Source organism: Lactuca virosa, chromosome 5, assembly GCF_052849685.1.
Source record: "Lactuca virosa cultivar CGN04683 chromosome 5, Lactuca_virosa_CGN04683_v6, whole genome shotgun sequence".
NCBI classification, from domain to species: Eukaryota; Viridiplantae; Streptophyta; class Magnoliopsida; order Asterales; family Asteraceae; genus Lactuca; species Lactuca virosa.
The window spans coordinates 416,543,404-416,613,236 of NC_136430.1; the positions used below are offsets into that span (position 1 = coordinate 416,543,404).

Genomic DNA, 69,833 nt, shown 5'->3' on the forward strand with positions numbered 1-69,833 from the left:
TATGAACATAGATACTCAAGAAAAACACACATATGATTTTCTAAACACACACACTGATGAACATACATACTCAATAACAACATACATCAGTAATTTTAAAACCATCAACCTAAATTTCAGTTTTTTAACCTAATTTTCAAGTCCATCAAATTCAACTTAAAACCTATATCCATCTTCTAGATCAAATTCGAAAAAAGAGTATTTGAAATACAAATCCATCACCTTCAACCATCGACCCTCCCAAATCTATTTATTAGACCATTTTCGAAAAAAATAAAGCAACAAAAAAAAAAAACACTTGAAGAAGAAAGGATATGAAACTAATCAGTATGGAGGAGAAGAAATCATATCTAGCTTCCTTTTCTTCCAACGTTTCAATGGGGGAAGGAGAAACATCCAAGCAGAGATGATGAAATCCTCCGAAAGCCTCCAATTCGTTTGTGGCTTCAATTGATTCCGGCGAACCAATAGATTAGGAGAAACAACGAAGACGAAAATGATGGTGGTGGTGTCGTTTGCTTTCATTCTCTTGCACCAAAGGAACGAAAGGAGTCTGACAGGTCATCGATAGTACGAGCGACAGTGGAAGCGAGAAGGTGAAATCGTGAGTCGGTGGGGATGAAGCTTTCATTATGTTTGTAGCACCACCGGAAATCGAGATTTGGGTGTAGTACCATTGGCGATTTGGGTGTGTTCCCTACTGGAAATCGGAGAAAATGAACAGGTGAGCGAAAAAGGGGAGATGAGTGGTGGGGATGAAGGTTTGTTTGGACATTGGTATGAGGACGAACATGATTTTGAAGATGCAACAATATATATATATATATATATATATATATATATATATATATATATATATATATATATATATATGAGAAATTAAATATCCTCCTACGTTTTCTTTCTACTTATGTTCCTACCCATGTAAAATGGTGACATGTGTCATATTTGGATAAGATTATAATTAATTTAGTACACTTGTCATCATTTCAAATAGGTAGGAGGATATGTAGGAAAAAAAATAGGAGGATATTTAATTTCTCTCTCTCTCTCTCTCTCTCTCTATATATATATATATATATATATATATATATATATATATATATATATATAGAGAGAGAGAGAGAGAGAGATGTGGGCCCAAATTATTTATTTATTTTTTTCATTTAAACTAAATAGACAAAACATAAAAAAGTATATCAGAAGTGCATTATAGTCATTTCAATTTTACGAGGGACCAAATTTACGTACAAACATAGCCAAAAGGACCACGACCACGAATCCAAAAAAATCAGAGTTTGAACTAAAACCTCAAAAAAAATTGCATACCACATATATTTTTTGCAATTTTGTCTAATTTATGTATCAAAACACGATATCTACCCATATTTTAATTTAAAAAAAATAAAATAAAAGGAAATAAATCTCATACAAATTTACGAAATAGCCCTTTAGCTTCCTCCTACCAAGCATCTCCGGTCAACCTCTTCTTTCTCTTCGCATTTCTTTTACCGGCGACCACCACTTCACCACCTGCCATCTCCGATCGACACCCTTATCATCCCATTTTCATATTCTTTTTCTCAGTTCCAGAAACGGTCGGTAAGTATGAGTATCTCCGATGAGTGCAACATATTTTGATTTTGCTTTTCCCAAATATGCACCAACCCTAGGGGAACGGCTTCAACGAAAGGAGAATGGATTTGTGGGTTTTCTGGTTCGAGTTGTACGAAACAAAACCCCCGTTGGTGTATGTGTGTTTGTGGCCTTGTGGTTCTGAATAGCAGTGGTGGTGGTCGGCGGTAGAAAGAGTTGCAAATGGGAAAAGGAACGGAGTAGGAGATGGCTAAGGGCATTTTGGTAAATTAAATATGGGCTTTAATTGTTTTCTCTTTCTTTAATACGTAATGTGGGTCCCACCCGGTGGTGGTGGACAATACTCTCAAGTGTAAGCACACACATCAAGACGTAAAAACCTAAAGCTTAAATACCAGCATATGCTCTTGCAATGGAGTAGGCCGGCATTTCCGAACGGCCCTTTCGCTATTAAGATTTAGATAGAGAAAGAGGACGACTCACGCCTAAAAGCTTCATTCAGGTGATTATCTTTATCTTCTTCATTCATCTTTCCAATCGATACAGAGATTTGAAATACATTCGTTTATATGCGTCTGTATTTGTGAAAACTGAATCTGCATGCCATGATTTGTGACTGTATTTGTTGGATTAAGGCCTGAGTTTAGTCGAAAGGGGTTTCATATTTGACAGATCTAAAATTTCCGGTGCTTAAAACCTTCGAACATTGATTGATGTGGAATGTGGCTGAAAAGTGGATCTGAGAAATCATTTTTGTTGATTCTGTCCCTCCTTTCTGATGCAAGCGTTGGGGTTGCTGATTTAAGCAATATGAACAGGGAATGGAAACAATCTCATTCCGATTTTGTTAACTTTACTCTTTTTGTTTCGTTTTTTCTTGCTAAAAGTGTTTCTTCTTTATTGGAGCTGGATTTTTGTGAAATTTGATTCGTTCAGCAACCTACGATTTTCTATTTTGATAAAGTAATTGAAAACTGCCATGTTTACTTATCGCTCATTTTTGCTTTTAATTTTCCAATAACACGCTTCCTCGATTTCCTCTCCACCATTGCCAGATTTCTGATTTCATACTCTGGAGTTGTATAAAGATTTGTGATATTTTGTGGTTCATTAACAATGTTTCAGTTGAGATTTTTGATTTCTAGTTTATGATATTTTGGTAATTTGTTTTCTGTACTTCATGGTAATTTGACCAGATTAAGTATGAAAGGTTGCAAAAACAGCTTAAACATTTCACATCAAAACATAAGAAACGCAAACTTGATTTCTGATTTTTGATTCATGGTTTATGTTTGCTGTGGTTAGATATATTTGCTGTGATCTTTGACTTGTGATTTTTAATAATCAGTTTAGACTTCTGATTTTTTATTCTGGTTTCTTTATCATATTTTTTGTATTGTGAATTGGTATCAGATTTTTGAGTTCTGTTTTCTGAAAAGTTTGGATTATTGCTCTTATTTTAACAACTGAAAAAGAAAATCACTGGATTTATTTGAGAGAGTTAACAGATCTTCTCAACTTTGAAAGCTAAAGTCATAAATGTTTCCGGTTTCCCCATCTCCCCCATCTTCTTTAACCATTTGACATGTTTGGGCTAAAAAGAATAAAACTGTTAATACAGAGTGAAATTTTTTTTGCAATTTTCTAAATCATTAAAGGTTTGTTTTCCCTGTTAATTTCTAATATTTTTCCACAATATCTCTTCATTTTATTGTTCAATGTTCACCACATATTATTATATTTTAGATACACTCTTTACTTGAGAGACTTGGATACTATCGCCAAAATATGACAAATTTTTTTGTCTTTGTCTTTTTGTATTCAATAACATGCACTGTGTATCACATGGGCCTCACCAAACTTTTACAACTTACTGAACTGATTTTTGTTTATATTTTCCAACAGCAACTTATTATATATAATATGCTTTTCCCAACAACCCCCTTATTTATGTCACATCCCTACATCAAATCAGATCTAATTATGTGGTTGTCCTTTGAATTTCATAGTTCCCTCCTAGGTTTGGGCATGTACTTAACTTCATTTATGACTCAAAAGTTATTGAATTCAAGTTCACCTTCTCGTGTTTTTAAATCACATGACTCATGATTCCATCAACATTTTCAAGTTAATAGCAAACTGTGTTTGTTTTTTTCACAAATAGCTCTACTTTTTTCGATATTTACTATGTTGGTCAACTTATGGTTTAATAGTTTTATAAATTTGGTATACTTTGAATGTTATCAGTCAAAATTGGCATACCATGTGATGCATTCCATTTTGCATTATCAGTGTTTTTTTATTTCAAGAAAGCGTGTTTCTCCTTATGGAAAGTTTGGTATTAAATTATTGAGATATTTGATTTATGCTCAACTATCATGGACCCCACCCTACTTATATTATAAGCTAACTTCTGATATTTCAATCTTTTTTTTTTATGTATAGGTGATTGAACAATGGGTGCCGGAGGGCGAATGTCGAAAGTGTCAAATGACAAAAATACCCCCGAACGGGTCCCGTACCAAAAACCACCATTCACAGTCGGCGAACTCAAGAAAGCAATCCCGCCCCATTGTTTCAACCGATCCGTTATCCGTTCGTTCTCATACGTTGTCTACGACCTCACAATCGCGTCCATATTCTACTACCTCGCGTCAAATTACATCCCTACCCTTCCCCACCCTCTATCCTACGTGGCATGGCCCGTGTACTGGGCCCTACAAGGGTGTGTCCTAACCGGTGTCTGGGTCATCGCCCACGAATGCGGTCACCACGCGTTCAGTGACCACCAATGGCTCGACGACACTGTTGGGCTCATCCTCCACTCCGCCCTCCTTGTCCCGTACTTCTCATGGAAATACAGTCACCGCCGCCACCACTCCAACACCGGGTCAATCGAGCACGACGAAGTCTTCGTCCCGAAGCTAAAGTCAAACGTCCGGTCAACCGCGAAATACCTAAACAACCCTCTGGGCCGAATCCTAACCCTTTTGGTAACCCTAACCCTAGGTTGGCCCTTATACCTAATGTTCAACGTATCCGGTCGATACTACGACCGCTTCGCGTGCCATTTTGACCCGAACAGTCCGATTTACTCGAACCGCGAACGCGCGCAAATCTTCATATCTGACGCGGGAATTTTCGCGGTTCTTTATGGGCTTTTTCGTCTTTCGACAATGAAAGGGCTCGCGTGGGTCCTAGCCATGTACGGGGGTCCGTTGGTTGTGGTGAATGGGTTCCTTGTTTTGATCACGTTTTTGCAACACACGCACGCGTCGTTGCCCCACTATGACTCGACTGAATGGGATTGGTTGCGTGGGGCCCTTGCGACGGTTGATAGGGATTACGGGGTTTTGAACAAGGTGTTTCATAATATTACGGATACTCATGTGGCTCATCATTTGTTTTCTACTATGCCTCATTATCATGCGATGGAAGCGACTGAAGCGATTAAGCCGATTTTGGGGGATTATTATCAGTTTGATGGGACTTCGGTTTTTAAGGCCATGTATAGGGAGACCAAGGAGTGTATTTATGTTGATAAAGATGAGGAGGTGAAGGATGGGGTTTATTGGTATGGGAATAAGATCGAATGAATGAATTAGAGATATGGAATTGTAAGGAAAGAGTGGCGAAAGTTTATCTCTTTTTTCTAGTTGTGTTGTTTAGTGTTTGGTTTGGTTTTGATGTCCATTTGAAAATGGACGTGGTAATTGTAGTGAGAGTTGAATAATAAGTTATGTACTCGAACTTGATGTTTGTAACCACTCTGTTTTAGTTTTTTCGAATGGAGCTTTATCTAAGCATCAATTTGTCTCTAAAATTTTAAATAGTTTTAAGCAAACCTAAAAAGTCCAAATAAACGGTTGTTAACCTCTGATAGAACTAGTCAGAGGGGACATTAAGAAGTTGGAATCATGAACATTAAAGTAGTTTTTAGCATTCTAGCTAATAACTAGGTTAACAATAAGTTATTTTAATGGTATTAAAAAGCACTAAATTATAATAAATTCAAAATATAAACTCGTTTATTACGCCTTACATACAGCATAAATGATTCAGTTTTATTAAATAATCCCTTTATTATTTATTTGTTTTTCGGTTTTTCCTAATGTAATTGATTTTTCATTATTGCAACAGTGAAACACGGGTATAGAATAATGAAAGTTGTTTGTGGTCCATGTGGACCATGTGAGTGGTTTGTATTTTATAAAGTAATAAAAGTTGAAGGTGACCCTTTTTGGGAAGATCGTGGATCATGGCTTGCCAATCTTTGATTGAGCGTAAGGCCACCTTTAAATTAATACCAAAAAGCACCACAAAATATTAAATTTAAACGTCAATTTTTTAGAGTAAGTTTTGTATTTGGTCCCTGTTTTGTATTTAAAATAAGTTTGGTCCAATTTTTAAAATGTATTTTTATTGTGAATTTAGTATCTGGAACAATGTAATATGAGTTTTATATGGGACCAAACTTGCAATTGTGAGTAAAGCATATAGACATAATACACAACAACATATGAACTTAATGATAACTTCTATAAAAATTTCAAGAATTCGACAAAAACATGTGATTTAAAGTAAAATACTAGGACTAAATTTATAATTTACTCATTTTTATTCCAACCACGCAAAAAGGATGTTAAATAACATATTAGTAAACTTACTAAAATAAAAGTGATGTTTTAAATGTTATATTTAATATTAGATTTGTTTTAAAGCTTTTGATGAGATTTTTATTATGATACATTTGGTTTAATTTGATTTATAACATTTATGCGGAATATTTAATATTTAATAATTTTACATAATACCGAGTTTGGTGTTTGATGCAAAGTAAACAGCGTAAACATTCATCGACACCAAAAAAGTTGTGTTGGGCCACCTGATTTTGGGGGTTATTATCATTTATCAGTTTAATGTGATGTCGATTTTAAAGCGATGTGGTCTAAAGAAATAAAGAGTGTATTTATGTTGATAAAGATGTGGAAACTTTTTTGTAGCAGGAATTATCATCTTAAAGTTGAAATATGTGATATTCGAATTTAGTTAAACAAATTTTGTAGTCAAATTGTGTTTCTAGCTTTTTAGCTTTTAAATTGACCTATATCTAGCATCAATTATCTCTCTCTTTTTATTATATCAAATAAAAAAAATATTCTTATAATTTAAATTATATTTGACAAACTAATTAAAAAGAGTTAGATTTTAGATGAAAAGGATAAAATAATATATCTTTTAAAATCCAACCTGAAAAACAAAATGACATATATTAGAAATGAGTCTATAAACTGTATATTTGGAAAACTTGTGGTAAAAATCACATTGATTTATATCTCAAATATTTAAAAGAAAACTAGTTCATAAATTACTTTAGTATGTAGTTTCACCAAAATATAAAATAAGTTTAGAAAATAAATTAGTTTATATACGCCAAACACAAAAAAATACCTATGTCAAATTATTAAGATAGTAAATGGCATGTGTTTGGTTTATCATTTTGCAATTCAGACGGACGTAGACAGAAGTTGTTTGTTAGTTTTATTGCGACTATATGGGATTTCTATGGTTCATAAGAGTGATTTTTAATTATGATTTGGACTTGTGATAAATACAAAAGGTAATGAATGGTTGAAGGTGACATATATTGAGCAAATTAATGTAATGACAAGTTGAGTTTTGAAGAAACAATTAAATCATAAACAATAGTTGTTAATAAATATTGCTTTTTGCAAACAGTTTTATGCATTGTTTTAAAAAACTGATTTGAACTGGCCGGTCGAACCGGTTGGACTGGGAACCGGAGAAGTGAGCGGTTCAGTTAGTACCGATTTTATGTCTATTTTTAAATCGGAATGAACCGGCCGGTTTTTACAAAAACCCGGTTGAACCGGTTAAATAAACCGGTTGAACGAATTAAATTAAATAAAAAAACATGGAAATAGTCAAATAGATCATTTTGCATAACAAACTTTGTCCTTTTTTCACATCTATTTAGATTTCTTTGAATAAAAACACATGGTTAATGTTAGAGGTTTTTAAATGCGTTTGCATTCAGCTAAAACTATATTTTGTTTCTCTCTGTATATATATATATATATATATATATATATATATATATATATATATATATATATATATATATATATATATATATATATATATATATATATATATATATATATATATATATATATATTTGATGTGCGTGGATTGATGTAAAATTTATGGTTATGTGTTTTTTAATATATTTTGATTGATCTACAACTTGTATTTTAATATTTAAACGTGTGGATGTCTATGTGTGTAGGAAAATAGGAAAAAAATTAAATTTATAGAAATCGGTTGAACCGGCGATTGAACCGGTTGAAACGGGAAATACCGGTCACCATACCGTTTCAACTAAAAAACCGGTTTTTAAAAGATTGGTTTTATGCCGTAACTTGTTTGCATTAGTGGTACGGGTTTTAGAATTTTTTTTTTGAACAACAAGATATCAATAAACAAGAAAAACCAGTGAGTTGCTAGAAAGAGTTACATGGTACAATTTGTAATAGGAGAATTATATTGTTCATTCAAATTTAAAGAATTACGCTTGGCTCTATACTTAATCCAGTTAAAGGAAATAAGTTGAATATCAGTCGATGTCTTTGTTTTTGTTTCGTAGGATAACGCCTTATCATATGCATTCGCCTTATCCATCAAAAAACAAAATGACTACACCGTAAACAACCCCAAATCCTCTCTTTTCCACTTTAAGGGAACCAAGACAGAAGTTGCACATCAGTCAACAAGCTCGACAATACTGCTAATTATGAGGATTATCTAGTTCTTCTCGGTTGTCTCCTTCATGTCCACTGAAAAAAATCTATATAATCCCTTTGAATCATTTTTTAAAACCACACAATTTTTTCTAGATGCAATACTATACGGTCCCAAACAGATGTTGAATATGAAATTCATATTTCAATTGTTTTAATTTGTAATATGAGGAATAGATGGATTTAAATATTTAACGATTATTAGAAATTTAAAAGGATGTCGAGTATTAAAATTAGATCTCATATATTTTTAAAAACATATTGTGACATCCCCATTTTCACGGCCAGAAAAGACCGATTTGTTTATGCTTTGTTTGAAAATCAGAGTAACCTTTTAAAGAAAAGTGTTGCGGAATTTGTTCACAGAAAAACATGATAAATACGTTATCAAATCATTTCCGAAGAAATGTATTTTTATTCATTTTAAAACATTTGGGATGTCATCGTCAATAAAGAAACATAAGCATAAACAGAACTTACATTCATTTACACTAGTGATCTACATCTCTTTTAAATCTCTCAGTGTAAAGGAGCTTCATATCGACACCTGTGATACAAATAAGCTTGAGTGGGTCAGGTTGGGAAACCTGGTGAGTACATAGGGTTTTCAACCCACAATAATATAATTATTATGTTTAAACATCAAACAATCAACCCAATTACCCATCCCCATTATCTTATTTACTCTTAAGGATCTACCCTAAGAATCGACTATTCCTCGTTAATTCATTCCTAAGGAGTAGGCACGAAGTCCATCGTTGCCTATGACACAACTGTCAAACACATCTGCTAGTTCTATCACTTAGGCGCAGCTGCCAGAATTGTGACATTCTCTATGAGGCGCATCTGTCGGTGTAGTGCTTTAGGCGCATCTGCCGGGGTTATGAGGTTCTCTATTAGGCGCTTCTGCCGGTAGAGTCCTTTAGGCGCATCTGCCAAGGTTATCTCGTTTATTGACAGTATCGTTTTCGAGAGTCCACTCGCAATACATGTCAATGGGTTTTTAGAGTACACCGGTGAACACATCGTTCACAACACCTACAGGTTGCGAGCCTGCTAGTGTTCCACTGGACTGTCTAGAATAGTCCGTGGTTGTCATCCATACTCTGCTAGATGACGGGGCCAACATTTGGGTAAAAGGCTTCTCACATCGTCCACCTCTCACCCTCACATCATGGTCTATTTCACCTCTCACCTCATCATCCGACTCATATTTCATCTACCCATGTTTACCCAACATATTTTGTAGATAAAAAATATATATACAGTTTAAATCATTTAAAACATGTATAAAATTGTTCATCCAACATAGATAGCAAGTATACAGATAAGATTCACACATATCACGTAATTTATATTAAATAATTCATATCTATGTGTAAGATGAAAGTAACTATGCACTCACCTGATAAGGTGGTGACTCGGCACTCGGACAACATTTTGTTACTCTTAAAACAATTTCCTTCGACAAAACCTAGTATCATTACCACTAGGGTTTAGTATAATATTCACCGAGACTAATTATTAGTCTTAGAATTATTATTATTATATAAGCATTTAAACGATATTTTCCAACCACTATGTACAGACAGGGGCCAGACATAAAACACCGGAGGGCAGGACCATTTTGGCATATAACACTTCTGAAATCCAACAACCCTATGCGGCCCTTTAAACCAGATTCCCCGTACCGCGAGTGGTTAAAAGATATTATAACGACACTTATATAACTCATAATAATAGCCCAAATACTCATTATAAGTTCCTAATAACATTATTATATTAAAACATAAACTATACTAAAGATAGGTTAGGCGTAGCTCACTTACAGCGGGTTTTCTCGAAAACCGGGCTTCGCCGGAGCAGCGTTCCCGAGCCGAAATGCTCTTTTCTCGGGGCTTCGGGAGCCTCGGGGCTTCCTTCGGGTGCTATGGGGTTTACCTAGGCTTAGGGGGGGGGGGTTGGGGGCTTAGAGAGAGAAAGTGAAGTTGGGAAGGCGTGAAGAATGAGGGAACCCGACACCACTATTTATAGGCTGGAATCCTGCTCTACTCGTCGAGTAGGAGGTCCTACTCGTCGAGTCCATGTCCAGGTGTCACCATCTGGTGGCTTGCCTTGGGGAGAAAGTCTTGGCCCATATTCAGCCACGTCACCCGACTTCGCACAGTACCCTGCCAACTTCTAAATCCCGTAACTTTCGTATACGAGCTCCGTTTTCGATGTTATTTATATCCACGCGTAGGTAAAAACAAGATCTACAACTTTCATTTAGACTCCGTCGGCTAATTCTCGACCGATCTTAAATTTAACAGTAGGAGGAGATTAGACTGTTAAATGACCGCGAAGAATTCGTAACTCCTTCATACGGGCTCCGTTTTCGTCTGTCTTTTTATCGTTGAGTTCCTATTAATGAGATATTCAACTCTCATTTAGGTTGCGTAGGCCAAAAACCGCTCGAACTAAAATTCGAGTTTCGGGTCGTCCACTGCTATGCAAAATCTTAGAAAATTCATAACTTCCTCATACGAAGTCATATTTGGGCGTTCTTTTTTTGTATGTTCTCGGTTTAAAGTATACTACAACTTTTGTTTAGATCACTAAGGCTAAAAAGTCCTCTATCGTAAATTCATTGTTTACGTCTCCCGGTGTCGTGCCGGTTTTGCCGTAAAACTTCGACGGACCATAACTTCTTCGTTATAACTTGGTTTTCGGCGTTCTTTATATGTACGGAACCCTTGAGATATATTCTACAACTTGGTTAAGATTATTTATTCTAAATAATCTTTGGTCGAAAAGTCGTTTTCGACCCCGATTATCTCTAAATTGACTAGGCCAAATCTACGGGCGTTACAATTATCTCCCCCTTAGGATGATTACGTCCCGAAATCATCAACGAAACAGGGCTCACATGATGACTCCATACGTTATCTCTTCATCCTAAGTAATAACCGTAACTTTGATGTTTCTTCGAACGAGTATCTAACTCTAAGACTTCCTGACTGCAGGCGGTGCCCGATCTTGGACCCGCTCTCTATCTCATGTTAGACTTCCAATCATGATCTTCATGTCACGATCTCGATCTTTATTGAAGACTCTTTCTCTAACAAACTTGAGATAAGTTTCTTCTTTCGATTATTATAATAGACCGATGGGTCATGTTCTAATGACCTCTCATCGTATGATGCATTGTTTGGACTCAGGTCTTTTAGAGTCAAATTCCAGAACAAAATATATATTCCTTCATGTTCTAATCATATCTTAAATGGTAGCATTTCTAGCTACAAGCAACTATCGCGATACCTCTACCGATCGCTTTGATTATCTTTTATTTCAATCTTCCGGCTTAAGTCAGATGTTACATCAAACTTGGTTCTCCGAACCATGTAACATACTCCTCGTAGTCGGACTCAATTCGATATGACCACTAGGGTCGGAATAACAAAAATCTTCTTAGTCATTACTGAAACAATGGTAACAACATACTTGAATAAAATGGTATCAATTACTAGCTTCTTGGTAACCTTGTGACTTTCCTTGATCCAAGTGTGAGTCCTGTGCTTCCGGTAGTATAGGCCTCTACTACCATTCACACCTACTCATACTCGTCCCAAGTATTGTCTTGCAGTTCTCCAAGTTATTACCACAAAAACAATTTTAACACATACAAATGTGTCCAAACAATCACATAATTTTCCCTAGACTCTACTAGGACTTCTTCCATGCGTATCTTCAATCATCAATTCTGCTTCAACTCGGTTGGTGATGGAAATGTCAGACGATTGGATAACTTCATGGATTATACCAAAAATCTTTCTTTCTGCTAATCGAAAGTGTATTTCTCCCGTACTAGACGTATTATTTCTTAGACGTGTTCTAAAGGCAAGATATCCCTCTTAAAATATCTTCTGATATGTATCATTCAATATCGTAAGCCTTCTCATTTCCTCCATTTGCTCAGTCTGCTATGAGTCCTTATCATGACATTCTATACACCAAAGCAGGCGTTCGGTGTATCGAGACGAGAATATAGATAGAGGAAGATTTAGGCGCATATTCCTCCTTATTACTCCGAAAAGTTACATGTCAGTTCTAACACCGTAATTAAATGTTTAGAAATCTGAACACATAAAATTTCCAGATCCGGTCGGCAACAGACCATAGATCCGATCAAACGATAACATCATAAAGCATATAAGGCAGCATAAATCATTTAGCACATAAAAGCAATTTAATCATCTTCCCTAAATAAGCCAGTGCTTGTGTCTATTCAGGTGTACTTCCTAAAATATATTAGACACACTCCTCACGATCATCGCTTAGCATTCTAAGTTTAAGTCTAGAAAAAAATCCTTATTCCTAGTTCGCTTAAACTAATGCTCTGATACCAACTGTGACATCCCCATTTTCACGGCCAGAAAAGACCGATTTGTTTATGCTTTGTTTGAAAATCAGAGTAACCTTTTAAAGAAAAGTGTTGTGGAATTTGTTTCCAGAAAAACATGATAAATACGTTATCAAATCATTTCCGAAGAAATATATTTTTATTCATTTTTATTCACTTACATCGGGTTTTCTCGAAAACCGGGCTTCGCCGGAGCAGTGTTCCCGAGCCGAAAGGCTCTTTTCTCGGGGCTTCGGGAGCCTCGGGGCTTCCTTCGGGTGCTAAGGGGGTTTACCTAGGCTTAGGGGGGGGGGGGGGTTGGGAGCTTAGAGAGAGAAAGTAGAGAGAGAAGGTGAAGTTGGGAAGGTGTGAAGAATGAGGGAACCCGACACCACTATTTATAGGCCGGAATCCTGCTCTACTCGTCGAGTCCATGTCCTTGTGTCACCATCTGGTGGCTTGCCTTGGGGAGAAAGCCTTGGCCCATATTCAACCACGTCACCCGATTTCGCACAGCACCCTGCCGACTTCTAAATCCCGTAACTTTCGCATACGAGCTCCATTTTTGACGTTCTTTATATCCATACGTAGGTAAAAACAAGATCTACAACTTTCATTTAGACTCCGTTGGCTAAATATCGACTGATCTTAAATTTAATAGTAGGAGGAGATTAGACTGTTAAATGACCGCGAAGAATTCGTAACTCCTTCATACAGACTCTGTTTTCGTCTGTATTTTTATCGTTGAGTTCCTATTAATGAGATATTCAACTCTCTTTTAGGTTGCGTAGGCCAAAAACCGCTCGAACTAAAATTCGAGTTTCGGGCCGTCCACTGCTATGCAAAATCTTAGAAAATTCATAACTTCCTCATACGAAGTCAGATTTGGGCGTTCTTTTTTTTGTATGTTCTCGGTTTAAAGTGTACTACAAATTTTGTTTAGATCACTAAGGCTGAAAAGTCCTCTATCGTAAATTCACTGTTTACGTCTCCCGGTGCCGTGTCGGTTTTGCCGTAAAACTTCGATGAGCCATAACTTCTTCGTTATAACTCGGTTTTCGGCGTTCTTTATATGTACGGAACCCTTGAGACATATTATACAACTTGGTTATGATTATTTATTCTAAATAATCTTTTTTCAAAAAGTCGTTTTCGACCCCTATTATCTCTAAATTGACTAGGCCAGATTTACGGGCGTTACACATATACATAAGTAATTAGTTAAATTATAATATGGGGTAATCCCAGAAAAACCTATATTATTGGTTAATGCTTAAAAAAACAATTATATTATTTCTTTGTTCGATTAAACCACTATTATATTCCCAAAACGTGTGATATATCTATTTTATTCAGTAAACCTAGGTTTCCCGTTCTCTTTAGTGTACGTGTCATATGACTCCAGTATATCGACACGCTTTTCACCTTCAATCGATCATTCTGTAAAAAAAGGGTTTGTCGAGGGAAAGCTTTGAGGAATCAGCGGTAAAATCAGCGGTTAATCACAAGGAAAAAAGGTAATCGACTTGAAATTATCGTTCACTGTCTTCTATAATAGATAGAATGTGTTATTTGCTTTTTGTTGTATGCATTGATTCTTTAAGGAATCTTAACCAACAGGTATGACTTTAACTTCAAATGTCGAAGTTGAAGTTTATATGGAGGATTTGAATGAAACAGATGATGATGACTCTGATGGAGAAGAATATGTTGCTTCTACAATGGACAAAACAATATGGGATCCTTTTTTGAATGATTTGGTACAGGGAGAAGTGGAATTGCCTGACATATCATCTGATGATGCTGAATGGAGCTTTTCAAATGAAGAATCTGACAAAGGAGATGATATAGGTCAGAAATTTGGGGACCAATATCTTGTACACAACCCCAGGATACCCTGGAATAAAATGGAACCACACTTGGGGGAAAAATACGAAAGCCCAGAACAGTTCAAGCTTTGTCTAACAAATTATGCGGTGGCTAATGGTTACCAATTGAGGTTTGCCAAGTGTGATCGTTCTAGGATATTAGTACGACGTGACAAAAAAAGTGATGAGAATAAGTGTCCATTTAGATGTTGGGCATCTTGGATGGGGAATGAACTAACTTGGCAAGTGAAATCTTTGGAAAAGAAACATGTTTGTGCACGAAAATACAACCTCGGGTCATTGATAACTCCGGGTTGGATTGCTAACCATTATCTTAATGACCTAATTCGCAACCCCAAAACAAAAGTCAAAGAAATGAAAGCTGATTTTTTACAGAATTATTCTTTAAAGCTTAGCAGAGGTCAGTGTGAAAGGGCAAGGGCATTAGCATTCACACTAATTGATGGCAAGTTGACTGATCACTATGCTAGGATATGGGATTATGGTAATGAAGTTTTGAGATCACTATCCGTGAAAAGCTCAAACCAAGAAAGCCATCTGGATAAGGATGTAGGTGGAATACTAGATTTAGGAGCCGAAATGGGACAAAACTCTAGTCTTTTGTTAATTTGGAATACTAGATTTAGGAGCCGAAATGGGACAATTTAACCCTTATATTATTTTTTTTTGTACAATTTAACCATTATTTAGTTTGACCTTGATTGTTTTAATGTTTTGTGACCGACTACTCTTAACCAACCGGTCATTTAATAAATGACGTGGGTTTTAATAGATGACATGACAAAACTAGGTTAAATGGGCGCATCTGATTATTCTTCTCTTCAAAACTTGCGTTAATTTGAATTGTAACAAACTGTCATTTTGTGGTTTTAATTAGGGAAAAATCTTCACCGAAATCTATATATTTTAAGCTCATTAACTATTTTTTTAACAGAAGATGACAAAAAACCGGTAATTTTTATAAAATGACAAGAAACACACAATTGTTTACATATTTGAGATTTAAAACAATTCAAATTTGTGAAGAAGTGCTCGATTGCCTCGTGGACTGACATCTACATGCAGACGAATCATTACTTTGGTATGTACACACAATAAAGAGACCCTCATTTGGATTCTCATGATCATCCAAGATTGTGTGATATTTTTCTTAACTTCTTCGTGTTACTTGTATTGCAAGTTTTGATGTAAAATGGTCATAGGTACTACCGTTGATCTAAAAATGATATCAAAGACACGTATACATATTTTCAAGCATATCGAAATCGTTTTTTGTTTGTTGAAATCAATTTGAGGCATGGTTTGTGTACACAATAGGGAAATTGTGTGTATAAAACATACTCAACGGTTTGTAAGGTTTAAATTAAAAAAATGATTTTAAATACTTATTTCATTGAGTTTGAAAATTTTCATTTGTGTGTTTTATGTTTTCTTTTGGACATGTTAATTCACTTGTATTTTTGTTTGTATAGTTTTGGCATGATTCTGATAAAAATATACAAAATGTAGAGTGTATTTATATGTTTATGTCAACAAATTTGATTATAGTGCCATGTAAACAAAGATTGATTTAAAACTAGTGTCAAAATTATAAGTAAAAAAAAATCTTAATCAAACTTGTAAAAATGTTGACTTGGATTCCCTTGAAGCTCTTTTAAAATAAGTGCCACCATGATAGAAGTTTTACTTCTAGATTTTATTATAACACTTCAAAATAAGTGTTGCAGTGACGATATTAATGGAAGATTTTTTTCTGAACAATAATTGTTTATTTAAAAGCAGGGTCAGTCTCATGGGCGGTTCAACCGTTTTGGGGGCTCAAAGCGAGCCAAAAATTTGGGGCCCTTTGGCCTTTGCTATACTCGGAAGAAGAATATGTCGCAAAAATCAAAATCGGTAGAAGAATGCAATGTCATTTTAGTTTCATGAATGCAGCGATCGTTGATTTATTCTTCCGCTTCATTTATTTTGTGGTTACCGAATTGGATTTTTTAATGAACTAAACTTTTGGACTTTGGAGAATATGGGACCACTTAGAATTGGGGGCCCTAAGCGCTTGCTTAAAAAATCTCAACATAGAGTCGGCCATGGTATAGAGGTCCAAAATTTTAATTTTTTGATAATCCGTCACTAATATGACATATGACTCGCACTAAATATGCACATAGAAGTGATATAAACAGGTTTCGATAAATAAGTCATTACTAACCACCTTATTTAATTACATTGGTAAAGCCCCAATGAGGCAATGACTTTTGGTTAGACAACTTACAACTATGACGTGACCATATAATCCAAAATTAATACTATAAATCTTCACTCCAAATAATAGGCCCATTCATTAAAAATTTCTACCCCATTGATCAATCAAATAGTTCACAACGATTGGTCCATTAGTGGTCAATAATAGAACTAATACAGGTCCAGTTGGAGTAATGGACAAAATGAATCCATTGAACTCTTTATGTTAGGCCCACCAATTAAAATATAATACAAAGTACAAGTAACGCTAGTCGCTAGATACAAGTTACAAATAAAATTTGCTCAAAGACACTATTTATAACGTTATTTGAGAATTTAAAAAGTTAAGGAAAAAATATTAAAACTCATAGTTCATGAAAAATTAGATAATAAAAAATTTCCTCAAAGACACTATTTGTAACGTTATTTGAGAATTTAAAAAGTTAAGGAAATTATTTTTAAAAATCATATTTCATCAAAAATTAAATTATATTAACAAAATGTGGAGATGCGGGGTATCGAACCCCGTACCTCTCGCATGCAAAGCGAGCGCTCTACCATGTGAGCTACATCCCCATATTGATCTCCGCTTTGCTTTGGAGATACATATACCATAAAAGGTTCCAAATGGGTTCTTCTTCCAGAATTCTTCTTCCCCCCAAATCCCCAATGCTTTCGGTTCCCGCCTCCCTTCACTCAACAATCCTCCCTGTCGGGAATTCACCGCCGACCTCCTCTCTCTCTTACACGCCGGCGCTTTGTCACTGCAGTTCTTCTTCTGGTTGGTTTCTGCAGGTAATCTCGCGTTCTCCCATTTAAGGACTGATTGTTCGTGTTATTTTCGGAATTTATTCTGGTATCGAAAATCTAGATGATACATAAAGAAAAGGGGAAATTGTACTCTTCATTTGTTTTTAATCAGTTTTGTTATGTTTGTCAACGGGATTTTGAAACTGATCTGTTGTTACTTGCAAGTGCTTGAGTGACCTAGAAAGTCCTGTTTTGGAAGCTGAGTTGCTGCAAAATGAGTTTAATGTTGTGCTAACTAGCTTTGATTCCCACTGAATAGAGCACAACACGTACTTTATGCTTACAATCGTGTATTCTTCTAGATGCATCTATATAAACAATTGGAAGTTTGGACAAAAAATAGCAAATTAATGGCAATCATTAATGGATGATATAAAGTTGGAATTTCATTTTGTTGCAGATCATAAATCAACACTTGTTTGTTTGTTCTTACAGCGTTACCTACAATAGCTATGACACCCATGGATATTGAAACAGAAACACTTGACAGAAAACAATCTCTCTATCGATCCATGGTATCTTTTGCTTCTTTACAATTTTTATACAGTGAACTTGGTTAAAAGTTAAAACCTGCTTAGTGCATATTTATATGCTTACAAACATCTTCTTTCTTGTGGTGTAATTTCATGGTTAACAGGATGAGATTTTTGAAATTCAGAAAGAGATGTACAAGGGTCAACAATATAGTCAGATATACTACATAAGGTTACACTTGATCAGAACTCTCATTTACTCTCTTCTTCCAAATTGGAAACCTCACTTGCCAGGTACATTCTGCCATTTCAGATTATCTTTTATGTTTTCTTTTTATGATTCTTACTATCTACTTTTGTCATGATGCAGTGTGTACAGTTTTAGGGCTAGAAAAAGGCAAAGAGTGCATTGTTGTTGGAACACTTTATAAGCATATGAAACTCAAACCTACAATCCTCAGTGAGTACTCAAAAGAGGTATAAATTATGATTTGATAATTGATATTAACACTGCTTCCCTTTTGTTTTCATATCATGTCTATAAGCTTTTATAAATCTTTGTCATTCTATTTTACACAGAGGTCTGTAACTCCACTTGTGACCCCTGATAATTTTGTGCACGAAGATGATAATCTTGTTCTTGAAGATGAAAGTGGAAGAGTTAATCTTAAAGGCAGTGTACTATCACCTTCTGTATATGTAACAGGTATTTATCAATTATCATTTAATCTTATCCTTAAACTTCAAATCTTCAAAATTGTATTGAATCTTGATTTATTTTGTTTGTTATCCAATAGGAAATGTTGTTGCTTTGCATGGAAAAGAAACCAATAGTGGTGATTTTCTTGTTGAAGATATTCTTGAAGCTGGTTTACCACCACAGTTGGATCTCCCAAATAAATCAGGTATCATATTCATCATTCATGCCTTTTAATTTTTTTTCACTTTTTTCTGTTTTGACAATTATGTCCTTTGTAAACAGGAGAAGATAAATATGTTGTCTTGGTATCTGGATTAAATGTTGGAAGCAGTTCTTCTAATCCACTTCAACTGCAGCTTCTTGTTGACCACATTACTGGTCATCTAGGAGACAAAACGGTCCCACACTCACTATTTTCTTATTTTTTTTAAAAAAAGTAATTATTTATCTTATCTCTCTATGTTATAAACAGGAGCAACAATCAGCAGCTGAGATAGTTCAAGTGGTTGTTGCTGGAAATTCTGTCAAAATTGACCATGGTCTTCTTAATGGTCAGGTAATAAAGTTGATTTTTTTTTTTAAATTCCAAATTCATAAAAATTACTAGTGATGACATCATCATGTATGCCATATTCATTGGTTGCAGAATTTGGGTTCCAAGGACCAATCTAAGTTATATGAGCCACTCAAAGAACTTGATATCTTTTTGACTCAGGTACTTTAATTAATTTATTAAAAATTTAAAATCCATTTTTTAGATGTTAATTATTTTGTATGCAGATTGCTGCAAGTATGCCAATTGATATCATGCCAGGATACAATGACCCTGCAAACTTTGCTCTCCCACAGCAGGTTTTGTAATACTATAAAATTCAAGATTTGTTTATTAATTATTATAGCATATCCTACTTTATTTTCTTCATATTTACAATATTAAACTTTATAAAAAGAAATGAAAGTACATTGCTATTTCTTGCATTCCTGTACAGCCTTTGAACAGATGCCTTTTTCGTGGATCATCAGCCTATAACACATTTAGGTCATGCACTAATCCTCACCTCTTTGATGTGGATAATGTGAGGTAAGATATATATATATATATATATATATATATATATATATATATATATATATATATTAATTATTATTTTTAATGTGAATAAAAAGAATGAAAGTACAATGCTCTAATAGAATATGTTTGATTTGTTTTAGGTTTCTTGGAACATCTGGGCAAAATATTGATGATCTTGAAAAATATTCAGAAGCAAAAGATAAATTGGAATTCATGGAAAGGACATTGAGGTGGAGGCACCTAGCCCCAACTGCACCAAACACCCTTGGTACCATTTTTGTTATTATTATTATTATTATTATTTTTATAAATGCAAGAAATAGAAATGTATTTATATCTTATATTTATAGTATTCTATTTTTGTTTCTTTGTATTACAAGGGTGTTACCCCTTCACTGATAGGGACCCTTTCTTCATTGAGAGCTGCCCTCATGTTTACTTTGTTGGGAATCAGGATAAATATGCAACTCGCATTGTAAAAGGTTCTTGTAAAAAACCTATTTTTTAAATAAAATAAAATTATGTGTTGACCTTTGACCTTGTATGATATTGGTCAAACTTTGTTGCAGGATCAGAGGGGCAGGTGGTGAGAGTCATTTGCGTTCCGAAGTTTAGTGAGACGGGCATTGCTGTTATGGTAAGTATTATATTTATAAGTTTTAACTAACTCACTACTTATGGTTAATTACCAAATGACGATTTTACCCCTCTATATAAATGGTGGTTATTCCTACATATTTCTTTATGTTATAATCAGTTTAATACTCTTATTTTGTAGGTGAATTTGAAAAATCTGGAGTGTCATACTTTGAGTTTCGGGACTGATATATAAACTTCATCTCTCCAAACCTTCTTCATATTTGTTGGTTTTGTTTTTGTATTTTCATAGATTGATATGTATTGTTATTATGGATATTGTTTTGTATTGTTGGAATCAAAATTACAAGTTGGATAAATTTTTAGTTGTGGGGTGATGTGTTCAAATCAAATTAACGTAGTTATTAATTTCTTTAAAAGATGAATATTGGTCATATTAATCTAAATCTAAAAATTGTTTGTTTGACATTCCAAATCAAAATGACGGCGAATGGGAAATTTATAAAAAAGTATTTTGTAATTTTATGACCTAGAAAGGTAACGAACTTTGGTCTTTGTCCACATTTAGGTAATTATGTTTTTTTCGTTCACATTTGACCATTGAACTTGTTTGACCTGTTCAAAATAGGTTGGTAATTACGGTAATATTATCCTATTATGAACAGGTCAAACAAGTTTATTGGTCAAATGTGTACAAAAAAAACATGGTTACCTAAATATGGACAAAAACCAAAGTTTCTTACCCGTTTTGGTAATATTGGACAAGAACCGTCTCAGAGACTATGCCTTGGGATTAGGCTACAACAATCAATGAACAATTAGGTTAGGCTTGGTTTAACCAAGTTCAGTCACAACTAGTCATGGACTAGTTTGTGTTGCTAGGTCTTTAAAGCACATACAGCCTAGCCCCTAAGCATATACAACCTAACCCCTAACTAGTTGGGCCTAAACTGGTTAGCCCAAGACTTGACCGTTTCCTCATACATAAAGACCGGACAACCCAATTTCATGTCACGTCAATGGATCTTATGACTACGTGCACTTAACATAAATAACCCAATATTACCAAAATGGGTAATGAACTTTGGTTTTTGTCCATATTTAGGTAACCATGTTTTTTTCGTACACATTTGACCATTAAACTTGTTTGACCTGTTCATAATAGGGTAATGTTACCGCTAATTACCAGTCATATTACCTTATTTTGAAAATGTCAAACAAGTTCAATGGTCAAATGTGTACGAAAAAAACATGGTTACCTTAATGTGAACAAAAACCAAAGTTCGTTACATTTCTAGTTCATTAACCCTTTTATATATATATATATATATATATATATATATATATATATATATATATATATATATATATATATATATATATATATATAAGTCTTTATATTTTGGTTTTATTGATAAAAATTTTATCCCTGCTTTTTTTTCTTTTTCAATTGAACTATCGGAACCAGTTATTACTTGCATCAGTTTTTGATGATGGAACTAAATCAAAACTTAATACGAAACACATCTACATACCAAGTATTTGGTTGAAAAATCTCCAGATGAAAAACACGATTAAAATGAAAATGATCTGTAGATGAAATTTTTTTCCCAATTGCATAAACAGGTTTTGTGACAATTATGAAACTATTGTTGACATTGGTAACTATTATGAAAATCCAAAAGAGAAAGAAGACCGTATGACGTTTGTTGTTTGGATTTTTAAAAATCGATTATAATTTAGATGGTGTTTCAACACACATACACACAAAATAAAAAAAAATTCAATAAGTTAGGATTTTTATGTTTTCAAAACTCCTTATAATAGTTTTGGGTTGTAAAAGTCAAATACCCCTTAAAACATATAAGTTAAGACAAAAGTTTTTAAAAACCAAATTATTGACTTATTGACTTTTTCCACCACAAAAGCTAATCAAAACACTTTTTAAAAAAAAAAATCATTTTCTCACTACTATAAATCAGTAAGTCATTTTGCCTAAAAGTTATTTTGAGGTTCAAAATGAAATCCTAAACACCCTTTTAATCTTAAAATATATAAGACTTGAGGTTAAAAATTATTATGCATTGAAAAAAAAAGTACTTATATTTTGGCCTATTGACAAAAAAGCCACCCTTGACACTTTGCTTACAGTTTAACCATCGAAACCTACTATTGTTTGTAGTAACTTAAAAATTGAGCCAAATTGCAAGTAATAGTCGGTTCTAATTGTTATATTGCAAAAAAAAAGGTGATTTTTTGTCAATAGAACCAAAATATAGGAACTTTTATGCATATTTCCCTTATATATTGACAAGATGCTTTTGTATAAGCATGCGGATATTGTAAGCATTTCATTCGATTTTGTAACACCCATAAAATCATGCCAAATTTAAACTTTAAAAAAACATTTCGAAACCATGAGTCATTACAAAACTTGTTTTCAAAATGTATAATATCAGAGTATCCCAGAAACATAAACATAAATGTGAGGAGTTGTACGATCACGCCTTTGCCTTTCCGCGATCCCCTGATGTACCTGAAACAATAAACTTTAACTGTAAGCCCGAGGCTTAGTGAGTTCCCCCAAAATACCGATACACTGCACATAACACATATATAAATAACAGCATGTACTGGGTCCACAACTTTACAGTCTGGATTACCCCTGGGCCCACAGTGTGAGTCTGGATTGCCTTCCGGGCCCACAACTCACATCTGGATTGCCACCGAGCCCACAGTACGAGTCTGGTATGCCCCACCTGGCCCTCAACTCGTATCTGGAATGCTCACGAGCCCACAGTACGAGTCTGGCATGCCCCGCCTGGCCCTCAGCTCGTATCTGGAATGCTCCCGGGTTTGTTGGTTACCGCACGGAGCAGTATCACCTCAACCCATCCCACATAATATGTCGACATATAACACAACTAATGCACATAAAAGTAATCACATAATAATACAGGTAGTCCTACATATCTACCTAACTGGCATAACAACTAGCATGCAACACTCACTCATACTCAACATACCATCAACTGCTAGGATATCATATCCAATGGGCCGGCCTTGGTGCCATAGACCCCTTAGTATAGTGAGGTAACTCACCTCGCAAGTAGTGCTGAAGTACCGAAAACCTCTGATCGTTGTCTCACCGGAAATCCCAAACAATCACATAATAAATACCAAGTCAATACACCACATAACAGTCTTGACTAAGGGTCCACACAATCCATCATGTCCATTCTCTTTATTGGGTCAAGGCCCAATGCCAAGTCCATAACCTTGAAAGTCCTTATGCAAAGCCCATTATTGGCCCAATTTACCAAATTGGGCCCAACTCCCTAATTGAGCCTAATTCCAAGATCCATTATCAAAACTTGGCCCAAAACATCATATTCATAAAGTCCAGCAAAGGCCCAAATCCAACTAGTCCATAAACAACCCAAAACCCGAAGCCCAAATGTCAAAAGCCCAACAGAGGACGTACGCGGGGCGTACTCCTCTGGTACGCTGGGCATACTCGTTCTGACGTTGACCACCATCGGGGTGGTTGACCCAGTACGCTGGGCGTACTGGATTTACGTTGGGCGTACGTAGTGGTTTGCCAAAATCTTAATAAGTGCTTAATGGCTTAAGCACTTAAGCCCAAACTTCAGATCCAGTGACTAAATGTGCCTAGGACCCATAAAGTCATGCAATCCAGATGATACATAAAGAAAAGGGGAAATTGTACTCTTCATTTGTTTTTAATCAGTTTTGTTATGTTTGTCAACGGGATTTTGAAACTGATCTGTTGTTACTTGCAAGTGCTTGAGTGACCTAGAAAGTCTTGTTTTGGAAGCTGAGTTGCAGCAAAATGAGTTTAATGTTGTGCTAACTAGCTTTGATTCCCACTGAATAGAGCACAACACGTACTTTATGCTTACAATCGTGTATTCTTCTAGATGCATCTATATAAACAATTGGAAGTTTGGACAAAAAATAGCAAATTAATGGCAATCATTAATGGATGATATAAAGTTGGAATTTCATTTTGTTGCAGATCATAAATCAACACTTGTTTGTTTGTTCTTACAGCGTTACCTACAATAGCTATGACACCCATGGATATTGAAACAGAAACACTTGACAGAAAACAATCTCTCTATCGATCCATGGTATCTTTTGCTTCTTTACAATTTTTATACAGTGAACTTGGTTAAAAGTTAAAACCTGCTTAGTGCATATTTATATGCTTACAAACATCTTCTTTCTTGTGGTGTAATTTCATGGTTAACAGGATGAGATTTTTGAAATTCAGAAAGAGATGTACAAGGGTCAACAATATAGTCAGATATACTACATAAGGTTACACTTGATCAGAACTCTCATTTACTCTCTTCTTCCAAATTGGAAACCTCACTTGCCAGGTACATTATGCCATTTCAGATTATCTTTTATGTTTTCTTTTTATGATTCTTATTATCTACTTTTGTCATGATGCAGTGTGTACAGTTTTAGGGCTAGAAAAAGGCAAAGAGTGCATTGTTGTTGGAACACTTTATAAGCATATGAAACTCAAACCTACAATCCTCAGTGAGTACTCAAAAGAGGTATAAATTATGATTTGATAATTGATATTAACACTGCTTCCCTTTTGTTTTCATATCATGTCTATAAGCTTTTATAAATCTTTGTCATTCTATTTTACACAGAGGTCTGTAACTCCACTTGTGACCCCTGATAATTTTGTACACGAAGATGATAATCTTGTTCTTGAAGATGAAAGTGGAAGAGTTAATCTTAAAGGCAGTGTACTATCACCTTCTGTATATGTAACAGGTATTTATCAATTATCATTTAATCTTATCCTTAAACTTCAAATCTTCAAAATTGTATTGAATCTTGATTTATTTTGTTTGTTATCCAATAGGAAATGTTGTTGCTTTGCATGGAAAAGAAACCAATAGTGGTGATTTTCTTGTTGAAGATATTCTTGAAGCTGGTTTACCACCACAGTTGGATCTCCCAAATAAATCAGGTATCATATTCATCATTCATGCCTTTTAATTTTTTTTCACTTTTTTCTGTTTTGACAATTATGTCCTTTGTAAACAGGAGAAGATAAATATGTTGTCTTGGTATCTGGATTAAATGTTGGAAGCAGTTCTTCTAATCCACTTCAACTGCAGCTTCTTGTTGACCACATTACTGGTCATCTAGGAGACAAAACGGTCCCACACTCACTATTTTCTTATTTTTTTTAAAAAAGTAATTATTTATCTTATCTCTCTATGTTATAAACAGGAGCAACAATCAGCAGCTGAGATAGTTCAAGTGGTTGTTGCTGGAAATTCTGTCAAAATTGACCATGGTCTTCTTAATGGTCACGTAATAAAGTTGATTTTTTTTTTAAATTCCAAATTCATAAAAATTACTAGTGATGACATCATCATGTATGCCATATTCATTGGTTGCAGAATTTGGGTTCCAAGGACCAATCTAAGTTATATGAGCCACTCAAAGAACTTGATATCTTTTTGACTCAGGTACTTTAATTAATTTATTAAAAATTTAAAATCCATTTTTTAGATGTTAATTATTTTGTATGCAGATTGCTGCAAGTATGCCAATTGATATCATGCCAGGATACAATGACCCTGCAAACTTTGCTCTCCCACAGCAGGTTTTGTAATACTATAAAATTCAAGATTTGTTTATTAATTATTATAGCATATCCTACTTTATTTTCTTCATATTTACAATATTAAACTTTATAAAAAGAAATGAAAGTACATTGCTATTTCTTGCATTCCTGTACAGCCTTTGAACAGATGCCTTTTTCGTGGATCATCAGCCTATAACACATTTAGGTCATGCACTAATCCTCACCTCTTTGATGTGGATAATGTGAGGTAAGATATATATATATATATATATATATATATATTAATTATTATTTTTAATGTGAATAAAAAGAATGAAAGTACAATGCTCTAATAGAATATGTTTGATTTGTTTTAGGTTTCTTGGAACATCTGGGCAAAATATTGATGATCTTGAAAAATATTCAGAAGCAAAAGATAAATTGGAATTCATGGAAAGGACATTGAGGTGGAGGCACCTAGCCCCAACTGCACCAAACACCCTTGGTACCATTTTTGTTATTATTATTATTATTATTATTTTTATAAATGCAAGAAATAGAAATGTATTTATATCTTATATTTATAGTATTCTATTTTTGTTTCTTTGTATTACAAGGGTGTTACCCCTTCACTGATAGGGACCCTTTCTTCATTGAGAGCTGCCCTCATGTTTACTTTGTTGGGAATCAGGATAAATATGCAACTCGCATTGTAAAAGGTTCTTGTAAAAAACCTATTTTTTAAATAAAATAAAATTATGTGTTGACCTTTGACCTTGTATGATATTGGTCAAACTTTGTTGCAGGATCAGAGGGGCAGGTGGTGAGAGTCATTTGCGTTCCGAAGTTTAGTGAGACGGGCATTGCTGTTATGGTAAGTATTATATTTATAAGTTTTAACTAACTCACTACTTATGGTTAATTACCAAATGACGATTTTACCCCTCTATATAAATGGTGGTTATTCCTACATATTTCTTTATGTTATAATCAGTTTAATACTCTTATTTTGTAGGTGAATTTGAAAAATCTGGAGTGTCATACTTTGAGTTTCGGGACTGATATATAAACTTCATCTCTCCAAACCTTCTTCATATTTGTTGGTTTTGTTTTTGTATTTTCATAGATTGATATGTATTGTTATTATGGATATTGTTTTGTATTGTTGGAATCAAAATTACAAGTTGGATAAATTTTTAGTTGTGGGGTGATGTGTTCAAATCAAATTAACGTAGTTATTAATTTCTTTAAAAGATGAATATTGGTCATATTAATCTAAATCTAAAAATTGTTTGTTTGACATTCCAAATCAAAATGACGGCGAATGGGAAATTTATAAAAAAGTATTTTGTAATTTTATGACCTAGAAAGGTAACGAACTTTGGTCTTTGTCCACATTTAGGTAATTATGTTTTTTTCGTTCACATTTGACCATTGAACTTGTTTGACCTGTTCAAAATAGGTTGGTAATTACGGTAATATTATCCTATTATGAACAGGTCAAACAAGTTTATTGGTCAAATGTGTACAAAAAAAACATGGTTACCTAAATATGGACAAAAACCAAAGTTTCTTACCCGTTTTGGTAATATTGGACAAGAACCGTCTCAGAGACTATGCCTTGGGATTAGGCTACAACAATCAATGAACAATTAGGTTAGGCTTGGTTTAACCAAGTTCAGTCACAACTAGTCATGGACTAGTTTGTGTTGCTAGGTCTTTAAAGCACATACAGCCTAGCCCCTAAGCATATACAACCTAACCCCTAACTAGTTGGGCCTAAACTGGTTAGCCCAAGACTTGACCGTTTCCTCATACATAAAGACCGGACAACCCAATTTCATGTCACGTCAATGGATCTTATGACTACGTGCACTTAACATAAATAACCCAATATTACCAAAATGGGTAATGAACTTTGGTTTTTGTCCATATTTAGGTAACCATGTTTTTTTCGTACACATTTGACCATTAAACTTGTTTGACCTGTTCATAATAGGGTAATGTTACCGCTAATTACCAGTCATATTACCTTATTTTGAAAATGTCAAACAAGTTCAATGGTCAAATGTGTACGAAAAAAACATGGTTACCTTAATGTGAACAAAAACCAAAGTTCGTTACATTTCTAGTTCATTAACCCTTTTATATATATATATATATATATATATATATATATATATATATATATATATATATATATATAAGTCTTTATATTTTGGTTTTATTGATAAAAATTTTATCCCTGCTTTTTTTTCTTTTTCAATTGAACTATCGGAACCAGTTATTACTTGCATCAGTTTTTGATGATGGAACTAAATCAAAACTTAATACGAAACACATCTACATACCAAGTATTTGGTTGAAAAATCTCCAGATGAAAAACACGATTAAAATGAAAATGATCTGTAGATGAAATTTTTTTCCCAATTGCATAAACAGGTTTTGTGACAATTATGAAACTATTGTTGACATTGGTAACTATTATGAAAATCCAAAAGAGAAAGAAGACCGTATGACGTTTGTTGTTTGGATTTTTAAAAATCGATTATAATTTAGATGGTGTTTCAACACACATACACACAAAATAAAAAAAAATTCAATAAGTTAGGATTTTTATGTTTTCAAAACTCCTTATAATAGTTTTGGGTTGTAAAAGTCAAATACCCCTTAAAACATATAAGTTAAGACAAAAGTTTTTAAAAACCAAATTATTGACTTATTGACTTTTTCCACCACAAAAGCTAATCAAAACACTTTTTAAAAAAAAAATCATTTTCTCACTACTATAAATCAGTAAGTCATTTTGCCTAAAAGTTATTTTGAGGTTCAAAATGAAATCCTAAACACCCTTTTAATCTTAAAATATATAAGACTTGAGGTTAAAAATTATTATGCATTGAAAAAAAAAGTACTTATATTTTGGCCTATTGACAAAAAAGCCACCCTTGACACTTTGCTTACAGTTTAACCATCGAAACCTACTATTGTTTGTAGTAACTTAAAAATTGAGCCAAATTGCAAGTAATAGTCGGTTCTAATTGTTATATTGCAAAAAAAAAGGTGATTTTTTGTCAATAGAACCAAAATATAGGAACTTTTATGCATATTTCCCTTATATATTGACAAGATGCTTTTGTATAAGCATGCGGATATTGTAAGCATTTCATTCGATTTTGTAACACCCATAAAATCATGCCAAATTTAAACTTTAAAAAAACATTTCGAAACCATGAGTCATTACAAAACTTGTTTTCAAAATATATAATATCAGAGTATCCCAGAAACATAAACATAAATGTGAGGAGTTGTACGATCACGCCTTTGCCTTTCCGCGATCCCCTGATGTACCTGAAACAATAAACTTTAACTGTAAGCCCGAGGCTTAGTGAGTTCCCCCAAAATACCGATACACTGCACATAACACATATATAAATAACAGCATGTACTGGGTCCACAACTTTACAGTCTGGATTACCCCTGGGCCCACAGTGTGAGTCTGGATTGCCTTCCGGGCCCACAACTCACATCTGGATTGCCACCGAGCCCACAGTACGAGTCTGGTATGCCCCACCTGGCCCTCAACTCGTATCTGGAATGCTCACGAGCCCACAGTACGAGTCTGGCATGCCCCGCCTGGCCCTCAGCTCGTATCTGGAATGCTCCCGGGTTTGTTGGTTACCGCACGGAGCAGTATCACCTCAACCCATCCCACATAATATGTCGACATATAACACAACTAATGCACATAAAAGTAATCACATAATAATACAGGTAGTCCTACATATCTACCTAACTGGCATAACAACTAGCATGCAACACTCACTCATACTCAACATACCATCAACTGCTAGGATATCATATCCAATGGGCCGGCCTTGGTGCCATAGACCCCTTAGTATAGTGAGGTAACTCACCTCGCAAGTAGTGCTGAAGTACCGAAAACCTCTGATCGTTGTCTCACCGGAAATCCCAAACAATCACATAATAAATACCAAGTCAATACACCACATAACAGTCTTGACTAAGGGTCCACACAATCCATCATGTCCATTCTCTTTATTGGGTCAAGGCCCAATGCCAAGTCCATAACCTTGAAAGTCCTTATGCAAAGCCCATTATTGGCCCAATTTACCAAATTGGGCCCAACTCCCTAATTGAGCCTAATTCCAAGATCCATTATCAAAACTTGGCCCAAAACATCATATTCATAAAGTCCAGCAAAGGCCCAAATCCAACTAGTCCATAAACAACCCAAAACCCGAAGCCCAAATGTCAAAAGCCCAACAGAGGACGTACGCGGGGCGTACTCCTCTGGTACGCTGGGCATACTCGTTCTGACGTTGACCACCATCGGGGTGGTTGACCCAGTACGCTGGGCGTACTGGATTTACGTTGGGCGTACGTAGTGGTTTGCCAAAATCTTAATAAGTGCTTAATGGCTTAAGCACTTAAGCCCAAACTTCAGATCCAGTGACTAAATGTGCCTAGGACCCATAAAGTCATGCAATCCAGATGATACATAAAGAAAAGGGGAAATTGTACTCTTCATTTGTTTTTAATCAGTTTTGTTATGTTTGTCAACGGGATTTTGAAACTGATCTGTTGTTACTTGCAAGTGCTTGAGTGACCTAGAAAGTCCTGTTTTGGAAGCTGAGTTGCAGCAAAATGAGTTTAATGTTGTGCTAACTAGCTTTGATTCCCACTGAATAGAGCACAACACGTACTTTATGCTTACAATCGTGTATTCTTCTAGATGCATCTATATAAACAATTGGAAGTTTGGACAAAAAATAGCAAATTAATGGCAATCATTAATGGATGATATAAAGTTGGAATTTCATTTTGTTGCAGATCATAAATCAACACTTGTTTGTTTGTTCTTACAGCGTTACCTACAATAGCTATGACACCCATGGATATTGAAACAGAAACACTTGACAGAAAACAATCTCTCTATCGATCCATGGTATCTTTTGCTTCTTTACAATTTTTATACAGTGAACTTGGTTAAAAGTTAAAACCTGCTTAGTGCATATTTATATGCTTACAAACATCTTCTTTCTTGTGGTGTAATTTCATGGTTAACAGGATGAGATTTTTGAAATTCAGAAAGAGATGTACAAGGGTCAACAATATAGTCAGATATACTACATAAGGTTACACTTGATCAGAACTCTCATTTACTCTCTTCTTCCAAATTGGAAACCTCACTTGCCAGGTACATTCTGCCATTTCAGATTATCTTTTATGTTTTCTTTTTATGATTCTTATTATCTACTTTTGTCATGATGCAGTGTGTACAGTTTTAGGGCTAGAAAAAGGCAAAGAGTGCATTGTTGTTGGAACACTTTATAAGCATATGAAACTCAAACCTACAATCCTCAGTGAGTACTCAAAAGAGGTATAAATTATGATTTGATAATTGATATTAACACTGCTTCCCTTTTGTTTTCATATCATGTCTATAAGCTTTTATAAATCTTTGTCATTCTATTTTACACAGAGGTCTGTAACTCCACTTGTGACCCCTGATAATTTTGTACACGAAGATGATAATCTTGTTCTTGAAGATGAAAGTGGAAGAGTTAATCTTAAAGGCAGTGTACTATCACCTTCTGTATATGTAACAGGTATTTATCAATTATCATTTAATCTTATCCTTAAACTTCAAATCTTCAAAATTGTATTGAATCTTGATTTATTTTGTTTGTTATCCAATAGGAAATGTTGTTGCTTTGCATGGAAAAGAAACCAATAGTGGTGATTTTCTTGTTGAAGATATTCTTGAAGCTGGTTTACCACCACAGTTGGATCTCCCAAATAAATCAGGTATCATATTCATCATTCATGCCTTTTAATTTTTTTTCACTTTTTTCTGTTTTGACAATTATGTCCTTTGTAAACAGGAGAAGATAAATATGTTGTCTTGGTATCTGGATTAAATGTTGGAAGCAGTTCTTCTAATCCACTTCAACTGCAGCTTCTTGTTGACCACATTACTGGTCATCTAGGAGACAAAACGGTCCCACACTCACTATTTTCTTATTTTTTTAAAAAAAGTAATTATTTATCTTATCTCTCTATGTTATAAACAGGAGCAACAATCAGCAGCTGAGATAGTTCAAGTGGTTGTTGCTGGAAATTCTGTCAAAATTGACCATGGTCTTCTTAATGGTCACGTAATAAAGTTGATTTTTTTTTTAAATTCCAAATTCATAAAAATTACTAGTGATGACATCATCATGTATGCCATATTCATTGGTTGCAGAATTTGGGTTCCAAGGACCAATCTAAGTTATATGAGCCACTCAAAGAACTTGATATCTTTTTGACTCAGGTACTTTAATTAATTTATTAAAAATTTAAAATCCATTTTTTAGATGTTAATTATTTTGTATGCAGATTGCTGCAAGTATGCCAATTGATATCATGCCAGGATACAATGACCCTGCAAACTTTGCTCTCCCACAGCAGGTTTTGTAATACTATAAAATTCAAGATTTGTTTATTAATTATTATAGCATATCCTACTTTATTTTCTTCATATTTACAATATTAAACTTTATAAAAAGAAATGAAAGTACATTGCTATTTCTTGCATTCCTGTACAGCCTTTGAACAGATGCCTTTTTCGTGGATCATCAGCCTATAACACATTTAGGTCATGCACTAATCCTCACCTCTTTGATGTGGATAATGTGAGGTAAGATATATATATATATATATATATATATATATATATATATATATATATATATATATTAATTATTATTTTTAATGTGAATAAAAAGAATGAAAGTACAATGCTCTAATAGAATATGTTTGATTTGTTTTAGGTTTCTTGGAACATCTGGGCAAAATATTGATGATCTTGAAAAATATTCAGAAGCAAAAGATAAATTGGAATTCATGGAAAGGACATTGAGGTGGAGGCACCTAGCCCCAACTGCACCAAACACCCTTGGTACCATTTTTGTTATTATTATTATTATTATTATTTTTATAAATGCAAGAAATAGAAATGTATTTATATCTTATATTTATAGTATTCTATTTTTGTTTCTTTGTATTACAAGGGTGTTACCCCTTCACTGATAGGGACCCTTTCTTCATTGAGAGCTGCCCTCATGTTTACTTTGTTGGGAATCAGGATAAATATGCAACTCGCATTGTAAAAGGTTCTTGTAAAAAACCTATTTTTTAAATAAAATAAAATTATGTGTTGACCTTTGACCTTGTATGATATTGGTCAAACTTTGTTGCAGGATCAGAGGGGCAGGTGGTGAGAGTCATTTGCGTTCCGAAGTTTAGTGAGACGGGCATTGCTGTTATGGTAAGTATTATATTTATAAGTTTTAACTAACTCACTACTTATGGTTAATTACCAAATGACGATTTTACCCCTCTATATAAATGGTGGTTATTCCTACATATTTCTTTATGTTATAATCAGTTTAATACTCTTATTTTGTAGGTGAATTTGAAAAATCTGGAGTGTCATACTTTGAGTTTCGGGACTGATATATAAACTTCATCTCTCCAAACCTTCTTCATATTTGTTGGTTTTGTTTTTGTATTTTCATAGATTGATATGTATTGTTATTATGGATATTGTTTTGTATTGTTGGAATCAAAATTACAAGTTGGATAAATTTTTAGTTGTGGGGTGATGTGTTCAAATCAAATTAACGTAGTTATTAATTTCTTTAAAAGATGAATATTGGTCATATTAATCTAAATCTAAAAATTGTTTGTTTGACATTCCAAATCAAAATGACGGCGAATGGGAAATTTATAAAAAAGTATTTTGTAATTTTATGACCTAGAAAGGTAACGAACTTTGGTCTTTGTCCACATTTAGGTAATTATGTTTTTTTCGTTCACATTTGACCATTGAACTTGTTTGACCTGTTCAAAATAGGTTGGTAATTACGGTAATATTATCCTATTATGAACAGGTCAAACAAGTTTATTGGTCAAATGTGTACAAAAAAAACATGGTTACCTAAATATGGACAAAAACCAAAGTTTCTTACCCGTTTTGGTAATATTGGACAAGAACCGTCTCAGAGACTATGCCTTGGGATTAGGCTACAACAATCAATGAACAATTAGGTTAGGCTTGGTTTAACCAAGTTCAGTCACAACTAGTCATGGACTAGTTTGTGTTGCTAGGTCTTTAAAGCACATACAACCTAGCCCCTAAGCATATACAACCTAACCCCTAACTAGTTGGGCCTAAACTGGTTAGCCCAAGACTTGACCGTTTCCTCATACATAAAGACCGGACAACCCAATTTCATGTCACGTCAATGGATCTTATGACTACGTGCACTTAACATAAATAACCCAATATTACCAAAATGGGTAATGAACTTTGGTTTTTGTCCATATTTAGGTAACCATGTTTTTTTCGTACACATTTGACCATTAAACTTGTTTGACCTGTTCATAATAGGGTAATGTTACCGCTAATTACCAGTCATATTACCTTATTTTGAAAATGTCAAACAAGTTCAATGGTCAAATGTGTACGAAAAAAACATGGTTACCTTAATGTGAACAAAAACCAAAGTTCGTTACATTTCTAGTTCATTAACCCTTTTATATATATATATATATATATATATATATATATATATATATATATATATAAGTCTTTATATTTTGGTTTTATTGATAAAAATTTTATCCCTGCTTTTTTTTCTTTTTCAATTGAACTATCGGAACCAGTTATTACTTGCATCAGTTTTTGATGATGGAACTAAATCAAAACTTAATACGAAACACATCTACATACCAAGTATTTGGTTGAAAAATCTCCAGATGAAAAACACGATTAAAATGAAAATGATCTGTAGATGAAATTTTTTTCCCAATTGCATAAACAGGTTTTGTGACAATTATGAAACTATTGTTGACATTGGTAACTATTATGAAAATCCAAAAGAGAAAGAAGACCGTATGACGTTTGTTGTTTGGATTTTTAAAAATCGATTATAATTTAGATGGTGTTTCAACACACATACACACAAAATAAAAAAAAATTCAATAAGTTAGGATTTTTATGTTTTCAAAACTCCTTATAATAGTTTTGGGTTGTAAAAGTCAAATACCCCTTAAAACATATAAGTTAAGACAAAAGTTTTTAAAAACCAAATTATTGACTTATTGACTTTTTCCACCACAAAAGCTAATCAAAACACTTTTTTAAAAAAAAATCATTTTCTCACTACTATAAATCAGTAAGTCATTTTGCCTAAAAGTTATTTTGAGGTTCAAAATGAAATCCTAAACACCCTTTTAATCTTAAAATATATAAGACTTGAGGTTAAAAATTATTATGCATTGAAAAAAAAAGTACTTATATTTTGGCCTATTGACAAAAAAGCCACCCTTGACACTTTGCTTACAGTTTAACCATCGAAACCTACTATTGTTTGTAGTAACTTAAAAATTGAGCCAAATTGCAAGTAATAGTCGGTTCTAATTGTTATATTGCAAAAAAAAAGGTGATTTTTTGTCAATAGAACCAAAATATAGGAACTTTTATGCATATTTCCCTTATATATTGACAAGATGCTTTTGTATAAGCATGCGGATATTGTAAGCATTTCATTCGATTTTGTAACACCCATAAAATCATGCCAAATTTAAACTTTAAAAAAACATTTCGAAACCATGAGTCATTACAAAACTTGTTTTCAAAATATATAATATCAGAGTATCCCAGAAACATAAACATAAATGTGAGGAGTTGTACGATCACGCCTTTGCCTTTCCGCGATCCCCTGATGTACCTGAAACAATAAACTTTAACTGTAAGCCCGAGGCTTAGTGAGTTCCCCCAAAATACTGATACACTGCACATAACACATATATAAATAACAGCATGTACTGGGTCCACAACTTTACAGTCTGGATTACCCCTGGGCCCACAGTGTGAGTCTGGATTGCCTTCCGGGCCCACAACTCACATCTGGATTGCCACCGAGCCCACAGTACGAGTCTGGTATGCCCCACCTGGCCCTCAACTCGTATCTGGAATGCTCACGAGCCCACAGTACGAGTCTGGCATGCCCCGCCTGGCCCTCAGCTCGTATCTGGAATGCTCCCGGGTTTGTTGGTTACCGCACGGAGCAGTATCACCTCAACCCATCCCACATAATATGTCGACATATAACACAACTAATGCACATAAAAGTAATCACATAATAATACAGGTAGTCCTACATATCTACCTAACTGGCATAACAACTAGCATGCAACACTCACTCATACTCAACATACCATCAACTGCTAGGATATCATATCCAATGGGCCGGCCTTGGTGCCATAGACCCCTTAGTATAGTGAGGTAACTCACCTCGCAAGTAGTGCTGAAGTACCGAAAACCTCTGATCGTTGTCTCACCGGAAATCCCAAACAATCACATAATAAATACCAAGTCAATACACCACATAACAGTCTTGACTAAGGGTCCACACAATCCATCATGTCCATTCTCTTTATTGGGTCAAGGCCCAATGCCAAGTCCATAACCTTGAAAGTCCTTATGCAAAGCCCATTATTGGCCCAATTTACCAAATTGGGCCCAACTCCCTAATTGAGCCTAATTCCAAGATCCATTATCAAAACTTGGCCCAAAACATCATATTCATAAAGTCCAGCAAAGGCCCAAATCCAACTAGTCCATAAACAACCCAAAACCCGAAGCCCAAATGTCAAAAGCCCAACAGAGGACGTACGCGGGGCGTACTCCTCTGGTACGCTGGGCATACTCGTTCTGACGTTGACCACCATCGGGGTGGTTGACCCAGTACGCTGGGCGTACTGGATTTACGTTGGGCGTACGTAGTGGTTTGCCAAAATCTTAATAAGTGCTTAATGGCTTAAGCACTTAAGCCCAAACTTCAGATCCAGTGACTAAATGTGCCTAGGACCCATAAAGTCATGCAATCCAGATGATACATAAAGAAAAGGGGAAATTGTACTCTTCATTTGTTTTTAATCAGTTTTGTTATGTTTGTCAACGGGATTTTGAAACTGATCTGTTGTTACTTGCAAGTGCTTGAGTGACCTAGAAAGTCCTGTTTTGGAAGCTGAGTTGCAGCAAAATGAGTTTAATGTTGTGCTAACTAGCTTTGATTCCCACTGAATAGAGCACAACACGTACTTTATGCTTACAATCGTGTATTCTTCTAGATGCATCTATATAAACAATTGGAAGTTTGGACAAAAAATAGCAAATTAATGGCAATCATTAATGGATGATATAAAGTTGGAATTTCATTTTGTTGCAGATCATAAATCAACACTTGTTTGTTTGTTCTTACAGCGTTACCTACAATAGCTATGACACCCATGGATATTGAAACAGAAACACTTGACAGAAAACAATCTCTCTATCGATCCATGGTATCTTTTGCTTCTTTACAATTTTTATACAGTGAACTTGGTTAAAAGTTAAAACCTGCTTAGTGCATATTTATATGCTTACAAACATCTTCTTTCTTGTGGTGTAATTTCATGGTTAACAGGATGAGATTTTTGAAATTCAGAAAGAGATGTACAAGGGTCAACAATATAGTCAGATATACTACATAAGGTTACACTTGATCAGAACTCTCATTTACTCTCTTCTTCCAAATTGGAAACCTCACTTGCCAGGTACATTCTGCCATTTCAGATTATCTTTTATGTTTTCTTTTTATGATTCTTATTATCTACTTTTGTCATGATGCAGTGTGTACAGTTTTAGGGCTAGAAAAAGGCAAAGAGTGCATTGTTGTTGGAACACTTTATAAGCATATGAAACTCAAACCTACAATCCTCAGTGAGTACTCAAAAGAGGTATAAATTATGATTTGATAATTGATATTAACACTGCTTCCCTTTTGTTTTCATATCATGTCTATAAGCTTTTATAAATCTTTGTCATTCTATTTTACACAGAGGTCTGTAACTCCACTTGTGACCCCTGATAATTTTGTACACGAAGATGATAATCTTGTTCTTGAAGATGAAAGTGGAAGAGTTAATCTTAAAGGCAGTGTACTATCACCTTCTGTATATGTAACAGGTATTTATCAATTATCATTTAATCTTATCCTTAAACTTCAAATCTTCAAAATTGTATTGAATCTTGATTTATTTTGTTTGTTATCCAATAGGAAATGTTGTTGCTTTGCATGGAAAAGAAACCAATAGTGGTGATTTTCTTGTTGAAGATATTCTTGAAGCTGGTTTACCACCACAGTTGGATCTCCCAAATAAATCAGGTATCATATTCATCATTCATGCCTTTTAATTTTTTTTCACTTTTTTCTGTTTTGACAATTATGTCCTTTGTAAACAGGAGAAGATAAATATGTTGTCTTGGTATCTGGATTAAATGTTGGAAGCAGTTCTTCTAATCCACTTCAACTGCAGCTTCTTGTTGACCACATTACTGGTCATCTAGGAGACAAAACGGTCCCACACTCACTATTTTCTTATTTTTTTAAAAAAAGTAATTATTTATCTTATCTCTCTATGTTATAAACAGGAGCAACAATCAGCAGCTGAGATAGTTCAAGTGGTTGTTGCTGGAAATTCTGTCAAAATTGACCATGGTCTTCTTAATGGTCACGTAATAAAGTTGATTTTTTTTTAAATTCCAAATTCATAAAAATTACTAGTGATGACATCATCATGTATGCCATATTCATTGGTTGCAGAATTTGGGTTCCAAGGACCAATCTAAGTTATATGAGCCACTCAAAGAACTTGATATCTTTTTGACTCAGGTACTTTAATTAATTTATTAAAAATTTAAAATCCATTTTTTAGATGTTAATTATTTTGTATGCAGATTGCTGCAAGTATGCCAATTGATATCATGCCAGGATACAATGACCCTGCAAACTTTGCTCTCCCACAGCAGGTTTTGTAATACTATAAAATTCAAGATTTGTTTATTAATTATTATAGCATATCCTACTTTATTTTCTTCATATTTACAATATTAAACTTTATAAAAAGAAATGAAAGTACATTGCTATTTCTTGCATTCCTGTACAGCCTTTGAACAGATGCCTTTTTCGTGGATCATCAACCTATAACACATTTAGGTCATGCACTAATCCTCACCTCTTTGATGTGGATAATGTGAGGTAAGATATATATATATATATATATATATATATATATATATATATATATATATTAATTATTATTTTTAATGTGAATAAAAAGAATGAAAGTACAATGCTCTAATAGAATATGTTTGATTTGTTTTAGGTTTCTTGGAACATCTGGGCAAAATATTGATGATCTTGAAAAATATTCAGAAGCAAAAGATAAATTGGAATTCATGGAAAGGACATTGAGGTGGAGGCACCTAGCCCCAACTGCACCAAACACCCTTGGTACCATTTTTGTTATTATTATTATTATTATTATTTTTATAAATGCAAGAAATTGAAATGTATTTATATCTTATATTTATAGTATTCTATTTTTGTTTCTTTGTATTACAAGGGTGTTACCCCTTCACTGATAGGGACCCTTTCTTCATTGAGAGCTGCCCTCATGTTTACTTTGTTGGGAATCAGGATAAATATGCAACTCGCATTGTAAAAGGTTCTTGTAAAAAACCTATTTTTTAAATAAAATAAAATTATGTGTTGACCTTTGACCTTGTATGATATTGGTCAAACTTTGTTGCAGGATCAGAGGGGCAGGTGGTGAGAGTCATTTGCGTTCCGAAGTTTAGTGAGACGGGCATTGCTGTTATGGTAAGTATTATATTTATAAGTTTTAACTAACTCACTACTTATGGTTAATTACCAAATGACGATTTTACCCCTCTATATAAATGGTGGTTATTCCTACATATTTCTTTATGTTATAATTAGTTTAATACTCTTATTTTGTAGGTGAATTTGAAAAATCTGGAGTGTCATACTTTGAGTTTCGGGACTGATATATAAACTTCATCTCTCCAAACCTTCTTCATATTTGTTGGTTTTGTTTTTGTATTTTCATAGATTGATATGTATTGTTATTATGGATATTGTTTTGTATTGTTGGAATCAAAATTACAAGTTGGATAAATTTTTAGTTGTGGAGTGATGTGTTCAAATCAAATTAACGTAGTTATTAATTTCTTTAAAAGATGAATATTGGTCATATTAATCTAAATCTAAAAATTGTTTGTTTGACATTCCAAATCAAAATGACGGCGAATGGGAAATTTATAAAAAAGTATTTTGTAATTTTATGACCTAGAAAGGTAACGAATTTTGGTCTTTGTCCACATTTAGGTAATTATGTTTTTTTCGTTCACATTTGACCATTGAACTTGTTTGACCTGTTCAAAATAGGTTGGTAATTACGGTAATATTATCCTATTATGAACAGGTCAAACAAGTTTATTGGTCAAATGTGTACAAAAAAAACATGGTTACCTAAATATGGACAAAAACCAAAGTTTCTTACCCGTTTTGGTAATATTGGACAAGAACCGTCTCAGAGACTATGCCTTGGGATTAGGCTACAACAATCAATGAACAATTAGGTTAGGCTTGGTTTAACCAAGTTCAGTCACAACTAGTCATGGACTAGTTTGTGTTGCTAGGTCTTTAAAGCACATACAGCCTAGCCCCTAAGCATATACAACCTAACCCCTAACTAGTTGGGCCTAAACTGGTTAGCCCAAGACTTGACCGTTTCCTCATACATAAAGACCGGACAACCCAATTTCATGTCACGTCAATGGATCTTATGACTACGTGCACTTAACATAAATAACCCAATATTACCAAAATGGGTAATGAACTTTGGTTTTTGTCCATATTTAGGTAACCATGTTTTTTTCGTACACATTTGACCATTAAACTTGTTTGACCTGTTCATAATAGGGTAATGTTACCGCTAATTACCAGTCATATTACCTTATTTTGAAAATGTCAAACAAGTTCAATGGTCAAATGTGTACGAAAAAAACATGGTTACCTTAATGTGAACAAAAACCAAAGTTCGTTACATTTCTAGTTCATTAACCCTTTTATATATATATATATATATATATATATATATATATATATATATATATATATATATATATATATATATATATATATATAAGTCTTTATATTTTGGTTTTATTGATAAAAATTTTATCCCTGTTTTTTTTTCTTTTTCAATTGAACTATCGGAACCAGTTATTACTTGCATCAGTTTTTGATGATGGAACTAAATCAAAACTTAATACGAAACACATCTACATACCAAGTATTTGGTTGAAAAATCTCCAGATGAAAAACACGATTAAAATGAAAATGATCTGTAGATGAAATTTTTTTCCCAATTGCATAAACAGGTTTTGTGACAATTATGAAACTATTGTTGACATTGGTAACTATTATGAAAATCCAAAAGAGAAAGAAGACCGTATGACGTTTGTTGTTTGGATTTTTAAAAATCGATTATAATTTAGATGGTGTTTCAACACACATACACACAAAATAAAAAAAAATTCAATAAGTTAGGATTTCTATGTTTTCAAAACTCCTTATAATAGTTTTGGGTTGTAAAAGTCAAATACCCCTTAAAACATATAAGTTAAGACAAAAGTTTTTAAAAACCAAATTATTGACTTATTGACTTTTTCCACCACAAAAGCTAATCAAAACACTTTTTAAAAAAAAAATCATTTTCTCACTACTATAAATCAGTAAGTCATTTTGCCTAAAAGTTATTTTGAGGTTCAAAATGAAATCCTAAACACCCTTTTAATCTTAAAATATATAAGACTTGAGGTTAAAAATTATTATGCATTGAAAAAAAAAGTACTTATATTTTGGCCTATTGACAAAAAAGCCACCCTTGACACTTTGCTTACAGTTTAACCATCGAAACCTACTATTGTTTGTAGTAACTTGAAAATTGAGCCAAATTGCAAGTAATAGTCGGTTCTAATTGTTATATTGCAAAAAAAAAGGTGATTTTTTGTCAATAGAACCAAAATATATGAACTTTTATGCATATTTCCCTTATATATTGACAAGATGCTTTTGTATAAGCATGCGGATATTGTAAGCATTTCATTCGATTTTGTAACACCCATAAAATCATGCCAAATTTAAACTTTAAAAAAACATTTCGAAACCATGAGTCATTACAAAACTTGTTTTCAAAATGTATAATATCAGAGTATCCCAGAAACATAAACATAAATGTGAGGAGTTGTACGATCACGCCTTTGCCTTTCCGCGATCCCCTGATGTACCTGAAACAATAAACTTTAACTGTAAGCCCGAGGCTTAGTGAGTTCCCCCAAAATACCGATACACTGCACATAACACATATATAAATAACAGCATGTACTGGGTCCACAACTTTACAGTCTGGATTACCCCTGGGCCCACAGTGTGAGTCTGGATTGCCTTCCGGGCCCACAACTCACATCTGGATTGCCACCGAGCCCACAGTACGAGTCTGGTATGCCCCACATGGCCCTCAACTCGTATCTGGAATGCTCACGAGCCCACAGTACGAGTCTGGCATGCCCCGCCTGGCCCTCAGCTCGTATCTGGAATGCTCCCGGGTTTGTTGGTTACCGCACGGAGCAGTATCACCTCAACCCATCCCACATAATATGTCGACATATAACACAACTAATGCACATAAAAGTAATCACATAATAATACAGGTAGTCCTACATATCTACCTAACTGGCATAACAATTAGCATGCAACACTCACTCATACTCAACATACCATCAACTGCTAGGATATCATATCCAATGGGCCGGCCTTGGTGCCATAGACCCCTTAGTATAGTGAGGTAACTCACCTCGCAAGTAGTGCTGAAGTACCGAAAACCTCTGATCGTTGTCTCACCGGAAATCCCAAACAATCACATAATAAATACCAAGTCAATACACCACATAACAGTCTTGACTAAGGGTCCACACAATCCATCATGTCCATTCTCTTTATTGGGTCAAGGCCCAATGCCAAGTCCATAACCTTGAAAGTCCTTATGCAAAGCCCATTATTGGCCCAATTTACCAAATTGGGCCCAACTCCCTAATTGAGCCTAATTCCAAGATCCATTATCAAAACTTGGCCCAAAACATCATATTCATAAAGTCCAGCAAAGGCCCAAATCCAACTAGTCCATAAACAACCCAAAACCCGAAGCCCAAATGTCAAAAGCCCAACAGAGGACGTACGCGGGGCGTACTCCTCTGGTACGCTGGGCATACTCGTTCTGACGTTGACCACCATCGGGGTGGTTGACCCAGTAGGCTGGGCGTACTGGATTTACGTTGGGCGTACGTAGTGGTTTGCCAAAATCTTAATAAGTGCTTAATGGCTTAAGCACTTAAGCCCAAACTTCAGATCCAGTGACTAAATGTGCCTAGGACCCATAAAGTCACGCAATCCAGATGATACATAAAGAAAAGGGGAAATTGTACTCTTCATTTGTTTTTAATCAGTTTTGTTATGTTTTTCAACGGGATTTTGAAACTGATCTGTTGTTACTTGCAAGTGCTTGAGTGACCTAGAAAGTCCTGTTTTGGAAGCTGAGTTGCTGCAAAATGAGTTTAATGTTGTGCTAACTAGCTTTGATTCCCACTGAATAGAGCACAACACGTACTTTATGCTTACAATCGTGTATTCTTCTAGATGCATCTATATAAACAATTGGAAGTTTGGACAAAAAATAGCAAATTAATGGCAATCATTAATGGATGATATAAAGTTGGAATTTCATTTTGTTGCAGATCATAAATCAACACTTGTTTGTTTGTTCTTACAGCGTTACCTACAATAGCTATGACACCCATGGATATTGAAATAGAAACACTTGACAGAAAACAATCTCTCTATTGATCCATGGTATCTTTTGCTTCTTTACAATTTTTATACAGTGAACTTGGTTAAAAGTTAAAACCTGCTTAGTGCATATTTATATGCTTACAAACATCTTCTTTCTTGTGGTGTAATTTCATGGTTAACAGGATGAGATTTTTGAAATTCAGAAAGAGATGTACAAGGGTCAACAATATAGTCAGATATACTACATAAGGTTACACTTGATCAGAACTCTCATTTACTCTCTTCTTCCAAATTGGAAACCTCACTTGCCAGGTACATTCTGCCATTTCAGATTATCTTTTATGTTTTCTTTTTATGATTCTTATTATCTACTTTTGTCATGATGCAGTGTGTACAGTTTTAGGGCTAGAAAAAGGCAAAGAGTGCATTGTTGTTGGAACACTTTATAAGCATATGAAACTCAAACCTACAATCCTCAGTGAGTACTCAAAAGAGGTATAAATTATGATTTGATAATTGATATTAACACTGCTTCCCTTTTGTTTTCATATCATGTCTATAAGCTTTTATAAATCTTTGTCATTCTATTTTACACAGAGGTCTGTAACTCCACTTGTGACCCCTGATAATTTTGTACACGAAGATGATAATCTTGTTCTTGAAGATGAAAGTGGAAGAGTTAATCTTAAAGGCAGTGTACTATCACCTTCTGTATATGTAACAGGTATTTATCAATTATCATTTAATCTTATCCTTAAACTTCAAATCTTCAAAATTGTATTGAATCTTGATTTATTTTGTTTGTTATCCAATAGGAAATGTTGTTGCTTTGCATGGAAAAGAAACCAATAGTGGTGATTTTCTTGTTGAAGATATTCTTGAAGCTGGTTTACCACCACAGTTGGATCTCCCAAATAAATCAGGTATCATATTCATCATTCATGCCTTTTAATTTTTTTTCACTTTTTTCTGTTTTGACAATTATGTCCTTTGTAAACAGGAGAAGATAAATATGTTGTCTTGGTATCTGGATTAAATGTTGGAAGCAGTTCTTCTAATCCACTTCAACTGCAGCTTCTTGTTGACCACATTACTGGTCATCTAGGAGACAAAACGGTCCCACACTCACTATTTTCTTATTTTTTTAAAAAAAAGTAATTATTTATCTTATCTCTCTATGTTATAAACAGGAGCAACAATCAGCAGCTGAGATAGTTCAAGTGGTTGTTGCTGGAAATTCTGTCAAAATTGACCATGGTCTTCTTAATGGTCAGGTAATAAAGTTGATTTTTTTTTTAAATTCCAAATTCATAAAAATTACTAGTGATGACATCATCATGTATGCCATATTCATTGGTTGCAGAATTTGGGTTCCAAGGACCAATCTAAGTTATATGAGCCACTCAAAGAACTTGATATCTTTTTGACTCACGTACTTTAATTAATTTATTAAAAATTTAAAATCCATTTTTTAGATGTTAATTATTTTGTATGCAGATTGCTGCAAGTATGCCAATTGATATCATGCCAGGATACAATGACCCTGCAAACTTTGCTCTCCCACAGCAGGTTTTGTAATACTATAAAATTCAAGATTTGTTTATTAATTATTATAGCATATCCTACTTTATTTTCTTCATATTTACAATATTAAACTTTATAAAAAGAAATGAAAGTACATTGCTATTTCTTGCATTCCTGTACAGCCTTTGAACAGATGCCTTTTTCGTGGATCATCAGCCTATAACACATTTAGGTCATGCACTAATCCTCACCTCTTTGATGTGGATAATGTGAGGTAAGATATATATATATATATATATATATATATATATATATATATATATATATATATATATTAATTATTATTTTTAATGTGAATAAAAAGAATGAAAGTACAATGCTCTAATAGAATATGTTTGATTTGTTTTAGGTTTCTTGGAACATCTGGGCAAAATATTGATGATCTTGAAAAATATTCAGAAGCAAAAGATAAATTGGAATTCATGGAAAGGACATTGAGGTGGAGGCACCTAGCCCCAACTGCACCAAACACCCTTGGTACCATTTTTGTTATTATTATTATTATTATTATTTTTATAAATGCAAGAAATAGAAATGTATTTATATCTTATATTTATAGTATTCTATTTTTGTTTCTTTGTATTACAAGGGTGTTACCCCTTCACTGATAGGGACCCTTTCTTCATTGAGAGCTGCCCTCATGTTTACTTTGTTGGGAATCAGGATAAATATGCAACTCGCATTGTAAAAGGTTCTTGTAAAAAACCTATTTTTTAAATAAAATAAAATTATGTGTTGACCTTTGACCTTGTATGATATTGGTCAAACTTTGTTGCAGGATCAGAGGGGCAGGTGGTGAGAGTCATTTGCGTTCCGAAGTTTAGTGAGACGGGCATTACTGTTATGGTAAGTATTATATTTATAAGTTTTAACTAACTCACTACTTATGGTTAATTACCAAATGACGATTTTACCCCTCTATATAAATGGTGGTTATTCCTACATATTTCTTTATGTTATAATTAGTTTAATACTCTTATTTTGTAGGTGAATTTGAAAAATCTGGAGTGTCATACTTTGAGTTTCGGGACTGATATATAAACTTCATCTCTCCAAACCTTCTTCATATTTGTTGGTTTTGTTTTTGTATTTTCATAGATTGATAGGTATTGTTATTATGGATATTGTTTTGTATTGTTGGAATCAAAATTACAAGTTGGATAAATTTTTAGTTGTGGGGTGATGTGTTCAAATCAAATTAACGTAGTTATTAATTTCTTTAAAAGATGAATATTGGTCATATTAATCTAAATCTAAAAATTGTTTGTTTGACATTCCAAATCAAAATGACGGCGAATGGGAAATTTATAAAAAAGTATTTTGTAATTTTATGACCTAGAAAGGTAACGAACTTTGGTCTTTGTCCACATTTAGGTAATTATGTTTTTTTCGTTCACATTTGACCATTGAACTTGTTTGACCTGTTCAAAATAGGTTGGTAATTACGGTAATATTATCCTATTATGAACAGGTCAAACAAGTTTATTGGTCAAATGTGTACAAAAAAAACATGGTTACCTAAATATGGACAAAAACCAAAGTTTCTTACCCGTTTTGGTAATATTGGACAAGAACCGTCTCAGAGACTATGCCTTGGGATTAGGCTACAACAATCAATGAACAATTAGGTTAGGCTTGGTTTAACCAAGTTCAGTCACAACTAGTCATGGACTAGTTTGTGTTGCTAGGTCTTTAAAGCACATACAGCCTAGCCCCTAAGCATATACAACCTAACCCCTAACTAGTTGGGCCTAAACTGGTTAGCCCAAGACTTGACCGTTTCCTCATACATAAAGACCGGACAACCCAATTTCATGTCACGTCAATGGATCTTATGACTACGTGCACTTAACATAAATAACCCAATATTACCAAAATGGGTAATGAACTTTGGTTTTTGTCCATATTTAGGTAACCATGTTTTTTTCGTACACATTTGACCATTAAACTTGTTTGACCTGTTCATAATAGGGTAATGTTACCGCTAATTACCAGTCATATTACCTTATTTTGAAAATGTCAAACAAGTTCAATGGTCAAATGTGTACGAAAAAAACATGGTTACCTTAATGTGAACAAAAACCAAAGTTCGTTACATTTCTAGTTCATTAACCCTTATATATATATATATATATATATATATATATATATATATATATATATATATATATATATATATATATATATATAAGTCTTTATATTTTGGTTTTATTGATAAAAATTTTATCCCTGTTTTTTTTTTCTTTTTCAATTGAACTATCGGAACCAGTTATTACTTGCATCAGTTTTTGATGATGGAACTAAATCAAAACTTAATACGAAACACATCTACATACCAAGTATTTGGTTGAAAAATCTCCAGATGAAAAACACGATTAAAATGAAAATGATCTGTAGATGAAATTTTTTTCCCAATTGCATAAACAGGTTTTGTGACAATTATGAAACTATTGTTGACATTGGTAACTATTATGAAAATCCAAAAGAGAAAGAAGACCGTATGACGTTTGTTGTTTGGATTTTTAAAAATCGATTATAATTTAGATGGTGTTTCAACACACATACACACAAAATAAAAAAAAATTCAATAAGTTAGGATTTCTATGTTTTCAAAACTCCTTATAATAGTTTTGGGTTGTAAAAGTCAAATACCCCTTAAAACATATAAGTTAAGACAAAAGTTTTTAAAAACCAAATTATTGACCTATTGACTTTTTCCACCACAAAAGCTAATCAAAACACTTTTTAAAAAAAAATCATTTTCTCACTACTATAAATCAGTAAGTCATTTTGCCTAAAAGTTATTTTGAGGTTCAAAATGAAATCCTAAACACCCTTTTAATCTTAAAATATATAAGACTTGAGGTTAAAAATTATTATGCATTGAAAAAAAAAAGTACTTATATTTTGGCCTATTGACAAAAAAGCCACCCTTGACACTTTGCTTACAGTTTAACCATCGAAACCTACTATTGTTTGTAGTAACTTGAAAATTGAGCCAAATTGCAAGTAATAGTCGGTTCTAATTGTTATATTGCAAAAAAAAGGTGATTTTTTGTCAATAGAACCAAAATATAGGAACTTTTATGCATATTTCCCTTATATATTGACAAGATGCTTTTGTATAAGCATGCGGATATTGTAAGCATTTCATTCGATTTTGTAACACCCATAAAATCATGCCAAATTTAAACTTTAAAAAAACATTTCGAAACCATGAGTCATTACAAAACTTGTTTTCAAAATGTATAATATCAGAGTATCCCAGAAACATAAACATAAATGTGAGGAGTTGTACGATCACGCCTTTGCCTTTCCGCGATCCCCTGATGTACCTGAAACAATAAACTTTAACTGTAAGCCCGAGGCTTAGTGAGTTCCCCCAAAATACCGATACACTACACATAACACATATATAAATAACAGCATGTACTGGGTCCACAGCTTTACAGTCTGGATTACCCCTGGGCCCACAGTGTGAGTCTGGATTGCCTTCCGGGCCCACAACTCACATCTGGATTGCCACCGAGCCCACAGTACGAGTCTGGTATGCCCCACCTGGCCCTCAACTCGTATCTGGAATGCTCACGAGCCCACAGTACGAGTCTGGCATGCCCCGCCTGGCCCTCAGCTCGTATCTGGAATGCTCCCGGGTTTGTTGGTTACCGCACGGAGCAGTATCACCTCAACCCATCCCACATAATATGTCGACATATAACACAACTAATGCACATAAAAGTAATCACATAATAATACAGGTAGTCCTACAGATCTACCTAACTGGCATAACAACTAGCATGCAACACTCACTCATACTCAACATACCATCAACTGCTAGGATATCATATCCAATGGGCCGGCCTTGGTGCCATAGACCCCTTAGTATAGTGAGGTAACTCACCTCGCAAGTAGTGCTGAAGTACCGAAAACCTCTGATCGTTGTCTCACCGGAAATCCCAAACAATCACATAATAAATACCAAGTCAATACACCACATAATAGTCTTGACTAAGGGTCCACACAATCCATCATGTCCATTCTCTTTATTGGGTCAAGGCCCAATGCCAAGTCCATAACCTTGAAAGTCCTTATGCAAAGCCCATTATTGGCCCAATTTACCAAATTGTCCCAACTCCCTAATTGAGCCTAATTCCAAGATCCATTATCAAAAGTTGGCCCAAAACATCATATTCATAAAGTCCAGCAAAGGCCCAAATCCAACTAGTCCATAAACAACCCAAAACCCGAAGCCCAAATGTCAAAAGCCCAACAGAGGACGTACGCGGGGCGTACTCCTCTGGTACGCTGGGCATACTCGTTCTGACGTTGACCACCATCGGGGTGGTTGACCCAGTACGCTGGGCGTACTGGATTTACGTTGGGCGTACGTAGTGGTTTGCCAAAATCTTAATAAGTGCTTAATGGCTTAAGCACTTAAGCCCAAACTTCAGATCCAGTGACTAAATGTGCCTAGGACCCATAAAGTCACGCAATCCAGATGATACATAAAGAAAAGGGGAAATTGTACTCTTCATTTGTTTTTAATCAGTTTTGTTATGTTTGTCAACGGGATTTTGAAACTGATCTGTTGTTACTTGCAAGTGCTTGAGTGACCTAGAAAGTCCTGTTTTGGAAGCTGAGTTGCTGCAAAATGAGTTTAATGTTGTGCTAACTAGCTTTGATTCCCACTGAATAGAGCACAACACGTACTTTATGCTTACAATCGTGTATTCTTCTAGATGCATCTATATAAACAATTGGAAGTTTGGACAAAAAATAGCAAATTAATGGCAATCATTAATGGATGATATAAAGTTGGAATTTCATTTTGTTGCAGATCATAAATCAACACTTGTTTGTTTGTTCTTACAGCGTTACCTACAATAGCTATGACACCCATGGATATTGAAACAGAAACACTTGACAGAAAACAATCTCTCTATCGATCCATGGTATCTTTTGCTTCTTTACAATTTTTATACAGTGAACTTGGTTAAAAGTTAAAACCTGCTTAGTGCATATTTATATGCTTACAAACATCTTCTTTCTTGTGGTGTAATTTCATGGTTAACAGGATGAGATTTTTGAAATTCAGAAAGAGATGTACAAGGGTCAACAATATAGTCAGATATACTACATAAGGTTACACTTGATCAGAACTCTCATTTACTCTCTTCTTCCAAATTGGAAACCTCACTTGCCAGGTACATTATGCCATTTCAGATTATCTTTTATGTTTTCTTTTTATGATTCTTATTATCTACTTTTGTCATGATGCAGTGTGTACAGTTTTAGGGCTAGAAAAAGGCAAAGAGTGCATTGTTGTTGGAACACTTTATAAGCATATGAAACTCAAACCTACAATCCTCAGTGAGTACTCAAAAGAGGTATAAATTATGATTTGATAATTGATATTAACACTGCTTCCCTTTTGTTTTCATATCATGTCTATAAGCTTTTATAAATCTTTGTCATTCTATTTTACACAGAGGTCTGTAACTCCACTTGTGACCCCTGATAATTTTGTGCACGAAGATGATAATCTTGTTCTTGAAGATGAAAGTGGAAGAGTTAATCTTAAAGGCAGTGTACTATCACCTTCTGTATATGTAACAGGTATTTATCAATTATCATTTAATCTTATCCTTAAACTTCAAATCTTCAAAATTGTATTGAATCTTGATTTATTTTGTTTGTTATCCAATAGGAAATGTTGTTGCTTTGCATGGAAAAGAAACCAATAGTGGTGATTTTCTTGTTGAAGATATTCTTGAAGCTGGTTTACCACCACAGTTGGATCTCCCAAATAAATCAGGTATCATATTCATCATTCATGCCTTTTAATTTTTTTTCACTTTTTTCTGTTTTGACAATTATGTCCTTTGTAAACAGGAGAAGATAAATATGTTGTCTTGGTATCTGGATTAAATGTTGGAAGCAGTTCTTCTAATCCACTTCAACTGCAGCTTCTTGTTGACCACATTACTGGTCATCTAGGAGACAAAACGGTCCCACACTCACTATTTTCTTATTTTTTTAAAAAAAAGTAATTATTTATCTTATCTCTCTATGTTATAAACAGGAGCAACAATCAGCAGCTGAGATAGTTCAAGTGGTTGTTGCTGGAAATTCTGTCAAAATTGACCATGGTCTTCTTAATGGTCAGGTAATAAAGTTGATTTTTTTTTTTAAATTCCAAATTCATAAAAATTACTAGTGATGACATCATCATGTATGCCATATTCATTGGTTGCAGAATTTGGGTTCCAAGGACCAATCTAAGTTATATGAGCCACTCAAAGAACTTGATATCTTTTTGACTCAGGTACTTTAATTAATTTATTAAAAATTTAAAATCCATTTTTTAGATGTTAATTATTTTGTATGCAGATTGCTGCAAGTATGCCAATTGATATCATGCCAGGATACAATGACCCTGCAAACTTTGCTCTCCCACAGCAGGTTTTGTAATACTATAAAATTCAAGATTTGTTTATTAATTATTATAGCATATCCTACTTTATTTTCTTCATATTTACAATATTAAACTTTATAAAAAGAAATGAAAGTACATTGCTATTTCTTGCATTCCTGTACAGCCTTTGAACAGATGCCTTTTTCGTGGATCATCAGCCTATAACACATTTAGGTCATGCACTAATCCTCACCTCTTTGATGTGGATAATGTGAGGTAAGATATATATATATATATATATATATATATATATATATATATATATATATATATATATATATATATATATATTAATTATTATTTTTAATGTAAATAAAAAGAATGAAAGTACAATACTCTAATAGAATATGTTTGATTTGTTTTAGGTTTCTTGGAACATCTGGGCAAAATATTGATGATCTTGAAAAATATTCAGAAGCAAAAGATAAATTGGAATTCATGGAAAGGACATTGAGGTGGAGGCACCTAGCCCCAACTGCACCAAACACCCTTGGTACCATTTTTGTTATTATTATTATTATTATTTTTATAAATGCAGGAAATAGAAATGTATTTATATCTTATATTTATAGTATTCTATTTTTGTTTCTTGGTATTACAAGGGTGTTACCCCTTCACTGATAGGGACCCTTTCTTCATTGAGAGCTGCCCTCATGTTTACTTTGTTGGGAATCAGGATAAATATGCAACTCGCATTGTAAAAGGTTCTTGTAAAAAACCTATTTTTTAAATAAAATAAAATTATGTGTTGACCTTTGACCTTGTATGATATTGGTCAAACTTTGTTGCAGGATCAGAGGGGCAGGTGGTGAGAGTCATTTGCGTTCCGAAGTTTAGTGAGACGGGCATTGCTGTTATGGTAAGTATTATATTTATAAGTTTTAACTAACTCACTACTTATGGTTAATTACCAAATGACGATTTTACCCCTCTATATAAATGGTGGTTATTCCTACATATTTCTTTATGTTATAATTAGTTTAATACTCTTATTTTGTAGGTGAATTTGAAAAATCTGGAGTGTCATACTTTGAGTTTCGGGACTGATATATAAACTTCATCTCTCCAAACCTTCTTCATATTTGTTGGTTTTGTTTTTGTATTTTCATAGATTGATATGTATTGTTATTATGGATATTGTTTTGTATTGTTGGAATCAAAATTACAAGTTGGATAAATTTTTAGTTGTGGGGTGATGTGTTCAAATCAAATTAACGTAGTTATTAATTTCTTTAAAAGATGAATATTGGTCATATTAATCTAAATCTAAAAATTGTTTGTTTGACATTCCAAATCAAAATGACGGCGAATGGGAAATTTATAAAAAAGTATTTTGTAATTTTATGACCTAGAAAGGTAACGAACTTTGGTCTTTGTCCATATTTAGGTAATTATGTTTTTTTCGTTCACATTTGACCATTGAACTTGTTTGACCTGTTCAAAATAGGTTGGTAATTACGGTAATATTATCCTATTATGAACAGGTCAAACAAGTTTATTGGTCAAATGTGTACAAAAAAAACATGGTTACCTAAATATGGACAAAAACCAAAGTTTCTTACCCGTTTTGGTAATATTGGACAAGAACCGTCTCAGAGACTATGCCTTGGGATTAGGCTACAACAATCAATGAACAATTAGGTTAGGCTTGGTTTAACCAAGTTCAGTCACAACTAGTCATGGACTAGTTTGTGTTGCTAGGTCTTTAAAGCACATACAGCCTAGCCCCTAAGCATATACAACCTAACCCCTAACTAGTTGGGCCTAAACTGGTTAGCCCAAGACTTGACCGTTTCCTCATACATAAAGACCGGACAACCCAATTTCATGTCACGTCAATGGATCTTATGACTACGTGCACTTAACATAAATAACCCAATATTACCAAAATGGGTAATGAACTTTGGTTTTTGTCCATATTTAGGTAACCATGTTTTTTTCGTACACATTTGACCATTAAACTTGTTTGACCTGTTCATAATAGGGTAATGTTACCGCTAATTACCAGTCATATTACCTTATTTTGAAAATGTCAAACAAGTTCAATGGTCAAATGTGTACGAAAAAAACATGGTTACCTTAATGTGAACAAAAACCAAAGTTCGTTACATTTCTAGTTCATTAACCCTTTATATATATATATATATATATATATATATATATATATATATATATATATATATATATATATATATATATATATATATATATATATAAGTCTTTATATTTTGGTTTTATTGATAAAAATTTTATCCCTGTTTTTTTTTTCTTTTTCAATTGAACTATCGGAACCAGTTATTACTTGCATCAGTTTTTGATGATGGAACTAAATCAAAACTTAATACGAAACACATCTACATACCAAGTATTTGGTTGAAAAATCTCCAGATGAAAAACACTATTAAAATGAAAATGATCTGTAGATGAAATTTTTTTCCCAATTGCATAAACAGGTTTTGTGACAATTATGAAACTATTGTTGACATTGGTAACTATTATGAAAATCCAAAAGAGAAAGAAGACCGTATGACGTTTGTTGTTTGGATTTTTAAAAATCGATTATAATTTAGATGGTGTTTCAACACACATACAGACAAAATAAAAAAAAAATTCAATAAGTTAGGATTTCTATGTTTTCAAAACTCCTTATAATAGTTTTGGGTTGTAAAAGTCAAATACCCCTTAAAACATATAAGTTAAGACAAAAGTTTTTAAAAACCAAATTATTGACTTATTGACTTTTTCCACCACGAAAGCTAATCAAAACACTTTTTAAAAAAAAAATCATTTTCTCACTACTATAAATCAGTAAGTCATTTTGCCTAAAAGTTATTTTGAGGTTCAAAATGAAATCCTAAACACCCTTTTAATCTTAAAATATATAAGACTTGAGGTTAAAAATTATTATGCATTGAAAAAAAAAGTACTTATATTTTGGCCTATTGACAAAAAAGCCACCCTTGACACTTTGCTTACTGTTTAACCATCGAAACCTACTATTGTTTGTAGTAACTTGAAAATTGAGCCAAATTGCAAGTAATAGTCGGTTCTAATTGTTATATTGCAAAAAAAAGGTGATTTTTTGTCAATAGAACCAAAATATAGGAACTTTTATGCATATTTCCCTTATATATTGACAAGATGCTTTTGTATAAGCATGCGGATATTGTAAGCATTTCATTCGATTTTGTAACACCCATAAAATCATGCCAAATTTAAACTTTAAAAAAACATTTCGAAACCATGAGTCATTACAAAACTTGTTTTCAAAATGTATAATATCAGAGTATCCCAGAAACATAAACATAAATGTGAGGAGTTGTACGATCACGCCTTTGCCTTTCCGCGATCCCCTGATGTACCTGAAACAATAAACTTTAACTGTAAGCCCGAGGCTTAGTGAGTTCCCCCAAAATACCGATACACTGCACATAACACATATATAAATAACAGCATGTACTGGGTCCACAGCTTTACAGTCTGGATTACCCCTGGGCCCACAGTGTGAGTCTGGATTGCCTTCCGGGCCCACAACTCACATCTGGATTGCCACCGAGCCCACAGTACGAGTCTGGTATGCCCCACCTGGCCCTCAACTCGTATCTGGAATGCTCACGAGCCCACAGTACGAGTCTGGCATGCCCCGCCTGGCCCTCAGCTCGTATCTGGAATGCTCCCGGGTTTGTTGGTTACCGCACGGAGCAGTATCACCTCAACCCATCCCACATAATATGTCGACATATAACACAACTAATGCACATAAAAGTAATCACATAATAATACAGGTAGTCCTACAGATCTACCTAACTGGCATAACAACTAGCATGCAACACTCACTCATACTCAACATACCATCAACTGCTAGGATATCATATCCAATGGGCCGGCCTTGGTGCCATAGACCCCTTAGTATAGTGAGGTAACTCACCTCGCAAGTAGTGCTGAAGTACCGAAAACCTCTGATCGTTGTCTCACCGGAAATCCCAAACAATCACATAATAAATACCAAGTCAATACACCACATAACAGTCTTGACTAAGGGTCCACACAATCCATCATGTCCATTCTCTTTATTGGGTCAAGACCCAATGCCAAGTCCATAACCTTGAAAGTCCTTATGCAAAGCCCATTATTGGCCCAATTTACCAAATTGGTCCCAACTCCCTAATTGAGCCTAATTCCAAGATCCATTATCAAAACTTGTCCCAAAACATCATATTCATAAAGTCCAGCAAAGGCCCAAATCCAACTAGTCCATAAACAACCCAAAACCCGAAGCCCAAATGTCAAAAGCCCAACAGAGGACGTACGCGGGGCGTACTCCTCTGGTACGCTGGGCATACTCGTTCTGACGTTGACCACCATCGGGGTGGTTGACCCAGTACGCTGGGCGTACTGGATTTACGTTGGGCGTACGTAGTGGTTTGCCAAAATCTTAATAAGTGCTTAATGGCTTAAGCACTTAAGCCCAAACTTCAGATCCAGTGACTAAATGTGCCTAGGACCCATAAAGTCACGCAATCCAGATGATACATAAAGAAAAGGGGAAATTGTACTCTTCATTTGTTTTTAATCAGTTTTGTTATGTTTGTCAACGGGATTTTGAAACTGATCTGTTGTTACTTGCAAGTGCTTGAGTGACCTAGAAAGTCCTGTTTTGGAAGCTGAGTTGCTGCAAAATGAGTTTAATGTTGTGCTAACTAGCTTTGATTCCCACTGAATAGAGCACAACACGTACTTTATGCTTACAATCGTGTATTCTTCTAGATGCATCTATATAAACAATTGGAAGTTTGGACAAAAAATAGCAAATTAATGGCAATCATTAATGGATGATATAAAGTTGGAATTTCATTTTGTTGCAGATCATAAATCAACACTTGTTTGTTTGTTCTTACAGCGTTACCTACAATAGCTATGACACCCATGGATATTGAAACAGAAACACTTGACAGAAAACAATCTCTCTATCGATCCATGGTATCTTTTGCTTCTTTACAATTTTTATACAGTGAACTTGGTTAAAAGTTAAAACCTGCTTAGTGCATATTTATATGCTTACAAACATCTTCTTTCTTGTGGTGTAATTTCATGGTTAACAGGATGAGATTTTTGAAATTCAGAAAGAGATGTACAAGGGTCAACAATATAGTCAGATATACTACATAAGGTTACACTTGATCAGAACTTTCATTTACTCTCTTCTTCCAAATTGGAAACCTCACTTGCCAGGTACATTATGCCATTTCAGATTATCTTTTATGTTTTCTTTTTATGATTCTTATTATCTACTTTTGTCATGATGCAGTGTGTACAGTTTTAGGGCTAGAAAAAGGCAAAGAGTGCATTGTTGTTGGAACACTTTATAAGCATATGAAACTCAAACCTACAATCCTCAGTGAGTACTCAAAAGAGGTATAAATTATGATTTGATAATTGATATTAACACTGCTTCCCTTTTGTTTTCATATCATGTCTATAAGCTTTTATAAATCTTTGTCATTCTATTTTACACAGAGGTCTGTAACTCCACTTGTGACCCCTGATAATTTTGTGCACGAAGATGATAATCTTGTTCTTGAAGATGAAAGTGGAAGAGTTAATCTTAAAGGCAGTGTACTATCACCTTCTGTATATGTAACAGGTATTTATCAATTATCATTTAATCTTATCCTTAAACTTCAAATCTTCAAAATTGTATTGAATCTTGATTTATTTTGTTTGTTATCCAATAGGAAATGTTGTTGCTTTGCATGGAAAAGAAACCAATAGTGGTGATTTTCTTGTTGAAGATATTCTTGAAGCTGGTTTACCACCACAGTTGGATCTCCCAAATAAATCAGGTATCATATTCATCATTCAAGCCTTCTAATTTTTTTTCACTTTTTTCTGTTTTGACAATTATGTCCTTTGTAAACAGGAGAAGATAAATATGTTGTCTTGGTATCTGGATTAAATGTTGGAAGCAGTTCTTCTAATCCACTTCAACTGCAGCTTCTTGTTGACCACATTACTGGTCATCTAGGAGACAAAACGGTCCCACACTCACTATTTTCTTATTTTTTTTAAAAAAAGTAATTATTTATCTTATCTCTCTATATTATAAACAGGAGCAACAATCAGCAGCTGAGATAGTTCAAGTGGTTGTTGCTGGAAATTCTGTCAAAATTGACCATGGTCTTCTTAATGGTCAGGTAATAAAGTTGATTTTTTTTTTAAATTCCAAATTCATAAAAATTACTAGTGATGACATCATCATGTATGCCATATTCATTGGTTGCAGAATTTGGGTTCCAAGGACCAATCTAAGTTATATGAGCCACTCAAAGAACTTGATATCTTTTTGACTCAGGTACTTTAATTAATTTATTAAAAATTTAAAATCCATTTTTTAGATGTTAATTATTTTGTATGCAGATTGCTGCAAGTATGCCAATTGATATCATGCCAGGATACAATGACCCTGCAAACTTTGCTCTCCCACAGCAGGTTTTGTAATACTATAAAATTCAAGATTTGTTTATTAATTATTATAGCATATCCTACTTTATTTTCTTCATATTTACAATATTAAACTTTATAAAAAGAAATGAAAGTACATTGCTATTTCTTGCATTCCTGTACAGCCTTTGAACAGATGCCTTTTTCGTGGATCATCAGCCTATAACACATTTAGGTCATGCACTAATCCTCACCTCTTTGATGTGGATAATGTGAGGTAAGATATATATATATATATATATATATATATATATATATATATATATTAATTATTATTTTTAATGTGAATAAAAAGAATGAAAGTACAATGCTCTAATAGAATATGTTTGATTTGTTTTAGGTTTCTTGGAACATCTGGGCAAAATATTGATGATCTTGAAAAATATTCAGAAGCAAAAGATAAATTGGAATTCATGGAAAGGACATTGAGGTGGAGGCACCTAGCCCCAACTGCACCAAACACCCTTGGTACCATTTTTGTTATTATTATTATTATTATTATTATTTTTATAAATGCAAGAAATAGAAATGTATTTATATCTTATATTTATAGTATTCTATTTTTGTTTCTTTGTATTACAAGGGTGTTACCCCTTCACTGATAGGGACCCTTTCTTCATTGAGAGCTGCCCTCATGTTTACTTTGTTGGGAATCAGGATAAATATGCAACTCGCATTGTAAAAGGTTCTTGTAAAAAACCTATTTTTTAAATAAAATAAAATTATGTGTTGACCTTTGACCTTGTATGATATTGGTCAAACTTTGTTGCAGGATCAGAGGGGCAGGTGGTGAGAGTCATTTGCGTTCCGAAGTTTAGTGAGACGGGCATTGCTGTTATGGTAAGTATTATATTTATAAGTTTTAACTAACTCACTACTTATGGTTAATTACCAAATGACGATTTTACCCCTCTATATAAATGGTGGTTATTCCTACATATTTCTTTATGTTATAATTAGTTTAATACTCTTATTTTGTAGGTGAATTTGAAAAATCTGGAGTGTCATACTTTGAGTTTCGGGACTGATATATAAACTTCATCTCTCCAAACCTTCTTCATATTTGTTGGTTTTGTTTTTGTATTTTCATAGATTGATATGTATTGTTATTATGGATATTGTTTTGTATTGTTGGAATCAAAATTACAAGTTGGATAAATTTTTAGTTGTGGAGTGATGTGTTCAAATCAAATTAACGTAGTTATTAATTTCTTTAAAAGATGAATATTGGTCATATTAATCTAAATCTAAAAATTGTTTGTTTGACATTCCAAATCAAAATGACGGCGAATGGGAAATTTATAAAAAAGTATTTTGTAATTTTATGACCTAGAAAGGTAACGAACTTTGGTCTTTGTCCACATTTAGGTAATTATGTTTTTTTCGTTCACATTTGACCATTGAACTTGTTTGACCTGTTCAAAATAGGTTGGTAATTACGGTAATATTATCCTATTATGAACAGGTCAAACAAGTTTATTGGTCAAATGTGTACAAAAAAAACATGGTTACCTAAATATGGACAAAAACCAAAGTTTCTTACCCGTTTTGGTAATATTGGACAAGAACCGTCTCAGAGACTATGACTTGGGATTAGGCTACAACAATCAATGAACAATTAGGTTAGGCTTGGTTTAACCAAGTTCAGTCACAACTAGTCATGGACTAGTTTGTGTTGCTAGGTCTTTAAAGCACATACAGCCTAGCCCCTAAGCATATACAACCTAACCCCTAACTAGTTGGGCCTAAACTGGTTAGCCCAAGACTTGACCGTTTCCTCATACATAAAGACCGGACAACCCAATTTCATGTCACGTCAATGGATCTTATGACTACGTGCACTTAACATAAATAACCCAATATTACCAAAATGGGTAATGAACTTTGGTTTTTGTCCATATTTAGGTAACCATGTTTTTTTCGTACACATTTGACCATTAAACTTGTTTGACCTGTTCATAATAGGGTAATGTTACCGCTAATTACCAGTCATATTACCTTATTTTGAAAATGTCAAACAAGTTCAATGGTCAAATGTGTACGAAAAAAACATGGTTACCTTAATGTGAACAAAAACCAAAGTTCGTTACATTTCTAGTTCATTAACCCTTATATATATATATATATATATATATATATATATATATATATATATATATATATATATATATATAAGTCTTTATATTTTGGTTTTATTGATAAAAATTTTATCCCTGTTTTTTTTCTTTTTCAATTGAACTATCGGAACCAGTTATTACTTGCATCAGTTTTTGATGATGGAACTAAATCAAAACTTAATACGAAACACATCTACATACCAAGTATTTGGTTGAAAAATCTCCAGATGAAAAACACGATTAAAATGAAAATGATCTGTAGATGAAATTTTTTTCCCAATTGCATAAACAGGTTTTGTGACAATTATGAAACTATTGTTGACATTGGTAACTATTATGAAAATCCAAAAGAGAAAGAAGACCGTATGACGTTTGTTGTTTGGATTTTTAAAAATCGATTATAATTTAGATGATGTTTCAACACACATACACACAAAATAAAAAAAAATTCAATAAGTTAGGATTTCTATGTTTTCAAAACTCCTTATAATAGTTTTGGGTTGTAAAAGTCAAATACCCCTTAAAACATATAAGTTAAGACAAAAGTTTTTAAAAACCAAATTATTGACTTATTGACTTTTTCCACCACAAAAGCTAATCAAAACACTTTTTAAAAAAAAAAATCATTTTCTCACTACTATAAATCAGTAAGTCATTTTGCCTAAAAGTTATTTTGAGGTTCAAAATGAAATCCTAAACACCCTTTTAATCTTAAAATATATAAGACTTGAGGTTAAAAATTATTATGCATTGAAAAAAAAAGTACTTATATTTTGGCCTATTGACAAAAAAGCCACCCTTGACACTTTGCTTACAGTTTAACCATCGAAACCTACTATTGTTTGTAGTAACTTGAAAATTGAGCCAAATTGCAAGTAATAGTCGGTTCTAATTGTTATATTGCAAAAAAAAAGGTGATTTTTTGTCAATAGAACCAAAATATAGGAACTTTTATGCATATTTCCCTTATATATTGACAAGATGCTTTTGTATAAGCATGCGGATATTGTAAGCATTTCATTCGATTTTGTAACACCCATAAAATCATGCCAAATTTAAACTTTAAAAAAACATTTCGAAACCATGAGTCATTACAAAACTTGTTTTCAAAATGTATAATATCAGAGTATCCCATAAACATAAACATAAATGTGAGGAGTTGTACGATCACGCCTTTGCCTTTCCGCGATCCCTTGATGTACCTGAAACAATAAACTTTAACTGTAAGCCCGAGGCTTAGTGAGTTCCCCCAAAATACCGATGCACTGCACATAACACATATATAAATAACAGCATGTACTGGGTCCACAGCTTTACAGTCTGGATTACCCCTGGGCCCACAGTGTGAGTCTGGATTGCCTTCCGGGCCCACAACTCACATCTGGATTGCCACCGAGCCCACAGTACGAGTCTGGTATGCCCCACCTGGCCCTCAACTCGTATCTGGAATGCTCACGAGCCCACAGTACGAGTCTGGCATGCCCCGCCTGGCCCTCAGCTCGTATCTGGAATGCTCCCGGGTTTGTTGGTTACCGCACGGAGCAGTATCACCTCAACCCATCCCACATAATATGTCGACATATAACACAACTAATGCACATAAAAGTAATCACATAATAATACAGGTAGTCCTACAGATCTACCTAACTGGCATAACAACTAGCATGCAACACTAACTCATACTCAACATACCATCAACTGCTAGGATATCATATCCAATGGGCCGGCCTTGGTGCCATAGACCCCTTAGTATAGTGAGGTAACTCACCTCGCAAGTAGTGCTGAAGTACCGAAAACCTCTGATCCTTGTCTCACCGGAAATCCCAAACAATCACATAATAAATACCAAGTCAATACACCACATAACAGTCTTGACTAAGGGTCCACACAATCCATCATGTCCATTCTCTTTATTGGGTCAAGGCCCAATGCCAAGTCCATAACCTTGAAAGTCCTTATGCAAAGCCCATTATTGGCCCAATTTACCAAATTGGGCCCAACTCCCTAATTGAGCCTAATTCCAAGATCCATTATCAAAACTTGGCCCAAAACATCATATTCATAAAGTCCAGCAAAGGCCCAAATCCAACTAGTCCATAAACAACCCAAAACCCGAAGCCCAAATGTCAAAAGCCCAACGGAGGACGTACGCGGGGCGTACTCCTCTGGTACGCTGGGCATACTCGTTCTGACGTTGACCACCATCGGGGTGGTTGACCCAGTACGCTGGGCGTACTGGATTTACGTTGGGCGTACGTAGTGGTTTGCCAAAATCTTAATAAGTGCTTAATGGCTTAAGCACTTAAGCCCAAACTTTAGATCCAGTGACTAAATGTGCCTAGGACCCATAAAGTCACGCAATCCAGATGATACATAAAGAAAAGGGGAAATTGTACTCTTCATTTGTTTTTAATCAGTTTTGTTATGTTTGTCAACGGGATTTTGAAACTGATCTGTTGTTACTTGCAAGTGCTTGAGTGACCTAGAAAGTCCTGTTTTGGAAGCTGAGTTGCTGCAAAATGAGTTTAATGTTGTGCTAACTAGCTTTGATTCCCACTGAATAGAGCACAACACGTACTTTATGCTTACAATCGTGTATTCTTCTAGATGCATCTATATAAACAATTGGAAGTTTGGACAAAAAATAGCAAATTAATGGCAATCATTAATGGATGATATAAAGTTGGAATTTCATTTTGTTGCAGATCATAAATCAACACTTGTTTGTTTGTTCTTACAGCGTTACCTACAATAGCTATGACACCCATGGATATTGAAACAGAAACACTTGACAGAAAACAATCTCTCTATCGATCCATGGTATCTTTTGCTTCTTTACAATTTTTATACAGTGAACTTGGTTAAAAGTTAAAACCTGCTTAGTGCACATTTATATGCTTACAAACATCTTCTTTCTTGTGGTGTAATTTCATGGTTAACAGGATGAGATTTTTGAAATTCAGAAAGAGATGTACAAGGGTCAACAATATAGTCAGATATACTACATAAGGTTACACTTGATCAGAACTCTCATTTACTCTCTTCTTCCAAATTGGAAACCTCACTTGCCAGGTACATTCTGCCATTTCAGATTATCTTTTATGTTTTCTTTTTATGATTCTTATTATCTACTTTTGTCATGATGCAGTGTGTACAGTTTTAGGGCTAGAAAAAGGCAAAGAGTGCATTGTTGTTGGAACACTTTATAAGCATATGAAACTCAAACCTACAATCCTCAATGAGTACTCAAAAGAGGTATAAATTATGATTTGATAATTGATATTAACACTGCTTCCCTTTTGTTTTCATATCATGTCTATAAGCTTTTATAAATCTTTGTCATTCTATTTTACACAGAGGTCTGTAACTCCACTTGTGACCCCTGATAATTTTGTGCACGAAGATGATAATCTTGTTCTTGAAGATGAAAGTGGAAGAGTTAATCTTAAAGGCAGTGTACTATCACCTTCTGTATATGTAACAGGTATTTATCAATTATCATTTAATCTTATCCTTAAACTTCAAATCTTCAAAATTGTATTGAATCTTGATTTATTTTGTTTGTTATCCAATAGGAAATGTTGTTGCTTTGCATGGAAAAGAAACCAATAGTGGTGATTTTCTTGTTGAAGATATTCTTGAAGCTGGTTTACCACCACAGTTGGATCTCCCAAATAAATCAGGTATCATATTCATCATTCATGCCTTTTAATTTTTTTTCACTTTTTTATGTTTTGACAATTATGTCCTTTGTAAACAGGAGAAGATAAATATGTTGTCTTGGTATCTGGATTAAATGTTGGAAGCAGTTCTTCTAATCCACTTCAACTGCAGCTTCTTGTTGACCACATTACTGGTCATCTAGGAGACAAAACGGTCCCACACTCACTATTTTCTTATTTTTTTTAAAAAAAGTAATTATTTATCTTATCTCTCTATGTTATAAATAGGAGCAACAATCAGCAGCTGAGATAGTTCAAGTGGTTGTTGCTGGAAATTCTGTCAAAATTGACCATGGTCTTCTTAATGGTCAGGTAATAAAGTTGATTTTTTTTTTTAAATTCCAAATTCATAAAAATTACTAGTGATGACATCATCATGTATGCCATATTCATTGGTTGCAGAATTTGGGTTCCAAGGACCAATCTAAGTTATATGAGCCACTCAAAGAACTTGATATCTTTTTGACTCAGGTACTTTAATTAATTTATTAAAAATTTAAAATCCATTTTTTAGATGTTAATTATTTTGTATGCAGATTGCTGCAAGTATGCCAATTGATATCATGCCAGGATACAATGACCCTGCAAACTTTGCTCTCCCACAGCAGGTTTTGTAATACTATAAAATTCAAGATTTGTTTATTAATTATTATAGCATATCCTACTTTATTTTCTTCATATTTACAATATTAAACTTTATAAAAAGAAATGAAAGTACATTGCTATTTCTTGCATTCCTGTACAGCCTTTGAACAGATGCCTTTTTCGTGGATCATCAGCCTATAACACATTTAGGTCATGCACTAATCCTCACCTCTTTGATGTGGATAATGTGAGGTAAGATATATATATATATATATATATATATATATATATATATTAATTATTATTTTTAATGTGAATAAAAAGAATGAAAGTACAATGCTCTAATAGAATATGTTTGATTTGTTTTAGGTTTCTTGGAACATCTGGGCAAAATATTGATGATCTTGAAAAATATTCAGAAGCAAAAGATAAATTGGAATTCATGGAAAGGACATTGAGGTGGAGGCACCTAGCCCCAACTGCACCAAACACCCTTGGTACCATTTTTGTTATTATTATTATTATTATTATTTTTATAAATGCAAGAAATAGAAATGTATTTATATCTTATATTTATAGTATTCTATTTTTGTTTCTTTGTATTACAAGGGTGTTACCCCTTCACTGATAGGGACCCTTTCTTCATTGAGAGCTGCCCTCATGTTTACTTTGTTGGGAATCAGGATAAATATGCAACTCGCATTGTAAAAGGTTCTTGTAAAAAACCTATTTTTTAAATAAAATAAAATTATGTGTTGACCTTTGACCTTGTATGATATTGGTCAAACTTTGTTGCAGGATCAGAGGGGCAGGTGGTGAGAGTCATTTGCGTTCCGAAGTTTAGTGAGACGGGCATTGCTGTTATGGTAAGTATTATATTTATAAGTTTTAACTAACTCACTACTTATGGTTAATTACCAAATGACGATTTTACCCCTCTATATAAATGGTGGTTATTCCTACATATTTCTTTATGTTATAATTAGTTTAATACTCTTATTTTGTAGGTGAATTTGAAAAATCTGGAGTGTCATACTTTGAGTTTCGGGACTGATATATAAACTTCATCTCTCCAAACCTTCCTCATATTTGTTGGTTTTGTTTTTGTATTTTCAGAGATTGATATGTATTGTTATTATGGATATTGTTTTGTATTGTTGGAATCAAAATTACAAGTTAGATAAATTTTTAGTTGTGGGGTGATGTGTTCAAATCAAATTAACGTAGTTATTAATTTCTTTAAAAGATGAATATTGGTCATATTAATCTAAATCTAAAAATTGTTTGTTTGACATTCAATAAGTTAGGATTTCTATGTTTTCAAAACTCCTTATAATAGTTTTGGGTTGTAAAAGTCAAATACCCCTTAAAACATATAAGTTAAGACAAAAGTTTTTAAAAACCAAATTATTGACTTATTGACTTTTTCCACCACAAAAGCTAATGAAAACACTTTTTAAAAAAAATCATTTCTCACTACTATAAATCAGTAAGTCATTTTGCCTAAAAGTTATTTTGAGGTTCAAAATGAAATCCTAAACACCCTTTTAATCTTAAAATATATAAGACTTGAGGTTAAAAATTATTATGCATTGAAAAAAAAAGTACTTATATTTTGGCCTATTGACAAAAAAGCCACCCTTGACACTTTGCTTACAGTTTAACCATCGAAACCTACTATTGTTTGTAGTAACTTGAAAATTGAGCCAAATTGCAAGTAATAGTCGGTTCTAATTGTTATATTGCAAAAAAAAGATGATTTTTTGTCAATAGAACCAAAATATAGGAACTTTTATGCATATTTCCCTTATATATTGACAAGATGCTTTTGTATAAGCATGCGGATATTGTAAGCATTTCATTCGATTTTGTAACACCCATAAAATCATGCCAAATTTAAACTTTAAAAAAACATTTCGAAACCATGAGTCATTACAAAACTTGTTTTCAAAATGTATAATATCATAGTATCCCAGAAACATAAACATAAATGTGAGGAGTTGTACGATCACGCCTTTGCCTTTCCGCGATCCCCTGATGTACCTGAAACAATAAACTGTAACTGTAAACCCGAGGCTTAGTGAGTTCCCCCAAAATACCGATACACTGCACATAACACATATATAAATAACAGCATGTACTGGGTCCACAGCTTTACAGTCTGGATTACCCCTGGGCCCACAGTGTGAGTCTGGATTGCCTTCCGGGCCCACAACTCACATCTGGATTGCCACCGAGCCCACAGTACGAGTCTGGTATGCCCCACCTGGCCCTCAACTCGTATCTGGAATGCTCACGAGCCCACAGTACGAGTCTGGCATGCCCCGCCTGGCCCTCAGCTCGTATCTGGAATGCTCCCGGGTTTGTTGGTTACCGCACGGAGCAGTATCACCTCAACCCATCCCACATAATATGTCGACATATAACACAACTAATGCACATAAAAGTAATCACATAATAATACAGGTAGTCCTACAGATCTACCTAACTGGCATAACAACTAGCATGCAACACTAACTCATACTCAACATACCATCAACTGCTAGGATATCATATCCAATGGGCCGGCCTTGGTGCCATAGACCCCTTAGTATAGTGAGGTAACTCACCTCGCAAGTAGTGCTGAAGTACCGAAAACCTCTGATCGTTGTCTCACCGGAAATCCCAAACAATCACATAATAAATACCAAGTCAATACACCACATAATAGTCTTGACTAAGGGTCCACACAATCCATCATGTCCATTCTCTTTATTGGGTCAAGGCCCAATGCCAAGTCCATAACCTTGAAAGTCCTTATGCAAAGCCCATTATTGGCCCAATTTACCAAATTGGGCCCAACTCCCTAATTGAGCCTAATTCCAAGATCCATTATCAAAACTTGGCCCAAAACATCATATTCATAAAGTCCAACAAAGGCCCAAATCCAACTAGTCCATAAACAACCCAAAACCTGAAGCCCAAATGTCAAAAGCCCAACAGAGGACGTACGCGGGGCGTACTCCTCTGGTATGCTGGGCATACTCGTTCTGACGTTAACCACCATCGGGGTGGTTGACCCAGTACGCTGGGCGTACTGGATTTACGTTGGGCGTACGTAGTGGTTTGCCAAAATCTTAATAAGTGCTTAATGGCTTAAGCACTTAAGCCCAAACTTCAGATCCAGTGACTAAATGTGCCTAGGACCCATAAAGTCACGCACTTTATCACTTTGGACGTCCAGCAAGATCTTAATACTTGGTCTTAATCTATTAAGACCTTCTTACTCCATGCATGGGACATCTTAAGCCATTGGGACCTCATTTTTATCACTCAAAACCCCTTCAAGAGTCTAGAAGGACAGTTCATTTCGTCCAAATCACATCATGCACCATCTTGGGACTTTTTGGGACAAGAAATGGTTCTTAAAGCAAAAATGGCAAGATCTATACATATATGCATAAAGTTTGAAGCTTTTTACCTTCTGGAGCTTCTAGGGCACAACCCAACTTCAGATCTACAATCTTGATCTTCTTCTCCAACTCCTTGATGTAACACCTTCTTCTTAGAACACTCAAGAAACACTTAATAAGCTCACACACTCAAGGAAATGGCTAGGGTTTGGGGAAAACGACTCTAAGCAGTGGAGGCTGAGGTAAGGGAGGGTTATGAGGTCATAATGTTGCTTATATAGCCCCCAAACCCTAAATATTAGGGTTTCATCTTGACATAAGTACGCCCAACATGCACAAGTGTACGCCCAGCGTACTAAGGCGGACCTTAATACGCTTAGCGTACTCTTATGTACGCTCAACGTACTCCTCGTTGACCCAAGGTTGCAACCTTGCCCCTTATACTTATCTTGGCTCTACACTTCCAACCCCAAGGACTACAAATGACAAGGTAATGATAGAGAGGGTTTGGAAGTACCTGCAAAATCTTGGGATGTTACAATTCTCCCCCACTTGACCTAGACTTCGTCGTCGAAGTCTGCTGCGGTAAATAGATCCGGTTAATGCTCCCGCATCTCAGACTCAGGCTCCTAAGTCCACTCGGATCCTCTCCAATGCTTCCACTGTACCTTTACCAAAGGTATCTCCTTGTTCCGTAGAACCTTCATCTTCCTATCCAGAATGGCCACGGGCCCTCCACATAATTCAGGCTCTCTTCGACCTGAATATCATCCAACGATACTACTGCCTCCTGGTCTATAATGCATTTTCGCAATTGCGAAACTTGAAAAGTGTTGTGTATATGACGGAGCTCCTCCGGAAGATCCAGTCTGTATGCAACCTTGCCAACCCTGGCGATAACCCGAAATGGTCCAATGTATCGGGGACCCAACTTTCCCCTCTTCCTGAAGCGAATCACACCCTTCCAGGGTGAAACCTTCAGTAACACCATGTCACCTACCTGGAAATCCAACTCAGATCGGCGTCTGTCGGCGTAACTCTTCTGCCGACTCTGAGCGGTCTGCAGTCGCTGTCTGATCTGTTGAATCTTCTCGGTAGTTTGCAAGACTACCTCTGTCCGTCCCATCACTCTGTGACCAACCTCACCCCAACAGACCGGGGTGCGACATCTCCGCCCGTACAACAGCTCAAAAGGCGGGGCGCTAATGCTGAAATGGTAGCTGTTGTTGTAGGCGAACTCCGCAAAGGGTAGGTGGGAATCCCAGCTCCCACCGAAATCGATGACACAAGCCCTCAACATGTCCTCGAGGGTCTGTATGGTCTGCTCGCTTTGACCGTCGGTCTGCGGATGATATGCTGTGCTAAAATGCAGCCGCGTGCCCAGTTCCTCGTGGAACTTCTGCCAGAAACGACAGGTAAA

The 69,833-nt window shown here is 34.3% G+C and overlaps 9 protein-coding genes and 1 non-coding gene across 10 annotated transcripts; 9 read left to right on the forward strand and 1 right to left on the reverse strand.

Annotated features, from left to right (window-relative positions):
- The first annotated feature begins 1,972 nt into the window (after window positions 1–1,972).
- Window positions 1,973–5,406, forward strand: LOC145112239 (delta(12) fatty acid desaturase FAD2). Its single transcript, XM_079048429.1, has 2 exons — window positions 1,973–2,098; window positions 4,042–5,406. The coding sequence occupies exon 2, from the start codon at window positions 4,053–4,055 to the stop codon at window positions 5,190–5,192; it is 1,140 nt and encodes a 379-aa protein (XP_078904555.1). The 5' UTR covers window positions 1,973–2,098; window positions 4,042–4,052; the 3' UTR covers window positions 5,193–5,406.
- A 12,025-nt stretch (window positions 5,407–17,431) lies between these two features.
- TRNAA-UGC (transfer RNA alanine (anticodon UGC)) lies at window positions 17,432–17,504 on the reverse strand. Its single transcript has one exon. It is a non-coding gene; the product is annotated as a tRNA-Ala (tRNA).
- A 78-nt stretch (window positions 17,505–17,582) lies between these two features.
- On the forward strand, window positions 17,583–20,949 carry LOC145112241 (DNA polymerase delta small subunit-like). Its single transcript, XM_079048431.1, has 15 exons — window positions 17,583–17,723; window positions 18,174–18,253; window positions 18,376–18,505; window positions 18,582–18,688; window positions 18,791–18,917; window positions 19,009–19,116; window positions 19,194–19,309; window positions 19,384–19,467; window positions 19,558–19,626; window positions 19,692–19,763; window positions 19,901–19,992; window positions 20,124–20,251; window positions 20,364–20,465; window positions 20,553–20,620; window positions 20,762–20,949. The coding sequence occupies exons 2-15, from the start codon at window positions 18,191–18,193 to the stop codon at window positions 20,813–20,815; spliced, it is 1,320 nt and encodes a 439-aa protein (XP_078904557.1). The 5' UTR covers window positions 17,583–17,723; window positions 18,174–18,190; the 3' UTR covers window positions 20,816–20,949.
- Window positions 20,950–24,631: 3,682 nt separating this feature from the next.
- On the forward strand, window positions 24,632–27,406 carry LOC145115475 (DNA polymerase delta small subunit-like). The gene is made up of 14 exons (XM_079051767.1): window positions 24,632–24,734; window positions 24,857–24,986; window positions 25,063–25,169; window positions 25,272–25,398; window positions 25,490–25,597; window positions 25,675–25,790; window positions 25,864–25,947; window positions 26,037–26,105; window positions 26,171–26,242; window positions 26,380–26,471; window positions 26,581–26,708; window positions 26,821–26,922; window positions 27,010–27,077; window positions 27,219–27,406. The coding sequence occupies exons 1-14, from the start codon at window positions 24,672–24,674 to the stop codon at window positions 27,270–27,272; spliced, it is 1,320 nt and encodes a 439-aa protein (XP_078907893.1). The 5' UTR covers window positions 24,632–24,671; the 3' UTR covers window positions 27,273–27,406.
- A 3,663-nt stretch (window positions 27,407–31,069) lies between these two features.
- On the forward strand, window positions 31,070–33,868 carry LOC145115476 (DNA polymerase delta small subunit-like). Its single transcript, XM_079051769.1, has 14 exons — window positions 31,070–31,172; window positions 31,295–31,424; window positions 31,501–31,607; window positions 31,710–31,836; window positions 31,928–32,035; window positions 32,113–32,228; window positions 32,302–32,385; window positions 32,475–32,543; window positions 32,609–32,680; window positions 32,818–32,909; window positions 33,043–33,170; window positions 33,283–33,384; window positions 33,472–33,539; window positions 33,681–33,868. Exons 1-14 carry the CDS (start codon window positions 31,110–31,112, stop codon window positions 33,732–33,734), a joined length of 1,320 nt encoding a protein of 439 aa, XP_078907895.1. The 5' UTR covers window positions 31,070–31,109; the 3' UTR covers window positions 33,735–33,868.
- Window positions 33,869–37,521: 3,653 nt separating this feature from the next.
- On the forward strand, window positions 37,522–40,313 carry LOC145115477 (DNA polymerase delta small subunit-like). Its single transcript, XM_079051770.1, has 14 exons — window positions 37,522–37,624; window positions 37,747–37,876; window positions 37,953–38,059; window positions 38,162–38,288; window positions 38,380–38,487; window positions 38,565–38,680; window positions 38,754–38,837; window positions 38,926–38,994; window positions 39,060–39,131; window positions 39,269–39,360; window positions 39,488–39,615; window positions 39,728–39,829; window positions 39,917–39,984; window positions 40,126–40,313. The coding sequence occupies exons 1-14, from the start codon at window positions 37,562–37,564 to the stop codon at window positions 40,177–40,179; spliced, it is 1,320 nt and encodes a 439-aa protein (XP_078907896.1). The 5' UTR covers window positions 37,522–37,561; the 3' UTR covers window positions 40,180–40,313.
- A 3,632-nt stretch (window positions 40,314–43,945) lies between these two features.
- On the forward strand, window positions 43,946–46,497 carry LOC145114029 (DNA polymerase delta small subunit-like). The gene is made up of 13 exons (XM_079050048.1): window positions 43,946–43,999; window positions 44,220–44,349; window positions 44,426–44,532; window positions 44,635–44,761; window positions 44,853–44,960; window positions 45,038–45,153; window positions 45,228–45,311; window positions 45,401–45,469; window positions 45,535–45,606; window positions 45,744–45,835; window positions 45,971–46,098; window positions 46,211–46,312; window positions 46,400–46,497. The coding sequence occupies exons 1-13, from the start codon at window positions 43,946–43,948 to the stop codon at window positions 46,495–46,497; spliced, it is 1,287 nt and encodes a 428-aa protein (XP_078906174.1).
- A 3,969-nt stretch (window positions 46,498–50,466) lies between these two features.
- LOC145112251 (DNA polymerase delta small subunit-like) lies at window positions 50,467–53,284 on the forward strand. The gene is made up of 14 exons (XM_079048437.1): window positions 50,467–50,573; window positions 50,696–50,825; window positions 50,902–51,008; window positions 51,111–51,237; window positions 51,329–51,436; window positions 51,514–51,629; window positions 51,704–51,787; window positions 51,878–51,946; window positions 52,012–52,083; window positions 52,221–52,312; window positions 52,462–52,589; window positions 52,699–52,800; window positions 52,888–52,955; window positions 53,097–53,284. Exons 1-14 carry the CDS (start codon window positions 50,511–50,513, stop codon window positions 53,148–53,150), a joined length of 1,320 nt encoding a protein of 439 aa, XP_078904563.1. The 5' UTR covers window positions 50,467–50,510; the 3' UTR covers window positions 53,151–53,284.
- Window positions 53,285–56,969: 3,685 nt separating this feature from the next.
- Window positions 56,970–59,766, forward strand: LOC145115480 (DNA polymerase delta small subunit-like). Its single transcript, XM_079051772.1, has 14 exons — window positions 56,970–57,076; window positions 57,199–57,328; window positions 57,405–57,511; window positions 57,614–57,740; window positions 57,832–57,939; window positions 58,017–58,132; window positions 58,207–58,290; window positions 58,380–58,448; window positions 58,514–58,585; window positions 58,723–58,814; window positions 58,938–59,065; window positions 59,181–59,282; window positions 59,370–59,437; window positions 59,579–59,766. Exons 1-14 carry the CDS (start codon window positions 57,014–57,016, stop codon window positions 59,630–59,632), a joined length of 1,320 nt encoding a protein of 439 aa, XP_078907898.1. The 5' UTR covers window positions 56,970–57,013; the 3' UTR covers window positions 59,633–59,766.
- Window positions 59,767–63,431: 3,665 nt separating this feature from the next.
- LOC145115481 (DNA polymerase delta small subunit-like) lies at window positions 63,432–66,122 on the forward strand. The gene is made up of 14 exons (XM_079051773.1): window positions 63,432–63,534; window positions 63,657–63,786; window positions 63,863–63,969; window positions 64,072–64,198; window positions 64,290–64,397; window positions 64,475–64,590; window positions 64,665–64,748; window positions 64,839–64,907; window positions 64,973–65,044; window positions 65,182–65,273; window positions 65,391–65,518; window positions 65,631–65,732; window positions 65,820–65,887; window positions 66,029–66,122. Exons 1-14 carry the CDS (start codon window positions 63,472–63,474, stop codon window positions 66,080–66,082), a joined length of 1,320 nt encoding a protein of 439 aa, XP_078907899.1. The 5' UTR covers window positions 63,432–63,471; the 3' UTR covers window positions 66,083–66,122.
- Window positions 66,123–69,833: the final 3,711 nt, after the last annotated feature.

Excerpts from the sequence above, each read along its gene's own strand:
- LOC145112239 (XM_079048429.1), top strand. The coding sequence starts at position 4,053 with ATGGGTGCCGGAGGGCGAATGTCGAAAGTGTCAAATGACAAAAATACC.
- LOC145115477 (XM_079051770.1), top strand. The coding sequence starts at position 37,562 with ATGACACCCATGGATATTGAAACAGAAACACTTGACAGAAAACAATCT. Across the intron at positions 38,995-39,059 it reads TTGATATCTTTTTGACTCAG|ATTGCTGCAAGTATGCCAAT; the intron begins GTACTTTAATTA and ends TTTTGTATGCAG. Across the intron at positions 39,361-39,487 it reads TTTGATGTGGATAATGTGAG|GTTTCTTGGAACATCTGGGC; the intron begins GTAAGATATATA and ends GATTTGTTTTAG.
- LOC145115480 (XM_079051772.1), top strand. The coding sequence starts at position 57,014 with ATGACACCCATGGATATTGAAACAGAAACACTTGACAGAAAACAATCT. Across the intron at positions 57,940-58,016 it reads GGATCTCCCAAATAAATCAG|GAGAAGATAAATATGTTGTC; the intron begins GTATCATATTCA and ends CTTTGTAAACAG. Across the intron at positions 58,449-58,513 it reads TTGATATCTTTTTGACTCAG|ATTGCTGCAAGTATGCCAAT; the intron begins GTACTTTAATTA and ends TTTTGTATGCAG.
- LOC145112241 (XM_079048431.1), top strand. The coding sequence starts at position 18,191 with ATGACACCCATGGATATTGAAACAGAAACACTTGACAGAAAACAATCT. Across the intron at positions 18,506-18,581 it reads TTGGAAACCTCACTTGCCAG|TGTGTACAGTTTTAGGGCTA; the intron begins GTACATTCTGCC and ends GTCATGATGCAG. Across the intron at positions 19,993-20,123 it reads TTTGATGTGGATAATGTGAG|GTTTCTTGGAACATCTGGGC; the intron begins GTAAGATATATA and ends GATTTGTTTTAG.
- LOC145112251 (XM_079048437.1), top strand. The coding sequence starts at position 50,511 with ATGACACCCATGGATATTGAAACAGAAACACTTGACAGAAAACAATCT. Across the intron at positions 50,826-50,901 it reads TTGGAAACCTCACTTGCCAG|TGTGTACAGTTTTAGGGCTA; the intron begins GTACATTATGCC and ends GTCATGATGCAG. Across the intron at positions 51,437-51,513 it reads GGATCTCCCAAATAAATCAG|GAGAAGATAAATATGTTGTC; the intron begins GTATCATATTCA and ends CTTTGTAAACAG.
- LOC145115476 (XM_079051769.1), top strand. The coding sequence starts at position 31,110 with ATGACACCCATGGATATTGAAACAGAAACACTTGACAGAAAACAATCT. Across the intron at positions 31,608-31,709 it reads TCAGTGAGTACTCAAAAGAG|AGGTCTGTAACTCCACTTGT; the intron begins GTATAAATTATG and ends TATTTTACACAG. Across the intron at positions 33,385-33,471 it reads TGCAACTCGCATTGTAAAAG|GATCAGAGGGGCAGGTGGTG; the intron begins GTTCTTGTAAAA and ends ACTTTGTTGCAG.
- LOC145114029 (XM_079050048.1), top strand. The coding sequence starts at position 43,946 with ATGGATGATATAAAGTTGGAATTTCATTTTGTTGCAGATCATAAATCA. Across the intron at positions 45,312-45,400 it reads ATGGTCTTCTTAATGGTCAG|AATTTGGGTTCCAAGGACCA; the intron begins GTAATAAAGTTG and ends CATTGGTTGCAG. Across the intron at positions 46,099-46,210 it reads AACTGCACCAAACACCCTTG|GGTGTTACCCCTTCACTGAT; the intron begins GTACCATTTTTG and ends TTGTATTACAAG.
- LOC145115481 (XM_079051773.1), top strand. The coding sequence starts at position 63,472 with ATGACACCCATGGATATTGAAACAGAAACACTTGACAGAAAACAATCT. Across the intron at positions 64,199-64,289 it reads ACCTTCTGTATATGTAACAG|GAAATGTTGTTGCTTTGCAT; the intron begins GTATTTATCAAT and ends GTTATCCAATAG. Across the intron at positions 64,908-64,972 it reads TTGATATCTTTTTGACTCAG|ATTGCTGCAAGTATGCCAAT; the intron begins GTACTTTAATTA and ends TTTTGTATGCAG.
- LOC145115475 (XM_079051767.1), top strand. The coding sequence starts at position 24,672 with ATGACACCCATGGATATTGAAACAGAAACACTTGACAGAAAACAATCT. Across the intron at positions 25,948-26,036 it reads ATGGTCTTCTTAATGGTCAC|AATTTGGGTTCCAAGGACCA; the intron begins GTAATAAAGTTG and ends CATTGGTTGCAG. Across the intron at positions 26,106-26,170 it reads TTGATATCTTTTTGACTCAG|ATTGCTGCAAGTATGCCAAT; the intron begins GTACTTTAATTA and ends TTTTGTATGCAG.